At 45.1% G+C, this 63,075-nt stretch overlaps 1 protein-coding gene across 2 annotated transcripts; it reads left to right on the top strand.

The window, feature by feature from the left end:
* Positions 1 to 4,121: 4,121 nt before the first annotated feature.
* On the top strand, positions 4,122 to 43,816 carry thnsl2 (threonine synthase-like 2). Of its 2 annotated transcripts, XM_059650349.1 has the most exons (9): positions 4,123 to 4,809; positions 8,994 to 9,226; positions 13,164 to 13,358; positions 19,658 to 19,810; positions 27,315 to 27,545; positions 31,381 to 31,529; positions 33,165 to 33,290; positions 38,901 to 39,052; positions 40,496 to 43,815. In XM_059650349.1, exons 2-9 carry the CDS (start codon positions 9,004 to 9,006, stop codon positions 40,698 to 40,700), a joined length of 1,434 nt encoding a protein of 477 aa, XP_059506332.1. In that variant the 5' UTR covers positions 4,123 to 4,809; positions 8,994 to 9,003; the 3' UTR covers positions 40,701 to 43,815. The 2 variants fall into 2 exon arrangements, with proteins under 2 accessions (XP_059506334.1, XP_059506332.1); XM_059650351.1 differs by lacking the exon at positions 33,165 to 33,290 and having other exon boundaries at positions 4,122 to 4,809; positions 40,496 to 43,816.
* The last annotated feature ends 19,259 nt before the right edge of the window (positions 43,817 to 63,075 follow it).

Below are 63,075 nucleotides of genomic sequence, written 5' to 3'. Positions count from 1 at the left end.
CATTGTGACACTGCAGGAGGCCCATGATGGACATGTCATCTGAGGAATGGGAGGGGGAGTCGAAATGGTTCGCGCCTGGGAGGTGCAGTTGTTTATTGCGAACCGAGCAGAGGTGTTCTGCAAAGCGGTCCCCAAGCTTCCGCTTGACTTCCCCAATGTAGAGGTAGCCACAACGGGTACAGCGGATGCATTATACCACATTGGCAGATGTGCAGGTGAACATCTGCTTGATGTGGAAAGTCATCTTGGGGCCTGGGATGTGGGTGAGGGAGGAGGTGTGGGGGCAGGTGTAGCACTTCCTGCGGTTGCAGGGTTAAGTGCTGGGCGTGGTGGGGCTGGAGGTGTGTGTGGAGCGGATATAGGCGTCACGGAGAGAGTGGTGCCTCCGGAAAGCAGATAAGGATGGGGTGGGAAAAATGTCTTTGGTGGTGGGGTCGGATTTTAGGAAGTAGTCATGGGTTTGGTAGATTTTGTCTGAGGACTCTCTGCAGTGCCTCTTGTAGGTAGTGCCCACTGCTGCTACTGAGCGTCAGTGGTGGGGGGAGTGAATGTTTGTGGATGTATCACCAATCAAGACTGTTACCTTGTCCTGGATGGGGAATATTCCATCACACTCCTGACTTGTGCTTTGTAGATGGTGGACAGGCTTTCAGGAGTCAGGAGGTGAGTCAATCGTTGCAGTATTCCTGGCCTCTGACCTGCTCTTGTAGCCACTGTGTTTATGTGGTGAGTCCAGTTGAGTTTCTGGTGAATGGTAACTCTCTGGATGTTACTACTGGGGAAATTAGTGATGGTAATAGCTCTGAATGTCAAATGTTCAATTTTCCATTACTGGAGATGGTCATAGCATGGCGTTCATATGGTGCAAATATTACTTGCTACTTGCCAGCCGAAGCCTGGATATTGTCCAGATCTTGTTGCTTTTGAATATGGACTGCTTCAGTATCTGAGGAGTCACGAATGGTGCCGAATATTGTGCAATCTCAGCGAACATGCCCACTTCCGACCTTATGATGAAAGAAGGGTCATGGATAAAGCAGTTGAAGATAGTTAATCCGAGGATACCATCCTGAGGAAGTCTTGCAGTGATGTCCTGGTATGAGATGACTGACCTCCAACAACTATGAACATCTTCCAATGTGCCAGGTATGGCTCCAGCCAGTGGAGAGTTTGCTGCCTAAAAGTCATTGATTCCAGTTTTGCTAGGATTACATAATGCCACACTCAGACCGATGCTGTCTTGATGTCCAGGGCTGCCATTCTCACCTCACCTCTGGAATTCAGCTCTTTTGTCCGTGTTTGAACCAAGGCTGTAATGAGGTCAGGAGCTGAGTGGCCCTGGCAGAACCCAAACTGGGCGTCACTGAGCAGGTTATTACTGAGAAGGTGCTGCTTGGTAGCACTGTTAGTGACATCTTCCATCATGTTACTCTTGATCGAGAATGGACTGATGAGGTGGTAATTGGTCAGGTTGCTCCTACTTTTTGTGTACATGACTTATCTGGGCAATTTTCCACATTGTCAGGTGAATGACAGTTTTGTGAGCGCACTGGAAGAGCTTAGCTATGGGAGCAGTAAATTCAGGAGCACAAGTCTTCAGTAGTATTGCTGAAATGTTGTCAGTGCCCACAGCCTGTTCAGTATTTAATGCTTCAAACCATTTATTGATATCATGTGGAGTGAATGGAATTGGCTGAAGACTGGTCTCTATAATGCTGGAGATGGCTGGAGGAGGCCAATATCTTCGGGATTATACAAAGTCAGCATTGTTTCATGTAAAGGAAATTGTGTTTGAAAAACGTCCTGGCATTTTTTGAGGATATAGCTAGTAGAATAGATGAAGGAGAAACAACATTTGCAGTGCATTTGGATTTTCAGAAATCTTTTGCATCGTCCCACATAGGATGTTGGTGCAAAATAGTAAGAGTTTAACAGACTGGAATGGATTGAGATTGGTTAGCAGACAAATAGAGTAGGAATAAATGGGTTGTTTTTGACAGTGTTTAATCATGTACCACAGGGTTGAGCCCCAACTATTCACAATCTATATCAATGAGGGAATCAACCATAATATTTCCAAGTTTGATGGTTCAAATACAGAGGAATTGAGTGGTCAGGAGTGTACAAAGGTAAATGGAGGAAGGATGTTCCTGATAATCAGGGAGTCTAGGACCAAGGGATATGAAGTAGACATGTGGCCTGAAATCTGGAGGAATTTCTTCACCTGGAGAATGGTGAGCCTGTGGAATTCACTGACATCGACAGTAGTTAAGATCAAATATTGAATGCTTTGAAGAAGTTAGATATGGTACTTAAGACCAAAAGGATCAAAGGGAACATGGAGAAAGCAAGGACCGTGTTGGATTATCAGTCATGATTACATTGAGAGGCACAGTATGTTGTGGATGGACTGAATGGCCTACTCCTGCTCCTACTTCCTATGTTTCTAAGCAGGCTTCAAGGTGGCTCAGACATGTTGAGTGAATATGCAAATGTAAGACAGATGCAGTTTAAAGTGGATAAGTGTGAATTTGCTCACGTCAAAGCAATGGCCTAGTAGCACTATTGCTGGACTAATAATCCTTAGACCTAGGCAATATTCTGTGAACCTGGGTTTGAATTCAACCATGGCAGATGGTGGAATTTGAATTCAATTAAAACCTGGAAGTAAGAGTCTAATGATGACTATAAAACCATTGTTGATTGTCAGAAAGACCCATCTGGTTCACTAATGTCCTTTAGTCAAGGAAACTGCCATCATTACCTGGTTTGGTCTACACTGAGTCCAGCAAAGTGGTAATAGCTGCCCTGTGGACAATTAGGGATGATGACCGAGCCAGCAAAGCTCATGAATGAATCAATAAACAAATAATTTTGTGGTATAAACAGAATAGAACATAGAACATAGAACAGTACAGCACAGTACAGGCCCTTCAGCCCTCGATGTTGTGCCAATCTATTATCATACCCTAAGATCAAACTAACCTGCATTACCCTCATTTTAGTATCCTCCATGTGCCTGTCCAAGCATCGCTTAAATGTCCCTAATGTATCTGACTCCATGCACCCACCACTCTCTGTGTAAAGAACCTACATCTGACATCTCTCCTATACCTTCCTCCAATCACCTGTAAATTATGCCTCCTCATAATAGTCATTTCCATCTTGGGAATATGTCTGTAGCTATATCATCATCTAGTACACCTCCAAGTCACCTCTTATGCTTCTTCATTCCAATGAAAAAAGCCCTAGCTCCCTCAACATTTCCTCATTAGACCTGCCCTCCAGTCCAGGCAGCATTCTGGTAAATCTTCTCTGCACCCTCTCTAAAGCTTCCACATCCTTCCTACAATGAGGTGACCAAAACTGAACACAATATTCCAAGTGTGGTCCAACCAGGGTTTTATAGAACTGCAGCATAACCTCGCAGCTCTTAAACTCAATTCCCCTGCCAATGAAAGCCAACACACCTGCCTTCTTAACAACCCTCTCAACTCGGGTTGTAACTTTGAGGGGTCTATGAATGCGGACCCCAAGATCCTTCTGTTCCTCCACATTGCCAAGAATCCTGCCTTTAACCATGTATTCTGCATTCAAATTCAACCCTCCAAAATGAATCACTTCACACTTTTTAGTGTGAATAGCAGGGTATTAATAAAATGTTGACAGATTGCAAAATGTTGATGTATGAAAGGGCCTGGGTGTACATATACACTGGTCAACTGAAACCAAGCATGAAGGTGCAACAAGCAGTGAGAAAGGTCAATGATGTGTTGGCCTTCACTCTAAGAGGGTTTGAGTACAGGATCTGCTTTACACTACAAAAACAGCCTATTTACTTTTACACTCACACCTGTTCTGAGGAAGGGTCACCAGACCCAAAACGTTAACTCTGTTTTCTCCTCCATATATGCTGCCAGACCTGCTGAGCTTTTCCAGCAACTTTGTTTTTGTTCCTGATTTATAGCATCCGCAGTTCTTTTGGTTTCCATTTATTTTTACTGTTTCATGTCTACTAACCAATTCTGAATCCATGCCAGTATATTACTATCATTACTATAACCTATCTTCTTGCGTAAGAAAACATGTACTTGCCATAGAGGAAGTTCAGTGAAAGTTCACCAGACTGCTTCTCGGGATGCGAATCGTCGGCTTTCCTGCAACTCTGATGCTGCCTGGCCTGCTGGGTTCCTCGAGATCTACACCTTGTTATCCCAGATTCTTCAGCATCTGCAGTTCCCGTTATCTCTATCCCACCAGCATCGGCAGTTCTTACTATCTCCTAGGGATAGGACGGGATGCTCATCAGAGGGTCAGTGTGAACTGAATGGGTTGAATGGCCTGCTCCAGTACTGTAGGGGTTCTCAGATGGTATCGAATGATGGACCAGGTCAATGGACTGAATGGCCTACTTTTGTTCCTATTTGCTTTGGTTCATTGCTTTAAGTCCCACATGCCTAAGTACCCTCCGCCCGTTAACGATGCTGGTAAAACGAGAACTGTAGCTGAAACGAAGCAGAGCCAGGATCTGGGAGGGCTGCGTTGCTATTTCAGGAGAGTGATCTCAAAGCTTGTTTGAGGCGTTCCTCTGTAGAGAGAGCTCTGCGGGGGAAGTCTGGGTGAAGGGAGAAAGAGCGAGAGAGCTTACTGTTCTGACTTGCTGCTGTCGCTGAAAAGTTGCGTTGCCGACTAAACTCTGCACAGCGTCCCCTGCGTGCAAGTGCTGTATGAAAAGGAAAATTCAAATCACGGATTTGAACCGGGGCTGGTGAAGCAGGGAGGCAATCGTGAGTTCAAGCCAGGAATATTGTAAGTGGCTTGGACACATTTGTTACATGTTGCGAACTCTGGTATGTTACGTACTGTCATATTGATACAGGGCTCTCACTGTATTTGCTGCAGTCTGCCGCTGTCTCCTTTTTTTCCGCGTTGGATTGAGGTCTGCGCTTTGCTGATTGTGACTGTCCCTGGAGGTCAGTCACTTTCATGGCCGACCTGGTGTAATCACACCGAAACTCAAGCGGCAGACCACAAACTCGGTTACGCTGGAAACCCGAGGAGCCAGCAACGCTTGTTAAAATTATGCAGGGCTTCATTGATAGAGGAGATAGCGGACGGGAGTCTAAAACTGGGAGGAGGGGGGAGGGGCACGAGTATATGAGAGTCTGGTAAGGAATTCAGGACAAATTCTTCACTGAAAATAAGGTTTACATTGTGTAACTCATTCCCACATGACAGCTACAGTTGAAGTGCACCAAAGGGAGCAGATTTAAAGGAAAACAGATGAAACAGAAGGACGTGCTGACGGTTATGTGAGCAGGCGCTTAGGAAACAGTATTACCACTGTCGACCTGTTTATTTGGGGGGGGGAAAGCTGGTGGAGTTATTGCTGTAATCTTACTGGGGCTGGAGATCAAGGGCCTCAGACGATGGGTGGCAGAATATTAGTTTGAATCCTGGCATGGGAAAAGTCAGAGGCTATTGGGATGCAGTGGTAATGTCACTACCTTTGAGCTGGTAGATCTGAGTTCAAGGCCCACGAGTTTCAGAACCACCTGGAGAACACGTTTGATTCAAACCATCCACAACCTCATCCCCTCAGGTGACCTCCCACCAACAGCCTCCAACTTCATCATTCCCCAACCCCACACTGTCCGCTTCTACCTCCTTCCCAAAATCCACAAACCCGCCTGCCCTGGCCAACCCATTGTCTCCATCTTCGGTCCGCCTCCCCCTCTCTCCCTATTTATTCCAGTTCCCTCCCCCCATCCCCCTCTCTGATGAAGGGTCTAGGCCCGAAACGTCAGCTTTTGTGCTCCTGAGATGCTGCTTGGCCTGCTGTGTTCATCCAGCCTCACATTTTATTATCTTGGAATTCTCCAGCATCTGCAGTTCCCATTATCTCTCAACCCATTGTCTCCGCCTGCTCCTGCCCCACTGAACTCATCTCCACCTATCAGGATTCCATTTTCTCCCCCTTGGTCCAGGAACTCCCTACCTACGTCCGTGGCACCACGCACGGTCTCCACCTCCTCCAGAACTTCCAATTCCCTGGTCCCCAACACCTCATTTTCACCACGGACGTCCAGTCCCTATACACCTGCATTCATCATGCAGATGGCCTTAAGGCCCTCCGCTTCTTCCTGTCCTGCAGGCCCGACCAGTCCCCCTCCACTGACACGCTCATCTGCCTAGCCGAACTCGTCCTCACCCTCAACAACTTCTCTTTCGATTCCTTCCACTTCCTACAGACAAAGGGGGAGGCCATGGATACCCACATGGGCCCAGGCTGTGCCTGCCTCTTTGTAGGTTACATGGAACAATCCCTCTTCTGCAACTACACAGGCCCCAAACCCCACCTGTTCCTCTGTGACATTGATGACTGTATCGGCGCCGCCTTGTGTTCCCACGAGGAGCTTGAACAGTTCATCCACTTCACCAACACCTTCCACCCAACCTTACGTTCATCTGGACTATCTCTGATACCTCTCTCTGTTTCCATCTCTGGCAGCCATCTGGAAACCAATATCCATATCACTCCTACTGACTCTCACAGCAACCGAGACTACACCCCTTCCCACCCACCTTCCTGCAAAAATGCCATCCCTTATTCTCAATTCCTTCACCATCTCTGCATCTGCTCCTGGGATAAGGCATTCTGCTCCTGAACATCCCAGATGTCCTCGTTTTTCAAATACTGCAACATCCCCCCGGCAGTGGCCGAGAACACCCTCGACTGTGTCTCCCGCATTTCATACAACTCATCTCTCACATCCCCTCTCTGCAATAACAACCAAAATAGAGTCTCCCTCGTCCTCACGTACCACTCCACCAACCTCCGGATCCGATGCATCATCCGACACTTCCGCCATCTGCAATCCGACCCCACCACCAAAGACATTTTCCCCCACCCCACCCATGTCTGCCTTCCGGAGAGGCCACTCTCTCCGCGACTCCCTTGTCCGCTCCACACTCCCCTCCAACCCCACCACACCCGGCACCTTCCCCTGCAACCGCAGGAAGTGCTACACGTGTCCCCACACCTCCTCCCTCGCCCCCATCCCAGGCCCCAAGAAGACCTTCCACATCAAACAGATGTTCACCTGCACATCTGTGAATGTGGTATACTGCGTGCACTGTTCCAGATGTGGTCTCCTCGACATCGGAGAAACCAAGCGGAGGCTTGAGGACCGCTTGGCAGAACACCTACGCTTGGTTCGCGATAAACAGCTGCACTTCCCAGTCGTGAACCATTTACACACCCCCTCCCACTCTTTGGACATGTCCATCTTGGTCTTCCTCCAGTGCTACAATGATGCTACCCGGAGGTTGCAGGAACAGCACCTCATATTTTGCTTGGGACCCCTGCAGCCCAATGGTAGCAATGTGGACTTCACAAGCTTCAAAATCTCCCTTCCCCGATCACATCCCAAAACCAGCCCACCTTGTGCCCGCCTCCCTAAACTGTCCTTCCTCCCACCCATCCCCTCTTCCCACCTCAAGCCCCACCCTCATCTCCTATCTGCTAACCTCATCCTGCCTCCTTGACCTGTCCGTCCTCCCTGGACTGACCTATCCCCTCCCTAACTTGCCACCTAGACTCACCTTTACAGGCTCCATCCCCACCTCTTTGATCTGTCTGTCTCCTCTCCTCCAATCTTCTCCTTTATTCATCTTCTCCCCCTCTCTCCCTATTTATTTCAGAATCTCCTTTCCCTCCCCCATTTCTGAAGAAGGGTCTAGGCCCGAAACGTCCTAAGATGCTGCTTGGCCTGCTTTGTTCGCCCAGCTCCACACCTTGTTATCTCAGATCCTCCAGTATCTGCAGTTCCTATTATCCCTGAAACATGTTTGATTCATGTGCTTTGTTTATTTTTAAACATTGAAGAGAATGTTGGAACCACACGGCAGGCTGATTGTTGAATCTGCATGGGTACCTGGCAACTACTGGGGCTCTTCCTGGGTCACCCGACAACCCCCCCCAACCCCAACCTGAACGGGTAACAGAAGCCAGCCAGTCCTCCAAAGTCAAGTTTGCAGAACCCAACTGGGGGAATTAAGTTCAGGGTCTTAGTGACTCCTCACACACCGCTTGATGTACTATCAACTTACTGTGTGTGGAATGTCAGGGCATACTCTGCATTGCTGGGGTATTGTTTAGCCCAGCTGGTTAGGTGGATAGAGATGAAAGCTAACGGCATCTAATCACTCTCTCTGCAATGTGTGTGTGTGTGTGTGTGTGTGTGTGTGTGTGTGTGTGTGTGTGTGTCTTTCTCTCTGCCTCCTGTGGAGAAAGACATCTGTGGTCCTTTGTGGGAGTGAGTGCACAAGCAGGTGGCAACGTGTTTCGGTGGTGCCTCACAGCATCAGGGGCCCAGGTTCAATCCCACTGTCAGGCGACAGTTCTGTGTGCAGGTTGCACATTCTTGCTGCGTGGGTTTCTCCCAGGTGCTCTGGTTTCCTTCCGCAGTCCAAAGATGTTCAGGTTAGGTGGATTGGCTGTGCTAAAGTCCTCATAGTGTCCACGGATGTGCAGGTTAGATGAATTAGCTGTGGGAAATTCAGGGTCAGAGGCTGGAACTGGTGGGATGCCTTTTGGAGGGTTGGTGCAGACTTAATGGGCCAAACAGCTTCTTTCTGAACTGTAGGGGTTGAATGATCCTCTGAAAACAATAGAAATGTACCAATGTCCCAGAGCCTGCCATTATCTCCTTGGGCAGTGGTTAGGGTTATTGTAGCTCCAGTGTACCAACCTTAACAGGGTTTTGAAATCTTACACTTGTGCCATTCTCCATTTCCCACCTCCTTTCTGTTCGCATCTATCCTCAATCCAATATATCTCCTGCAACACAAACGTTCAGCCCACTCCTTTTTCTAAAGACAGTTGCAGGCTTTCCAAGTGACACCTAGTGGGAGGAGGAAACGACTCTCAGCCTGCACTCTCTCATTTCCCATGTTGTTCTCAATTCTGACCTTTTAACCTTGTCACGCAGGTAGAACAAAATGAAATACACAAGTACGCGAGGTGGATTGACTGGCGTGAACTTTGAGCAGGTTCTTTTCTCTGGCTATGCCCCAGACGGAGGCCTTTATATGCCCGAAGAAATCCCAAGCCTCGACACGGCCATACTGCAGACATGGAGCACTTACAGTTATCCCCAGCTGGTTGAGGAGATTTGTTCATTGTTCATTTCCAGAGATGATTTGCCAAGGGAAGATTTAAAGGGTAAGCTTTTCTTCTCTTGCCTTCTCCTCCTTGCGTCACCAGCTCATGATGGATACAGAATTATCACCGGACCCGAAACGTTAACTCTTTTCTGTTCTGCTCCACAGATGCTGCCAGACCTGCTGAGCTTTTCCTGCAACTTCTGTTTTTGTTCCTGATTTACAGCATCTGCAGTTCTTTCGGATTTTATACAGAATTATCACTGCTCTGCAGTCTAAAACCTGTGTGCCCATTCTTCCAATGTCAGTGATTGAGTGGCTGATAGAACTGTGGAACAGGACAATATGACAGGATATCATTCTGCTCATCCAAGAGACCAGTTACGAATGGTGTACTACAAGGGTCGGTGTTGGGTCCACTGCTGTTTGTCAATTTTATAAATGACCTGGATGAGGGCGTAGAAGGATGGGTTAGTAAATTTGCAGACGACACTAAGGTCGGTGGAGTTGTGGACAGTGACGAAGGATGTTATAGGTTACAGAGAGACGTAGATAAGCTGCAGAGCTGGACCGAGAGGTGGAAAATGGAGTTTAATGCGGACAAGTGTGAGGTGATGCACTTTGGTAGGAGTAACCGGAAGGCAAAGTACAGGGCTAATGGTAAGATTCTTGGCAGTGTAGATGAGCAGAGATATCTCAGTGCCCATGTACACAGATCATTGAAAGTTGCCACCCAGGTTGACAGGGCTGTTAAGAAGGCATACAGTGTTTTAGCTTTTATTAATAGAGGGATCGAGTTCCGGAACCAAGAGGTTATGGTGAAGCTGTACAAAACTCTGGTGCGGCCGCACTTGGAGTATTGTGTACAGTTCTGGTCACCGCATTATAAGAAGGATGTGGAAGCTTTGGAAAGGGTGCAGAGGAGATTTACTAGGATGTTGCCTGGTATGGAGGGAAGGTCTTATGCGGAAAGGCTGAGGGACTTGAGGCTGTTTTCGTTAGAGAGAAGAAGGTTGAGAGGTGACTTAATTGAGACATACAAAATAATCAAAGGATTAGATAGGGTGGATAGGGAGAGCCTTTTTCCTCGATGGTGACGGCGAGCACGAGGGGGCATAGCTTTAAATTGAGGGGTGAAAGATATAGTACAGATGTCAGAGGTAGTTTCTTTACTCAGAGTAGTAAGGGTATGGAATGCTTTGCCTGCAACGGTAGTAGATTCACCAACTTTAAGTACATTTAAGCCGTCATTGGGCAAGCATATGGACGTACATGGAATAGTGTAGGTTAGATGGGCTTGAGATCGGTATGACAGGCCAGCACAACATCGAGGGCTGAATGGCCTGTACTGTGCTGTAATGTTCTATGTTTTATTGTGCCTTTACTGGCTCTTGTAAAGAGCCCTCCAAATTGTTCCTGATATTATTGCAATTTTCGCTCCTTTTAATCAATCAAATCAAATTCAATTCTCCTCTGAAGATGACTGTGAAATCTGCATCAGCAACCCTTTCAATGACTGCTTTCTCAACTTTAACTGTGTTTTGAATGAGAAATGTATCTTCCTCAAATCTCGTCTGGTTGTTTATTCAAACAGCGGTAAATCTGTGATAATTGATTATTGACTTCTACACGCTTGGAAACTTCTTCTCATAGAACATGGAACAGTATAGCACAGTACGGCCCTTCAGCCCACAATGTTGTGCCGAATGAGATATTGCTGGCAAACATGGTTAAGGAAAATCCCAAAGCCTTTTATTCATATATAAAGAGCAAAAGGGTAACTAGAAAAAGGATTGGCCCACAAAGGACAAATAAGGAAAATTATGCGCTGAGTCAGAGAAAATGGGTGACATTCTTAACGAGAATCAGTATTCACCAAGGAGAGGGACATGGCAGATGTTGAGGTTAGGCATAGATGTTTGCTTACTCTAGGTCAAGTTGACATAAGGCAGGAGGAAGTGTGAGGTATCCTAAAAGATGTTGAGGTGGACAAGTCCCCAGGTCTGGATGGGATCTATCCCAGGTTACTGAGGGAAGCGAGAGAGGAAATAGCCAGGGCCTTAACAGATATCTTTGCAGCATCCTTAAACATGGGTGAGGTGCCGGAGGATTGGAGACTTGCTAATGTTGTCCCCTTGTTAAAGAAGGGCAGCAAGAATAATCCAGGTAATTATCAACCAGTGAGCCTGACGTCAGTGGTAGAAAGACGGAGATTGAGGGGGGACCTGATTGAGGTCTACAAAATCATGAGGGGTATAGACAGGGTGTATAGCAAAAAGCTTTTTCCCAGAGTGGGGGACTCAATTACTAGGGGTTGTGAGATTTATCAAAACACCCGTGCTCACAATCACAGAACCACTGGAGACAAAGCCGTGGAAACAAGTTCTTTTATTGCGAGTCTGCAGAGTCGGGTGCCCCCGGAGAACTGGAGAGACCCTGATACAGAGTTTGCGGTCTTCTTTTATACGTCCCATTCATTATGTATTCAGGCGCCAATGTTTGTATTCCCTCGGGCTTCCCTAAGTGGTCGTCCCCATCTGTAGTTCAGCTCTGGCTTTTACTATTCTCTACTACGCATGTGCCATAGCTGCCTGTGGCCACATACTCCTCACCTTTCACCTAGTTAGCCCCAAGTGTTTCCCGGATCCAGTTTTAGCTGGTTCTTAATCGCTTCTTATTGTTATCTTATGCTCACTCAAGCTGATCCCCCATACTGTGCACTGCCGCCCCACCACTTCTCCTGATTGCTATCACATCTGTGACTAAATTCCTGTCCAAGTGTTAACTGTTGTGCCTAAGTTCATGTACTAGTGTTAACTGTAGTTTAACCACTGTCCTGTAGCACTCCATTTCTCTCAGGGTCATGAGTTCAAAGTGAGAGGAGGAAAGTTTAAGGGAGATATGTGTGGAAAGTACTTTACACAGAGGGTGGTAGCCCCTGGAACGCGTTGCCAGCGGAGGTGGTACTCGCAGACACGTTAGCATCTTTTAAGATGTATCTGGATAGGTACATGGATGGGCAGGGAGCAATTGGACACAGACCGTTAGAAAATAGATGACAGGTGAGACAGAGGATCTTGATCGGCGCAGGCTTGGAGGGCCGAAGGGCCTGTTCCTGTGCTGTAATTTTCTTTGTTCTTTGTTTTCTTTTCTTTGAACCTTTACGTTAAACCTATCTAACTTCTGCCCCTACCTTATACTGTCATCCATATGCCAATCTAATTGCCGCTTAAATGCCCCTAATGAGGCCATCCGGCAATGCACTCCACGCCCCTACTACTCTCTGTGTTTTTTATCCATCTAGCTAGCACTCCCTGGACCCGATGTGACTTCACTTTCTCCATCAGCCTGCCATGGGGAACCTTATCAAATGCCTTACTGAAGTCCATGTATATGACATCTACAGCCTTTCCCTCATCAATCAACTTTGTCACGTCCTCAAAGAATTCTATTAAGTTGGTAAGACATGACCTTCCCTGTGCATAACCATGTTGCCTATCACTGATAAGCCCATTTTCTTCCAAATGGGAATAGATCCTATCCCTCAGTATCTTCTCCAGCAGCTTCCCTACCTCTGACGTCAGCCTCACCAGTCGATAATTACCTGGATTATTCTTGCTGCCCTTTTTAAACAAGGGTGTGGAACAAACTTCCTGAGGAAGTGGTGGATGTAGGCTCAGTTACAACATTTAAAAGACATTTAGATAAACACATGAATAGGAAATGTTTGAGTGGATATAGGCCAGGACCAGGCAGGTGGGACCAGTTTAGTTTGGCATAATGCTTGGCATGGACTGGTTGGACCAAGGGGTCTGCTTCCATGCTGTACGACTGTATACCTCTGTAGAGGTAAAATCACCTCAACCTGAAATGATCACTCTTGTTTCTTTCTCTCTCTTCTTGCATGCTGCTGATCTGTTGAGTATTTCCAGCAATTGCTTTCCCTTTTTTTAAAATTTTAATCCCTGTTTTAACATGGCTCATGTTGCAATTTTCAGATCTGATTAGCCAGGCCTTCCAGAGGTTCCAACACAAGGACATTGTGAAATTAGCCAAACTGAAAAATGAGCTGAATGTGTTGGAGCTGTGGCATGGTGTGACCTATGCTTTTAAGGACCTTGCAATGTCGTGTGTGGGACAACTGCTGCAGTACTTCCTGCGAAAGAGACAGAAGCATGTCACTATTCTAGTCGGTAAGCAGAATACGAAGACGGAGATTCTTTTGCCTGAATACCTATTGCACTTCTTGAATTGCTAGATGAATCACTGTTGGGCCTCAGTTAAAGTATTATGTCCAATGCTGATGAAGTAGGAAGAATATGAGAGTCCTGTTCAGACTGCAAAAGAGATTTATTAGACAGGTATTAGCGATGCATGACATTAGTTAAAGATTTCGGGCAGAGTAAGTTAAGCATTGGATGGGTGAATAGAAATATTGAAAACTTCAAGATGTTTTCATAAGTATTGATAGGAAAGTAGTGTCTCCAGTGGGAGGTATGTTGCTTTCCAGAGACTTAGATCTTTATGTAGTTAACGTGATGGACTACTGTGTATGTCAGCAATTTGACACCTCTTCCATTATACCTTTGGATGCATCTGATCCAGTCCTTCTAACATTCATAGCCTATCCAATGCCTGCCCTTCTTTCAACATGACCGCTGCAATATTAACTTGTTTGGTGAACAAAGTCAGTAGTCACATGACACCAGGTTACAGTCATCGTGTCATGGAGTAATACAGATTGGAAACAGGCCCTTTGGCCCAAACTGGTCCATGCTGACCATGGTGCCCCCTCAGCTAATTCCAATTGCCTGTGTTTGGTCTAGATCCCTCTAAACCCTTCCCATCCACGTACCCATCCAAATGTTGCTATTTGTACCGCCTCAACCACTCTCTCTGGCAGCCCATTCCATGTACACGCCCCTCTCTGCAAGAAGAAGTTGCTCCTCAGCTCCTTAAATCTTTTCCCATTCACCTTAAACCTCTGCCCTCTAGTTTTCAATTTCCCCATCCCTGGAAAAAAGACTATATGCATTCATCCCATCCATGTCCTTCATGCTTTTATGCACCTCAATACAGTCACCCCTCATTCTCCCACATTCCAAGGAATAAAGTACTATCCTGACCAACCACTCCCTACAACATAGGCCTGCTAGCCTTGGCAACATCCTGGTAAATCTTCTCTGCACACTTTCCACTTCAACTATGTTTTTCCTATAATAGAGTGACCAAACTGTAAACAGTACTCCAAGTGCAGCCTCACCAATTACTTATACAACTGTTACATAACGTCCCAACTCCTATACACAATGCCTTGACTGATTTGGGGCCAGCATACTAAATGCCTTCTTCACTGCTATGTCCACCTGTGATTCTGCTCGCAATGAATTCCAAGGTCCCTCTGCTCCACAACACTCCTCAGGTCTTACCGTTTACTATGTAAGTCCTACCTTGGTTTGACTTTCCAAAGTGCAACATGTCACGCTTACCTGTATTGAATTACATCTGCTAATCCTCAGTCCACTTCCCCATCTGATCAAGATCCCGCTATAATTTTTGATAACCATCCTCGATATGAACGATATCTCCTAATGTTTATCATCTGCAAATTTACTAATCATGTCTTGTACATTCACATCCAGATCATTTATGTAAACAATAAATAGCAAAGGTCCCAGCACCAACCCCTCCAGAACATCGCGAGTCACAGGCCTCCAGTCCAGGAAACAGCCTTCAGCCATCTGCTTCCTACAATCGAGTCAATTTTGAATCCAATTAACTAGCCCTCCCTGGACCCCATGCGACCTAACCTCATGTGATCGCCCACATCCTGCAAGAGGAGCATGCCAGCACCCCAACTGCCCTCCCTACTGCCTTCAGTCAAGACAGGAAGAAATTAGAGTTACAGAGCCTTTACCTGTGCCCCTGCTCAGGCTCTAAGTCCAAACGTCTCGAGCAAAGGCGTAAGCACTGCCACTGTAATGCTGGCCCACTCTCTTAATGGCAGCTCCCTTGTACACGTTTACCTTCCCAGTCACCCTCCAACAGAGCCCATTTTCTTTTTTTTATTTGAAAAGCTATACTTTATTCATAAAATATACAAAAAATAAAACATATTTATACACCTACCCCGTCATATTAGCTGCTCCGGGTTACCCTGGGGAACGCACACGAACTAAAGAAAAAGCAAAAAAAAACATAAAGAAAAAAACCCTGGCGGTCGTCTCCCCGCACAGTCCGCGATGGCCCCCTGACCAGTTGGGGAAGGCGCCAGCTGGGCCCAGTTACCAGATAGGGCCCTTTTTTTGCTATTCTGGACGAGGGGTTTCATACGGTGGTCTTTCCCCACCGCGCCTTGGCAATGGCTGCCCCAAGCTTCAGTGCGTCCCTCAGCACGTAGTCCTGGACCTTGGAGTGCGCCAGTCTGCAACACTTGGTCGGGGTCAGGTCTCTCAGCTGGAAGACCAGCAAGTTGCGGGCAGACCAAAGAGCGTCTTTCACCGCATTGATGGTCCTCCAGGCGCAGTTGATGTTGGTCTCTGTGCGTCCCAGGAAACAGCCCGTAGAACAAGCCCATTTTCTTTTTGTCATAGGAGGAGGGAGGTTGGGAAACACCAATATAGTGTTTTGGGTTTTACCACATCTTAACACCAGGTTCTCTCTGACCTGCTGTGGTGATGTCTCCCAGAATTCTACTGCGATGACTCTCGGCTGCCCTCTGATTCACTGGTTTATTTGAAATCACAAACTTTCCATTTCTGAAGAAGGGTCTAGGCCCGAAATGTCAGCTTTCCTGCGCCATTGATGCTGCTTGGCCTGCTGTGTTCATCCGGCTCTATACCTTGTTATCTGTGGCATAGGCACAGACTAACATTCATGCAATCATTTGCATCAGTATTTTGAACCAGATGCCAGATGATGAACAAATGTCTTTAAACACAAATAAACCAATTCCATATTACAGTCATAATGGGGGTGGCAAGGTGGTTCACTGGTTAGCATGTTGACTCAGTGACAGGGACCCCAAGTTCAATTCTAGCCTTTGTGCAAACTTCACACAGTTGCCCTTCTGCAGGTGCTGTGGCTATCTCCAGGTGCTCCAGTTTTCTCCTACAGTCCACAGATGTGTAGGCTATGTGGATTGGCCACAGGAAATACAAGCTTCCAGGGATAGGGTAGGACGGTGAGCCTGGGTGGGATGCTCTGTGGAGAGTTGGTCTTGACATTTTGGCCCAACTGGCCTGTTTCCACATTGTAGGTGAGTCTACGTGAATTAGGAGTAAGGCCAAAAGATTCCATGAGCCTGTCCAATCCTCAGTGATCAAGTCTGAGATGGTTATGGCAACAAAGTCACTTTCCCACTGATCCCCAATAATCTTTGATCTGGTTTTACCACAAGCAAATACTGATGATTGCAGCTACATTTTTATTAATTAATTATTGATTGGACCCGAGATAGTAGGAGCTGCAGATGCTGGACAATCTGAGATAACAAGGTGTAGAGCTGGATGAACACAGCAGGCCAAGCAGCATCAGAGGCGCAGGGTCTAGATGGGTCTAGGCCCTAAACATCAGCTTTCCTGCTCCTCTGATGCTGCTTGGCCTGCTGTGTTCATCCAGCCTTGTTATAGAACATAGAACATAGAACATTACAGCACAGTACAGGCCCTTCGGCCCTTGATGTTGTGCCGACCTGTCATACCGATCTCAAGCCCATATAACCTACACTATTCCATGTACGTCCATATGCTTGTCCAATGACGACTTAAATGTACCTAAAGTTGGCAAATCTACTACCGTTGCAGGCAAAGCGTTCCATTCCCTTACTACTCTCTGAGTAAAGAAACTACCTCTGACATCTGTCCTATATCTTTCACCCCTCAATTTAAAACGGTGCCCCCTCGTGCTCGCTGTCACCATCCTAGGAAAAAGGCTCTCCCTATCCACCCTATCTAACCCTCTGATTATTTTATATGTTTCAATGAAGTCATCTCTCAACCTTCTCTCTAATGAAAACAGCCTCAAGTCCCTCAGCCTTTCCTCATAAGTCCTTCCCTCCATACCAGGCAACATCCTAGTAAATCTCCTCTGCACCCTTTCCAAAGCTTCCACATCCTTCTTATAATGCGGTGACCAGAACTGTACACAATACTCCAAGTGCGGCTGCACCAGAGTTTTGTACAGCTGCAGCATAACCTCTTGGTTCCGGAACTCGATCCCTCTATTAATAAAAGCTAAAACACTGTATCCCTTCTTAACAGCCCTGTCAACCTGGGTGGCAACTTTCAAGGATCTGTGTACATGGACACCGAGATATCTCTGCTCATCTACACTGCTAAGAATCTTACCATTAACCTTGTACTTTGCCTTCTGGTTACTCCTACCAAAGTTCATCACCTCACACTTGTCTGCATTAAACTCCATTTGTCACCTCTCAGCCCAGCTCTGCAACTTATCTATGTCTCTCTGCAACCTACAGCATCCTTCGTCACTATCCACAACTCCACCGACCTTAGTGTCGTCTGCAAATTTACTAACCCATCCTTCTACGCCCTCATCCAGGTCATTTATAAAAATGACAAACAGCAGTGGACCCAACACCGACCCATGCAGTACACCACTAGTAACTGGTCTCCAGGATGAATATTTCCCATCAACTACCACCCTTTGTCTTCTTTCAGCAAGCCAATTTCCGATCCAAACTGCTATATCTCCCACAATCCCATTCCTCCACATTTTGTACAATATCCTATTGTGGGGAACCTTATCGAACGCCTTGCTGAAATCCATATACCGCACGTCAACCGGTTTACTCTCATATCTCTATCATGGATTGGACCCACCTGTTTTATTGTACCTGACACCACTACAAACAGTTGGTAGGTGGTTTGTGTGAGGGATGACATGTTCCTGTTGTAAGATCATAAAATAGAAACAGGCCGTTTTAACCCTCAAACCTGCGCTGCCTTGCAGTATTGAGGAGGTAATGGCCTACTGTTATTATTGCTCAACTTTTAACCCAAAGACCCAGGAAACGTTCTGGGGACCCAGGTGCAAAATCCTGCTGTGGCACCGTGGTGAAATTTGAATTCAGTAAAAACCTGGAATTAATTATCTAATGGTAACTATGAATTGATAATCAGAAAAATTCATCTTGTTCGCTATCCCCCTCTGGTTAAGGAAACCTGCCATCCTTACCTGGTCTAGTGTACATTTGACTCCAGACCCACAGCAACATGATTGACTCTTAACTGCTCTCTGGGCTACTAGGGATTGGCAATAAATGTGGCCTCGCCAGTCACTCCTTCATTCAAAGAAGTTTCAAAAAATGCAGGATCATGGCTAATCCAACATGGCTGACCCTCACCTTCACTTTCCTGCATTTTCCCCATTACAGTTGATTTGCCTGGCTGATCAAGAAACTTTAAGTGTTTTTTTTTACTCATTTTGTGGGTTATGGGCCTCACTGGCTGATCCAGCATTTTTTACCCATCCCTAGTTGCCCTTGAGAAGCTGGTGGTGAGCTGCCTTCTTGAGCTGCTGTTCACCTGCTGTGGATTGACCCACAATGGTATTAGGGAAGAATGCTGGGATTTTGACCCATCGCAGTGAAAGAATGGTAATATATTTCCATGTTCTGCAAATCTTGCATTTTTTTTTGCCTTGTTCTATGCCTTCTTTCTAATTCTTCCAAAGCATCTAATACCTTGAATGCAAATTCTATCTACAGTCTCTTCTTCATTCTGCAGGCAAACTGGATCAAAGTTAAGATCGAGCTCCTAGTTTCCTACACTCACTCTTTGGAACTCTATATTATGTATCACTCACCAATGATAACATTCATATCGCCCCTTCAAGACGAAAACATGTCCAAAAACATCTCCCAGGAGTGTACTTGGATGAAAAATAATTGTAAATAAGCCAAAACTGGAAATGCAACCCCAAAGACTTAGATGTAGACTGACGACGGTATGGCCACCACTAGGAGGGCAAAGGAAAGGAACACTGTGCAAGGCACCAGAATTAGAGGGACACAGAAGTCTTGGAGGGAAGCCAGAGAGGGATTGGTGGAGGATTTTAGATTCGATTTGTTGGTAGATCTGCAGCCAATACAGATTGTTGAGAACAGTGTTACTGAGTGAACAGGACTTTCTAAAATTTACTCTTTCACGGGATGTGGAAGTCCATGTCAAGTATTTGTCGCCAATTGCTAATGACACCTAAGCTAAGTGGCTAGCTAGAGTATTTCAGAGGGCAGTTGACAATCAAGCACTTTGCTATCGATCTGGAGTCACATGTAGGCCAGAACACACAAGGATAGCAGATTTCTTTCCCTAAAGAACATTTGACCATGATGAGCAGAGCACAGTGCCCCAGATTCAGATACATGATTGTGATCCTTGGTCTATTCTGATTATATTGGCTGGTTTTATGTGGCTTGAGACATTATCATCAGCAAAGAAAAGAGTAAGTGACTTCATCTCATCCACAGGGACAGCAGGAGACACTGGCAGCTCTGCCATTGAGAGCGTCCGAGGAATGGCGAACATGAATATCATTGTGTTGCTTCCACATGGCCGCTGCAGCCCGATTCAGGAGCTACAGATGACAACGGTTATTGAGGATAACGTCCATGTTTTTGCAGGTTTGTGAACGATTTCCCTCCCTCGCTGTAAGGTTAGCCTTTGTGATAATGGGAACTGCGGATGTTGGAGAATCCAAGATAATAAAGTGTGAAGCTGGATGAACACAGCAGGCCAAGCAGCATCTCAGGAGCACAAAAGCTGACGTTTCGGGCCTAGACCCTTCATCAGAGAGGGGGATGGGGTGAGGGTTCTGGAATAAATAGGGAGAGAGGGGGAGGCAGACCGAAGATGGAGAGAAAAGAAGATAGGTGGAGAGGAGAGTATAGGTGGGGAGGTAGGGAGGGGATAGGTCAATCCAGGGAAGACGGACAGGTCAAGGAGGTGGGATGATGTTAGTAGGTAGGAGATGGAGGTGCGGCTTGGGGTGGGAGGAAGGGATGGGTGAGAGGAAGAACAGGTTAGGGAGGCAGAGACAGGTTGGACTGATTTTGGGATGCAGTGGGTGGAGGGGAAGAGCTGGGCTGGTTGTGTGGTGCAGTGGGGGGAGGGGACGAACTGGGCTGGTTTTGGGATGCGGTGGGGGAAGGGGAGATTTTGAAGCTGGTGAAGTCCACATTGATACCATTGGGCTGCAGGGTTCCCAAGCGGAATATGAGTTGCAGTTCCCGCAACCTTCGGGTGGCATCATTGTGGCACTGCAGGAGGCCCATGATGGACATGTCATCTAAAGAATGGGAGGGGGAGTGGAAATGGTTTGCGACTGGGAGGTGCAGTTGTTGATTGCGAACCGAGCGGAGGTGTTCTGCAAAGTGGTCCCCAAGCCTCCGCTTGGTTTCCCCAATGTAGAGGAAGCCACACTGGGTACAGTGGATGCAGTATACCACATTGGCAGATGTGCAGGTGAACCTCTGCTTAATGTGGAAAGTCATCTTGGGGCCTGGGATAGGGGTGAGGGGGGAGGTGTGGGGGCAAGTGTAGCATTTCCTGCGGTTGCAGGGGAAGGTGCCGGGTGTGGTGGGGTTGGAGGGCAGTGTGGAGCGAACAAGGGAGTCACGGAGAGAGTGGTCTCTCCGGAAAGCAGACAAGGGTGGGGATGGAAAAATGTCTTGGGTGGTGGGGTCGGATTGTAGATGGTGGAAGTGTCGGCGGATGATGCGTTATATTCGGAGGTTGGTGGGGTGGTGTGTGAGAACGAGGGGCGTCCTCTTTGGGCGGTTGTGACGGGAGCGGCGTGTGAGCGATGTGTTGCGGGAAATGCGGGAGAAGCGGTCAAGGGCGTTCTCGACCACTGTGGGGGCGAAAGTTGCGGTCCTTGAAGAACTTGGACATCTGGGATGTGCGGGAGTGAAATGCCTCATCGTGGGAGCAGATGCGGTGGAGGCGGAAGAATTGGGAATAGGGGATGGAATTTTTGCAGGAGGGTGGGTGGGAGGAGGTGTATTCTAGTGCAGGAGGGTGGGTGGGAGGGGGTGTATTCTAGTGCAGGAGGGTGGGTGGGAGGGGGTGTATTTTAGTGCAGGAGGGTGGGTGGGAGGAGTTATATTTTAGTGCAGGAGGGTGAGTGGGAGGATGTTAGCCTTTGAGGCCTTTTCACTTCAGCAGGACCTCAGATGGAGTACCATTTACTGAACAATGGGGAGCAGCCCATCAAAAATCGTGCAAATGGAAAGCTACAGGCGAGCGTTCCTGATTTTACTAGGGTATATTGGCTAATGGTGAGGTCCTGCCAAAGGCATGAAGCCATGCAACACCCACATTCCTTATATGTAAAGCAGAAAGAGCTAAAATCTTTCACAAACTCAGATAACCCCAAGCACTTTGCAGCGAATTTAGGTTTTGGAATATTTTAAGTGCTTAGGAGAAAGAAGGAGAGTGGGGCAAATTGCTGGCACATTAGTTGACAGAAAGTTGGAAGCTTTGGGAAAGTTGCTGGAAGGTACTATTTTATTGAAGGCCAATCAGAGAAGATTCACTAGGACGACACCTGGCATAAAAGCACTGTCTTATGAGCAAAGGCCAAACAGGTTGAGACTCTACTCGACTAGAGAATAGAAGAATGAGATGTGATCTCATTGAAACATATAGGTTTTTTGATGGGATTGGCAGGGCAAATGCTGAGAAGATATCATTGGAGCGTCTAGGACCAGAGGGGCATAGTTTCAGAATAAACCGGTGCCAATTCAAGACTGAGACGAGGAGGAATATCTTCCCTCAGTGGGTTGAGACTCTTTGGAACTCCACAGAGAGCTATGGGTAGGAGTCTTTGCATATGTTTAAGGCCAAGAAAGATGGATTCTGACCAGTTGGGCAATCAAGGGTTACAGGGGAAGGGCAGGAAAGTAGGTGTGAGGAATGTCAGATCAGCCACGATCCTATTGAATAGTAGAGTAGGCTTGAGGCATCGAATGGTCTACTTCTGTTCCTGTAAGGCTACGTGGCTGTCTTCTACACTGTTTAAATGTGTGAGTGTAACATTGACCTGTGCCTGCCATACTAGATGTGCTTCTAGTAGTTGACAGTTTGTCACGTACCCTACTGAGTACATTTTCCATTGACTTGGAAAACCTTGCTAATATTTCTAATTTCAAACCAAGTTAAAACAGCAGTGATAATGGGAACTGCAGATGCTGGAGAATCCAAGATAATAAAGTGTGAAGCTGGATGAACACAGCAGGCCAAGCAGCATCTCCGGAGCACAAAAGCTGACGTTTTGGGCCTAGACCCTTCATCGGAGAGGGGGATGGGGTGAGGGTTCTGGAATAGAGAGGGAGAGAGGGGGAAGGCAGACCGAAGAAGGAGAGAAAAGAAGATAGGTGGAAAGGAGAGTATAGGTGGGGAGGTAGGGAGGGGATAGGCCAGTCCAGGGAAGACGGACAGGTCAAGGAGGTGGGATGAGGTTAGTAGGTAGGAGATGGAGGTGTGGCTTGGAGTGGGAGGAAGGGATGGGTGAGAGGAAGAACAAGTTAGGGAGGCAGAGACAGGCTGGGCTGTCCACCCCACCAACCTCCGGATACAACGCATCATCCTCCGACACTTCCACCATCTACAATCTGACCCCACCACCCAAGATATTTTTCCATCCCCACCCTTGCCTGCATTCCAGAGAGACCACACTCTCCGTGACTCCCTTTCTCGCTCCACACTGCCCTCCAACCCCACCACACCCGGCACCTTCTCCTGCAATTGGAGGAAATGCTACACTTGCCCCCCCACATCCTTCCTCACCCCCATCCCAGGCCCCAAGATGACTTTCCGTATTAAGCAGAGGTTCACCTGCACATCTGCCAATGTGGTATACTGTATCCATTGTACCTGGTATGGCTGCCTCTACATTGGGGAAGTCAAGCGGAGGCTTGGGGACCACTTTGCAGAAAACCTCCGCTCGGTTCACAATAAACAACTGCACCTCCCAGTCGCGAACCATTTCCACTCCCCCTCCCATTCTTTAGATGACATGTCCATCATGGGCCTCCTGCAGTGCCACAATGATGCCACCCGAAAGTTGCAGGAACAGCAACTCATATTCCGCTTGGGAACCCTGCAGCCCAATGGTATCAATGTGGACTTCACCAGCTTCAAAATATCCCCTTCCCCCACTGCATCCCTAAACCAGCCCAGTTCGTCCCCTTCCCCCACTGCACCACACAACCAGCCCAGCTCTTCCCCCCCACCCACTGCATCCCAAAACCAGTCCAACCTGTCTCTGCCTCCCTAACCTGTTCTTCCTCTCACCCATCCCTTCCTCCCACCTCAAGCCGCACCTCCATCTCCTACCTACTAACCTCATCCCACCTCCTTGACCTGTCCGTCTTCCCTGGACTGACTTATCCCCTCCCTACCTCCCCACCTATACTCTCCTCTCCACCTATCTTCTTTTCTCTCCATCTTCGGTCTGCCTCCCCCTCTCTCCCTATTTATTCCAGAACCCTCACCCCATCCCCCTCTCTGATGAAGGGTCTAGGCCCGAAACGTCAGCTTTTGTGCTCCTGAGATGCTGCTTGGCCTGCTGTGTTCATCCAGCTTCACACTTTATTAAAACAGCAGTGAGATGAGGCAACCAGTGTCCATGAAGAGTTTGGATTATGGTGTGGTGAACTTCAGTTGAAACAAAATCCAGTGCAGTGGGAAATGAACACACTTGCTATTACAAACCTGAATCTACCCACTTCTCCCCCACACTTTACGTTTTGCTGATTCAGTCTCTGTTGCGACGCAGTAACAGCGCAGACCTGCTCCTGCATTTACCTGCGATGGTCTAACATGTGAGTCATTAAAAGCAGGAGTTGATTCATTTTCCTTTTGTTGGAAACACTGACTAATTACACCACACAATTGGTCTGTTTGTGAGGTTTTGCAATTTTCTCTGGGTGACCATGTGTGGAAGGAAGAGATGGGCGTGTGACAGAGGATGGATGGGAGAAGGCTCATGGGCAGAACAGAACAGTTGGGCTGATTTGACTTGTTTTTGAACAGAAAGTAGTATTTGATGAAATGCTCTGCGATGGGTGGAAAGTAAAGCTGTAAGCTGCGTTGAAACTTTATTTTTAATTCCTTTGTTTAACAGTTAGTAGCGATTTTACTCAGCTGCAAATACCCTTGGGTAAAATACAATGGAGGCAGCTGACTTTCTTAACTCTGGGTTTCCATGCCGCAACAAATTCAGTATCATACCTAAGCACGACGATGCTAAATATTAATTTGTTGTTCAATGGGCAGTTAAAAATGATAGTGTAGACTGCAACAATGATGTAAATAGTTTTACAGTGGGATAGGGGGAAATGTAGCAGATTGGATGACATTAGAAGATAAAGGGTAGTAGTCGATGGAAAATATTCAGCATGGTGTTGTTATGAGTGGTGTACTACAAGCATCTGTTCTGGGTCCTTTTCTGTTTGTGATTTTTATAAATGATTTGGATGAAGGAGTGGAAGGGTGGATTAGTGAGTTCTGGGGGATATGAAGGCAGGTCGCGTTGTGGACAGTGCAGAAGGCCGTTCTCTGTTACAAAGGGACATTGATAGGATGCAAAACTAGGCTAAGAAGTGGCAGATGGAGTTTAACCCTGAAATGTCAGAGGTGATTATTTTTGGAAGGACAAATTTGAAAGCAGAATACAGGGTTAACTGAAAGATTCTTGGCAGTGTGGAGGAGCAGAGGGATCTTGGGGTTCATGTTCACAGTTCCCTGAACGCTGCCACTCAGGTGGTTAAAGTAGTCAAGCAGGCATATGGTGTCAGAGATAATGGGAACTGCAGATGCTGGAGATTCCAAGATAATAAAATGTGAGGCTGGATGAACACAGCAGGCCAAGCAGCATCTCAGGAGCACAAAAGCTGACGTTTCGGGCCTAGACCCTTCATCAGAGAGGGGGATGGGGGGAGGGAACTGGAATAAATAGGGAGAGAGGGGGAGGCGGACCGAAGATGGAGAGTAAAGAAGATAGGTGGAGAGAGTGTAGGTGGGGAGGTAGGGAGGGGATAGGTCAGTCCATGGAAGATGGACAGGTCAAGGAGGTGGGATGAGGTTAGTAGGTAGCGGGGGGTGCGGCTTGGGGTGGGAGGAAGGGATGGGTGAGAGGAAGAACCGGTTAGGGAGGCAGAGACAGGTTGGACTGGTTTTGGGATGCAGTGGGTGGGGGGGAAGAGCTGGGCTGGTTGTGTGGTGCAGTGGGGGGAGGGGATGAACTGGGCTGGTTGAGGGATGCAGTAGGGGAAGGGGAGATTTTGAAACTGGTGAAGTCCACATTGATACCATATGGCTGCAGGGTTCCCAGGCGGAATATGAGTTGCTGTTCCTGCAACCTTCGGGTGGCATCATTGTGGCAGTGCAGGAGGCCCATGATGGACATGTCATCAAGAGAATGGGAGGGGGAGTGGAAATGGTTTGCGACTGGGAGGTGCAGTTGTTTTTTGCGAACTGAGCGGAGGTGTTCTGCAAAGCGGTCCCCAAGCCTCCGCTTGGTTTCCCCAATGTAGAGGAAGCCGCACCGGGTACAGTGGATGCAGTATACCACATTGGCAGATGTGCAGGTGAACCTCTGCTTGATGTGGAATGTCATCTTGGGGCCTGGGATGGGGGTGAGGGAGGAGGTGTGGGGACAAGTGTAGCATTTCCTGCGGTTGCAGGGGAAGGTGCCGGGTGTGGTGGGGTTGGAGGGCAGTGTGGAGCGAACAAGGGAGTCACGGAGAGAGTGGTCTCTCCGGAAAGCAGACAGGGGAGGGGATGGAAAAATGTCTTGGGTGGTGGGGTCGGATTGTAAATGGCGGAAGTGTCGGAGGATAATGCGTTGTATCCGGAGGTTGGTAGGGTGGTGTGTGAGAACGAGGGGGATCCTCTTGGGGCGGTTGTGGCGGGGGCGGGGTGTGAGGGATGTGTCGCGGGAAATGCGGGAGACGCGGTCAAGGGCGTTCTCGATCACCGTGGGGGGAAAGTTGCGGTGTGTTAGCTTCCATTAATAGAGAGATTGAGTTCAAGAGCCGTGAAGCTATGCTCCAGCTATGCAAAAGCTTGGTTCGGCCACATCTGGAGTATTGTGTCCAGTTCTGGTCGCCTCGTTACAGGAAAGATGTGGATGCATTAGAAAAGGTGCAGAGGAGATTTACCAGGATGTTGCCTGGAATGGAGGGAAGGTCTTATGAGGAAAGGTTGAGAGAGCTAGGGCTTTTCTCTTTAGAACGACGAAGGATGAGAGATGACTTGATAGAGGTGCACAAAATGATCAGAGGTATAGATAGTGGACAGCCAGAAACTTTTTCCTAGGGTGGAGGTAGCTATTACGAGGGGGCATAGTTTTAAAGCAAGTGGGTTTAGATATAGGGGAGACGTCAGAGGTAGGTTCTTTACTCAGAGAGTGGTCGGGGCATGGAATACATTGGGCGGAGAGGGTAGTGGAGTCAGCCTCATTAGGGGCATTTAAGCAGCTATTAGATAGGCATTTGGATGATAGGGGTAGAGGTTAGGTAGGCCTTAGGTTCAGGGTAAAAGTTCAGCACTACATCGTGAGCTGAAGGGCCTATACTGCGCTGTGCTGTTCTATGTTCTATATGTCAGTCATTCTGTTCAGCACTGGTAAATGGCTGAGGCAGGAAGTATGTCACCATTACAGATGAGATTCGATAAGGTGGATGAAAGTATCTTCGACTGGATGGGTATTATTTTACGTCTCTCTGCTGGTACTGCATGTCATGTTTCCACGTTGTAACTTATGTGCACAGCTGAAAAAAAGGATAGATTTTTTGTCAAAACCTTTCATCTTGAGTTCATCAGGACAATTAACAAGAATACCAATTTAAGGGGAAAGCATGATTATATTGCATGAAAGAAGAGTGCTGATTGGGAGTCCACTTGCCAAACAATCAGCACCTTCCTCTCATACAATATAAATGTTGGTTTTTTTTTTCCCCTGAAAATTGGTATTCTTGCAAATTGTCCTGATGAGTGCAAAATGAAACACTTCGACAAAATGTGTCTCTTAGCAATACGCAAGTTCTTTATTACAAAGCACTTGGTTGTAACTTCTGTACATTTCTGTTTTCTTTGATCTGCCCTGTGCTTTTTATTTAGTTGATGGCACAAGTGATGAGTTGGATGAGCCAATCCGGAATGTTTTTGCTGACACTGAGTTTGTGAAGAAATACAACATAATGAGCTTGAACTCCATCAACTGGGCCCGTGTCATGGTGCAGATTGCGCACTATTTCTACGCTTACTTCCAGTGTAGCCCTTCAATGCAGAACATTCCCCTTCCTTTGGTGGAGGTAATTGTACCAACAGGAGCAGCAGGCAACATCACCGGTAAGTACAGGACAGAATATCCTGCCTTACACGGCACCTCTGGTTCACTCTCTATAGTGACAGCCTTTAACATGATACTATTCCTCTCCCACCAACCCACCTGTGAAAGCAGACAGTGCCTCAGTTTAAATTCCCCCGCTGAATGGGGCAGCCTCTGACAGTGCGGCTCTCCTACAGTACAATTCTGGCAAGATCGGCATGGAATAAATGCTCAGGTTTCTGACGATAACACCAAAGCAAATAGAAACAGCAGTAGACCATTTTGCCCCTTGAGCCTGCTCTGCCAGTCCATAGGATCATGGTTGATCTGACATTCCTCATGTCCAATTTTTTGCCCTCGCCCTGCAACACTTGATTCCCTGACTGATCAAGAACCTATTTGTCTCAGCCTTCAATATACACAAGGATCTGCCCCAACGAATTCCAAAAACTCTCAACCCTCTGATGGGAGATATTCCTCCTCATCTCAGTCTTAAGTTGACGTCCCTTAATTGTGACACTATGCTCCTCTAGTCCTGCATTCTCTCATAAGGGGGAACATCTTCTCAGCATTTACCCTGTCAAACCCCTTAAGAATCCTGTATGTTTCACTGAGATCACTTCTCATTTTTCTAAACTCCAGTAGAGTCCCAACCTGTTTAGCTTTTGCTCATAAGACAATGCCTCCATGCCAGGGTTCATCCCAGTGAATCTGATTTGCCTGTAATGAAATGATATTTTTCCTTAAATAAGGGGACTAAAACTGCTAATAGCCCTCCAGATGTGGTCTCACCAGCACCTTGTACTGCTGTAGTAAGACTTTTCACATTCATTCATGGGATGAGGGCATCACTGGCTAGGTAGCATTTATTGCCCATCCTTAATTGCCCAGAATCATAGAATATAGAACATAGAACGTTACAGCACAGTACAGGCCCTTCGGCCCTCGCTGTTGTGCCGACCTGTCATACCGATCTGAAGCCCATCTAACCTACACTATTCCGTGTACGTCATATGCTTATCCAATGACGACTTAAATGTACCTAAAGTTGGCGAATATACCACCGTTGCAGGCAAAGCGTTCCATTCCCTTACTACTCTTTGAGTAAAGAAATGACATCTGTCCTATATCTTTCACCCCTCAATTTAAAGCTATGCCCCTTCGTGCTCGCCGTCACCATCCTACGAAAAAGAGTCTCCCTATCCACCCCTCTGATTATTTTATATATCTCAATTAAGTCACCTCTCAACCTTCTTCTCTCTAATGAAAACAGCCTCAGGTCCCTCAGCCTTTCCTCGTAAGAACTTCCCTCCATACCAGGCAACATCCTAGTAAATCTCCTCTGCACCCTTTCCAAAGCTTCCACATCCTTCTTATAATGTGGTGACCAGAACTGTACACAATACTCCAAGTGCGGCCGCACCAGAGTTTTGTACAGCTTCACCATAACCTCTTGGTTCCGGAGCTCGATCCCTCTATTAATAAAAGCTGAAACACTGCATGCCTTCTTAACAGCCCTGCCAACCTGGGTGGCAACTTTGAAGGATCTGTGTACATGGACACCGAGATGTCTCTGCTCATGTATGCTACTAAGAATCTTACCATTAGCCCTGTACTTTGCCTTCCGGTTACTCCTACCAAAGTGCATCACCTCACACTTGTCTGCATTAAACTCCATTTGCCACCTCTCAGCCCAGCTCTGCAGCTTATCTATGTCTCTCTGCAACCTACAGCATCCTTCGTCACTATCCACAACTCCATCGACCTTAGTGTCGTCTGCAAATTTACTAACAAATCCTTCTACGCCCTCATCCAGGTCATTTATAAAAATGACAAACAGCAGTGGACCCAACACCGACCCTTGCAGTACACCATTCGTAACTGGTCTCCAGGATGAACATTTCCCATCAACTACCACCCTCTGTCTTCTTTCAGCAAGCCAATTTCCAATCCAAACTGCTATATCTCCCACAATCCCATTCCTCTGCATTTTGTACAATAGCCTATTGTGGGGAACCTTATCGAACGCCTTGCTGAAATCCATATACACCACATCAACCGGTTTACTCTCCTCTACCTGTTTGGTCACCTTCTCAAAGATCTCAGTAAGGTTTGTGAGGCATGACCTTCCCTTCACAAAATGTGCTGACTATCCCTAAGCAATTTATTCTTTTCTAGATGATTATAAATCCTATCCCTTATAACCTTTTCCAATACTTTACCACCAACTGAGGTAAGGCTCACTGGTCTATAATTACCAGGGTTGTCTCTACTCCCCTTCTTGAACAGGGGAACCACATTTGCTATCCTCCAGTCGTCTGGCACTATTCCTGTAGACAATGACGAGTTAAAGATCCGTGCCAAAGGCTCGGCAATCTCCTCCCTGGCTTCCCAGAGGATCCTAGGATAAATCCCATCCAGCCCAGGGGACTTATCTATCTTCACCCACTGTAGGATTTGTAATACCTCTTCCTCGTGAACCTCAATCCCACCTAGTCTGGTAGCCTGTATCTCAGTATTCTCCTCGACAACATTGTCGTTTTCTAGAGTGAATCAACTACATTGCTGTGAGTCTGGAGTCACATATAGGCCAGACCAGGTAAGGATGGCAGTTTCCTTCCCTGAAGGACATTAATGAATCAGATTGGTTTTTTTCTTTCTCCCAACAATTGACAGTGGATTCATGGTCATCATTAGACACTTAATTCCAGACATTTTATTGAATTTAAATTCCACCGTCTGCTATAATGGGATTTGAACCTGCAGCCCCAGAATGTTATCTGGGTCTCTGGATTAACACTCCAGTGATAGTACCTCTCGGCCATCACCTCCTCCCTTCTTGTATACTTTCACTTCTTATACTTCCCTACTGTTTTAGCCCAACCCCCTTGAAATAAGGGCTAACATTTCATTAGCCTCAAAGTGTGGAGCTGAGGAATACAGCAGGTCAGGCAGCATCAGAGGAGCAATAGAGGAGACCCTCCATCAGGACTGCCCTCCTGAATACCTGCTGTACCTGTGTGCCAGCTTTCTGAGTTTCATGCACAAATGCCCTCCAGCCCTTTACAACTTTTCTCCATCTAAATAATATTATGTTCTTTGGCTTTCCTTTCCAAGATGAACAATATGTACTTTCATACATTACACTCCATTTGCCAATGTTTTGCCCACTTACTTAACCTAACAATATTACTCTAAACTGTTTGTATCCCTCTCACAATCTGCTTTTCCACCAGCTTTGTGTTGCCTGAAAATTTTGGCGACAGTAAATTCACTTCCTTCCTCCAAGCCATTAAGATATATTGTAGACAGCTGCAAGTCCCAGCATTGATCCTAAAGAAGCTCTTATATTCAGTTTTGACATTTCTCATGAGTTTGCTCTTGTAATTTATTTTCTCTGACTTTATTATCTTTTGAATATTCCTTTGCTTGATTCTGAGTTGATCCCAGTCTTCAGGGACTTGACTTGTGCCTCAATTGTTCAGGAGTGGGACTTGAACTCACCACCAGCTGACTCAGAGGCATTTTTGCAGGCATTGTAGGATAAGATTGGGATTGCTCCAGCAAAAAGCTAGCACAGGATGAGCCATTTGAACTCTTCCTGTACTCGTGCATGGCCATCCCGCAATTATCAAGCTCCTAATCTTTGTTCATCTGTCTAAATATGACATGCCATTCAGATTGTTGCATGCCGAGCTTGTATGGATTACAGGAAACCAGGTTTTCACGGGAAACCAGGTTTTCACAGGTATGATGATTTTCTGAGGTTGCCATGCATTTTCTATGTTCCCCTAAATTTCTGTGATTTAATTGTATGCAGTTTATCTCATTCAATTCCATCGCTGTCTTTCTCAGCTGGAAGTATCGCTCAGATGATGGGTCTCCCAATTCGATTAGTTGCAGTGGTCAATGAAAATGACATCATACACAGAACCATTCAGAACGGTGACTTCTCCTTGGCTGAATCAATTAAAGCTTCCTTGGCACCATCCATTGACATCCAGGTATGCAGCTGTTTGTTAACGATCATTGGAAAGTTGGTGGCCTCTGGTATTACCGCTAGACTGATAATCCAGAGACCTAGGTAAACTTCTGGGGTCCTCAGTTTGAATCCCACCATGGAGGATGGTAGAATTTGAACCCAACAAAGAAAAACTTGGAATTAAGAGTCTAATGATGAACATGAATCCATTGTTGATTGTTGGAAAAATCCATTTGGTTCACTAATGTCCTTTAGGGAAGGAAACTGCCATCCCCACCCGCTCTGGCCTACATGTGACTCCAGACTCACAGCAATGTAGTTGACTCTTAACTGCCCTCTGGGCAATTGGAGATGGGCAATAAATGCTGCCTAACCAGCAGCATCCTCAACCTATTAATGAATAAATGAAAAAAATCTGTCCGAAAGGTGCACAATTACTTTGGTATCCTACAGACACATGTGAACCCATCTTTCAACCTTGGGGTCATAGCCAGCTCAGTAGAGGCAGTGGGTGACTGGATGACAGAAAGCTTCCAAGTAGCTGAAATCCCAACCTCACAAGCTTCACCTCTTTAGAGTCAGAGTTGTACAGCACAGAATCATACCTATTGGTCCAACTTGTCCCATTTGCCTGCATTTGTCCCAGATCCCTCTAAACCCTTACTATTCATGCACAGATCCAGATGCCTTTTAAATATTGTAATTGTACCAGCCTCCACCACTTCCTCTGGCAGCTCTGTCCACACACGTTTCACCCTCTGTGTGGAAATGTTCTCACTTTAGGACACTTTTATATGTTTCCGCTATCACCTTAAACCTATGCCCTTTATTTTTAATGTTCCCCACACTGGGGAAATGATCATGACTATTTTGTAAACCTCTATAAAGTCACCTCTCGGTCTCTGACGCTCCAGAGAAAATAACGCCAGCCTATTCAGACTCTTTTTTTTCTCTATAGCTCAAACCCTCCAACCTTGCAAATATTTTCTAAATCCTTTCAAGTTTCACAACATCCTTCCTGTAGCAGGGAGATCAGAACTGAATGCAGTATTCCAAAAACGGCCTAAACGATGTCCAGTACAGCCACAACATATCCTCCTAGCTCCTATATTCAATGCACTGATCAGTAAAGGCTATGAGAACTGAGGGGCTCCTGCTCAGTCAGGCAAGAGGTAGTGAAAAGGAATGAAAGATTATATTTACACAGGGTCTTCCACAATGTCCCAAAGCATTTCACAACTAATCCAGCATCTTTGAATTCTTTACCGTTGTATTGAGCTAATTTACTAATTAGCTTCCAGTTAATTTGCATACAAGCTAGCTCCCACAAAGAGCAAAATGCTACAAGATAATCTACTTTTGGGATTTTGATTTGAGATTACATTTTTGATCAGGATACTAGGAATATCTATCTTGATCTTCTTAAAACTAATCCTGTTGAATCTTCGCCAACATCAGAGGAGCAGGGATCATCTCCGTTTAATGTCTGATTCAAAAGATGCCAATGTTAACAGTGCAACACCTATTTGGCAGTGACACATCAGCCTTAATGTTTATACTCGAGTCCTGGATTGGGACTTGTGTCCACCAGCCTCTGATTCCAAGGTAATGGGACTCCCAGCTCACGACATGAGTGAACTTTTTCTTATTTCTGTAGGAACCCTATAACATGGAGAGAATATTTTGGTTGTTGTCGGACAAGGATAGTACCTTGATCAAAACGCTGATGGAGGAATTCCAGAAAGTGGGCAAAGCTAACATGCCAGAAGTCTTGTCCACAAAGGTCAGCACTTCTGTTGTTTGATAATTGATTAGTATTGGTGCAGATTTGCTCTCAGTAACCAAGGACTGGTGCTGGTCACTCACCTCACTGCTAACTGCCCTCTGACTGTACATGGCCTTGTCGGAGGAGATTTCCAATCATCTCCATATAGTGCCTTGTAATAGATGTGATGCACATATGGATGGGGCAGACAACAGTGAGACATGTCACACCTAATCATTCAAGTACTGAGATGCAGAAAGACCAAACGAGGAAATGTACAGCAGGAATGTAAATTTGTTTTTAATGATGCATAGAAGGTAAAATGATGACTGTGAAATAGAGGGGGAAGAAAAAAATAGTCAAATGGAAAATGCAAACAGATTTTTCTTTCAAGCTGATGCTACACCATTCACCTGCATCTGTAGGAGTGAGAATCCACACCTGTAAAATTAACTTGTCAGGTCCAAACAGTTTGTTCCGCAGTAATAGTCATTTATTATTCTATTTAAGTGCTCCTAAATGGGCTATTTTTAAACAATACAACCATTCAACAGTTAGCAAGTTGGAGGCATAGTAGGACGCTCCAGTTGGAACTCCTCTGCTCACCATTCCCTCTTCTGTTTTGTTTTCTCCTGTGTGTGGCTTTTCTTTCCTTTCTCCCTGCCACCCACCCCTCCCTGACCCTTCCTGGAGAGTGGAGTTGAGGAGTGGAGCAAGCGGACCATGTCCCATGGGAGAACAAGCCAGTGCCGAGTCGGAGCATAGGGGCCTCGAGTCCCAGGGCGGGGCAAGGGGGCCTGGCGGTGCGGGGTGGGGCAAGGGGGGGTCCGAGTCCCGGGGTGGGGCGGAGTGGAGCGAAGGGGCCGAGTGCCAGTGCCGAGTCTAAAGCTGAGATGTTGTTCCTTCAGCTGGCACTGAAGGAAGACAGACAAATGCATATGTGTGGAGGATGCTGTGTTAAAATGACCGGCTACGGGAGAGTTAGGGTCATGTGGAGAGGCAATGGTATTATGGCTGGACTGTTAATCCAGAGACCCAGATAAAGTTTTGGGGACCCAGGTTCCAATCCAGCCATGGCAAATGGCGGAATTTGAATTCAATAAAATATCTGGAATTAAGAATCTAATGATGATCATGAATTCATTGTTGATTGTTGGAAAAACCCATCAGGTTCACTAATGTCCTTTAGGGAAGGAAGCTGCCATCCTTGCCTGGCCTGGCCTACATGTGACTCCAGACCCACAGCAATGTGATTGACGCTTAACTACCCTCCGGGCAATTAGGGATGGGCAATAAACTCTGCCTGGCCAGTGACGCCCTCATCCTGAGAATGAATAAAGGAAAACAAATTGTGGACCGACCGGAGGTGTTCCACAAAGCGGTCACTCAGTCCATGTATGTTTCCTCCGATGTACAGTAAACCACATTGGGCGCAGCAAAAACAATACACAGGATTGGAGTAGTTTTAGTGATCAAGGAATGGACTAGGTTGTTCCGGAGGGAACAATCCCTGTGAGATGCAGAGGGAGTGAGGGGAAGATGTCTTTGGTGGTGGCATTCTGCTGGAGTTGTCTCAATGGTGGAGAATGCGGAGGCTGATGGGCTGAAAAGTGAGAACTGTTGTGAGGGATGGGAAGGGGGCAAGGGTGGAGACATGGGTGATAGGTTGGATGCAGTTGAGGGCCCTGTCAAGTACAGTGTTTGGGAAACCAGGGTTATCGACGAAGGAAGCCACGTCAGCAGCCCTGTTTTGGAAGTGGCATTGTCCAAACAGATGCAATGTAGGTGAAGGAACTAGGAGAATGGATGGAGTCCCTGCTGGACATGGGGAGTGAATAGCTGTAGTGAAGGTAGCTATGGGAGCCAGCGGCTTTGTAGTGGATGGCAGTGGACACTCACTTCCCCGAAATGGAGACAGAGAGGTCAAGGAAAGAAAGAAATTTTGGAAATGGACGAAGTGAAGGTTGTCGATTGGTGGAAATTGGAGGCGAAATGAACAAATCTTACAAAGTCCTGATGGGAGCATGAAGTGGCGCCGAAACAGTTGTCGATGTACTGAGAAAAGAAAAACCAAAAGAACCGTGGATGCTGTAAATCAGGAACGAAAACAAAGTTGCTGGAAAATGCTGATGAGGCATGAAGGCTCAGTTAGGGCACTTGAGAGTTACAAGTTAGCCAGAAAGGACCTAAAGAGAGAACTAAGCAGAAACAGGAGGGGACATGAGAAGTATTTGGCAGGTAGGATCAAGGAAAACCCTAAAGCTTTCTATAGGTATAAAAGAACAACTAGAGTAAGATTAGGGCCAGTCAAGGACAGTAGTGGGAAGTTGTGCATGGAGTCCAAAGAGATATGAAAGGTGCTAAATGAATTTTTTTTTGTCAGTATTCACACAGGAAAAATACAATGTTGTGGAGGAAAATACTGAGATACAGGCTAGTAGACTAGACGGGATTGAGGCTCATAAGGAGGGGGTGTTAGCAATTCTGGAAAGTGTGAAAATAGATAAGTCCCCTGGGCCAGAGGGGATTTATCGTAGGATTTTCTGGGACGCTAGGGAGGAGATTGCGGAAGCTTTGGCTTTGATCTTTATGTCATCATTGTCTCAAGGAATAGTGCCAGAAGACTGGAGGATAGCAGATGTTGTCCCCTTGTTCAAGAAGGGGAGGAGGGACAACGCTGTAATTATAGACCAGTGAGCCTTACTTCGGTTATGGACAAAGTGTTGGAGAGGATTATAAGAGACAGGAGTTATAATCATCCAGAAAGGAATAATTTGATTAGGGATAGTCAACGCGGTTTTGTGAAGGGTAGTTCATGCCTCTCAAACCTTATTGAGTTCTTTGAGAAGGGACCTAACAGGTAGATGCATGTAAAGCAGTTGATGTGGTGTATATGAATTTCAGTAAAGCTTTTGATAAGGTTCCCCACTGTAGGCTATTGCATAAAATACGGAGTCATTGGATTGAGGGTGGTTTAGCATTTTGGATCAGAAATTGGCTAGCTGTAAGATGACAGAGTGGTGGTTGATGGGAAATGTTCACCCTGGAGTTCAGTTACCAGTGATGTACCTCAAGGATCTGTTTTGGGGCCACTGCTGTTGGTCATTTTTATAAATGACCTGGATGAGGGTGTAGAAGGATGGGTTAGTAAATTTGTGGATGACACTAAAGTCGGTGGAGTTATGGATAGTGCGGAAGGATGATGAAGGTTACAGAGGGACATAGATAAGCTGCAGAGCTGGGCTGAGAGTTGGCAAATGGAGTTTAATGCAGAAAAGTGTGAGGTGATTCACTTTGGAAAGAGTGACAGGAATACAGTGTATTGGGCTAATGGTTAGATTCTTGGCAGTTGGATGAGCAGAGAGATCTCGGTGTCCACGTGCATAGATGAAAGTTGCCACCAGGTTGATAGGGTTGTTAAGAAGGTGTACAGTGTGTTAGGTTTTATTGATAGAGGGATTAAATTTCGGAGCCGTGAAGTCATGTTGCAGCTGTCCAAAACTCTGGTGTGGCCACACTTGAAGCATTGCGTACAGTTCTGGCCGCTGCATTATAGGAAGGATGTGTAAGCATTGGAAAGAGTGCAGAGGAGATTTACCAGATGTTGCCTGGTCTGGAGGGAAGGTCTTATGAGGAAAGGTTGAGGGACTTGAGGCTGTTGTTGTTAGAGAGAAGAAGGTTAATAGGTGACTTAATAGAGACATACAAGATGATCAGAGGATTAGATAGGGTGGACAGTGAGAGCCTTTTTCCTCAGATGATGATGGCCAGCACGAAGAGACATAGCTTTAAATTGAGGGGTAACAAATATAGGACAGATATCAGAGGTAGGTTCTTTATTCAGAGAGTAGTAAGGGCGTGGAATTCCCTGCCTGCAACAGTAGTAGACTCGCCAAGTTTAAGGGCAATTAAATGGTTATTGGATAAACATATGGATGATAATGGAATAGTGTCGGTTAGATGGGCTTCAGTGTGGTTTCACAAGTTGGTGCAACATCGAGGGCCGAAGGGCCTGTGCTGCACTGTAATGTTCTATGTCCTATGTTCTAAGCTGAGCAGGTCTGGCAGCATCCGTGAAGGAGAAAACAGAGTTAATGTTTCGGGTCTGGTGACCCTTCCTCAGAACTGATCGTGGCTGGGAAAACATCATAGCAACTTGGCAGCAATGAGATGAATTGAAGGAAATATTGTTCAGTGAGAGAACAAGTTCAGCCAAGTGGCGGAGATGAGAGTGGTGGTATATGAGGATTGTTCATGCCTCTCAGACCATCCTGGTGGGAAATGGAGGTATAGAGGGATTGGACATCCATGGTGAAGAGGGAGAAGTTAGGCTCAGGGAGCTGGAAATTGTCAGTATAGTGGTAGGCATCAGAAGAATCACAGATGTAAGTGGACAGGGCCTGGACAAGTGGAGAGAGGATAGAGTCAAGGTAGGAGGAAATGTGTGAGGGCAGAAGTGCGACAAGTGGGGCAGGAACAGGCTGATCCTGTCTACAGAGGCAGCCTGGTTTGTGGATTTTTGGGAAGCGAGCTATCCGTGGTTGGGAGTCTATAAGGTTGGAGGCTGTTGGTGGGGCTGTGGCGGGGAAGATCTCTGGAGATAGCAAAGTAATGTCGACCACATAATTTGTTACTAAGATAATGAGTGATTCATGGCTCTTTCATTAATGTACTTGTAATAATTGAGGTAGAATTTATGCACTAGTTTCAACGTAAATTTCAGTTCAGATTCAGAGCTAGCATCTTTCACAGTTTTGGGTCCATTATGCAATGTAAGTGTAATACAGCAAGGGTCACTGGTCTTTCAACTCTTTATTTTATGTTTTTACCTTCAGAAGCACCTGTGTTAATGTTGGACTGAGATTTATCCAGTACATTAGTTACCAGGATCAGCTGTGAGGATTTTGACTTCCGATTTTGTTTGGTGAAACAGCGTGTTTTGCTGGAATTCCAGCTTGCGTTGACAAATCTGGTTTGCTCCTCACTGCTTGTGAAATGTTGAGACCCAGCAGGAAGTTTTCACTCAGTATCGGCATGTTAACATTGAACACTGAAATCTTCTTGGTATGATTCTTCATGGAGATGTAGCAGAGAGTCAGGGAGCCATGAGGATCTACCCCATCGGATATTTCAGGATGTATAAGATATGCAAGTTAGGTGGATTGGCCATGATAAATTGCACACAGTGGCCAGTGATGTGTGGGTTTAGTGGATTAGCCATGGTGAATACAGATTACAGGGATAACGTCTGGGTCTGGGTGGAATGCTCTCTGGAGGGATGCTGCAGACTCGATGGGTCGAATGGCCCCATTCCACTCTCTAGAGATTCTATGCAGCCAGCAACAATGTAGCAGTATCCGCACAAAGTTAGAAGCTTCTGCACCCAAGGGGTCTTGTCATCAAGGTCAACGTGCTCTCGATCCTTAATGAGTGATGGACCTGCCAGGCCCCTGGGCAAACCCCATTTTACACCAATACCTCGCCCACTCCAAGAAAAGGCTCGGTGACTTGGCACTGTACCAGATGAGACATTTGCTGCGTTGGAATGAGGGAGGTTCGATGTTGCTATGATGATTGTTGGGTCGCTGAGATGACCTTTAACCTGGTGCCACTCTTGTTCCCTTGCAGCTGGCGCAAACATTTGCTTCATGCACCGTGAATGATGACAGCGTGATTGCAACAATGCTGCGTTGTTGGAAGGAAAATGAGTATTTGCTTTGCCCTCACTCTGCTGTTGCTGTCGCATACCATTATCAAGAATTGGGCCTGGACACCAGGAGGTAATGAGATTAACCTGTTGGTCAAACTTTCCCTCATTCAACAATCTAACTTGCATGGTAGCACCAAATGTGTGGAAGCTGTTAAGAGCACAGAACAGGGTGTATTCCACCAACAAAGCTGAACATTTACATCCCAAAGGTGGATCCAAGGATTGTGTTTGTAATAACTATTTATTGAAAGAAAAATAACTTAATTTCACATCACAGCTTATTACAACTAGAAGAAATCTCTAAGTGCTTAGCATAACTTAACAGGAAAATGATGGCCTAGTGGGTATCATTGCTGATTATCAATCCAGAGACCCTGGTAATGTTCTGGGGACCTGAGTTCAAAGCCCACTACGGCAGATGGTGGAATTTGAATTCAATAAAAATCTGGAATTAGGAGTCTAATGAACAGCATTGCCGATCGTCAGGAAAAAGACTCATCTGGTTCACCAGTGTCCTTTAGGGAAGGAAAGTGGCATACACATGATCCAGACCCACAGCAACGTGGTTGACACTAAACTGCCCCTTGAGCAATAAATGCTGGCCTGACCAGTGATGCCCCCATCCCATGAATGAATAAAAAATTTTCACACAGAAAACTTCCGGAGATAACAATGGAATCTAGGTGAGATGATGGAAGGATTCAATCGGGAAAGTATGAGAGAAACATTTTCATCATGTGTGGGGAGAGTCAGTATGAAAGCCGTGTTAATGCAAGGACCACGCCATTTGGGCTCAATATTAGGAAGCAGTTCTTCAGACACAGGAAATCTAATACTCTCTCCCTTAAGAAACTGTCATGATTACAGCAGATTGAGGCCCAATACTTTGTCAGTTGAAAATTTCAGAACCGAAATTAGGAGATTTTTGGTAGGTAAAAGTTACAGAACCAAGGACGGTAAAGGGAAGTGAGCTTTAGGTAAAGTTTGATACAATTAGGAGTTAGGATTGGTTTCAGAGGCTGAATGTCTTGTACCTGACCCATTGTCAGTCTAGTTGGTCACTTTTGCAGATGTGAGTTCAGGGAGCACTGTTGGCAAGCAGTGAAGATTTTCTATTGTTCTTGTAATATAAGAGCATAGGAAATGGGAGCAGGCGTAGGCCATTCAGCCCTTCAAACCAGTTCCATCATTCAACACTAGTATTTGGCCGAAGAAGCAGACCTGCATCTTTTCTTGATGTCTCATCCAACTAGGACGGAAGGAGCCGTGTGCATAATGAGGGTGGTGAGTGTTTATGGGTGCCATGCGTGGGGTGGGTTTGGGGACATGGCAAAAAGCAAACATCAAAAGCTGCTATATTTTGGGGTGTGAGGACTAAGCGGTAATTTGACATTGGCCTTTGGGAGTGTCATTCTGCAATGTCTTTATCTTTCTTTTCCTTTTGTTGGCACTGTCCAGAAATAAATCAGTAGAACAACCTAAACCCTAATGCTTTCCGTCTCTCTGTACCTAGCATTCCGAGATGTTGCCTAGCAACTGCCGCTGCTGCTAAGTTTCCAGAGGCTGTGCTGAAAGCTGGACTAACTCCGGAGATTCCACCTGAAATCCGTGCTTTGGAGACCATGGATACAAGGTGTACGGCAATGAAGATAGGGGACGACTGGGAAAAGATTCTCTACCAAACGATTGAGGAAATTAATGCATTTAGAAAAACATGAATACCTTCCCAGATCAAGTCAGTCCTTGGTTTCACCAAATTTACGTTTGATACCTCGATAGTGGAAGGACACATCCCCTAGTTCTGCATGGGTGTGTTTAGAGTGTCCTGTCCAAATCCCCACATTGTTCCAAAATCTCACTTGACCTGCTGTTGGCACGAGATTGGGTTCGGATGAACTAACTTAATGTATTTGTCAGCTCAGCTTCTTCCCTGCTTGTTTGTTCCTGATGGTACTCCGTCTTATTTCCCTTGTCCTCGGGGAGTTCGTTATTGATGCTGACTGACACGTTGAGTTTGTCAATCACAGAAAACTTCCAGGCAATATATGACAGAGCTACAGGATGCTGACAGTCTGGGCCAATCCCTTCCTAGTTGTTATTTTCTCAATAGGCCATCCGACCTGACTGTCCACAGAGTCTGGTTCAGTTCTGGAAGGGTTTCCTTGAGCTACTAGCTGCATTGTGTTTCCTTTTCTGTAGTTTGCCATTTTTCCCCTTCAGCACTCTTCAATCTTCCTACTTTTCTGTGAACCTGATTTTTCTCCTGGACAAGTCGTTATCTTCTCTCTCTGTCTCTCTCAGCACCTTGGAAAAGACTCATTGAGCCTCCGTAAACACAATCCATCCCACTTACAACACCTCTTCCATTGTAGGCTACATCTCAACAGTTTTCTTCAATGCCCAACTCACTGCATGTTTCAGTACTAGCCCTGTAGACTTACTCAGCGGTTTAGCTGTCTCCATCTCCCTCTAGATGCCTCTTCACTCTTGAATGATGTCTTTTCTCTCCACAAACTTATTATGGATGATTGCTTTGACACCTTGGCATCGCCTGGCTGACAGCTGATGACTCCTTCTCTCTAACTGCAGCTTTCTCACCTGAATAGAGCAATCTGCCACTTGTTCTGCACAATCATTGCTGTGGCAGTGCAGATCTTAGCACCAAATCACATCCCCCCCCCAAACTCTCTTTGTGCCAGTGCCATTTTCTTCTCTTTGAGCACTCCATCTTCTTCCACCTTTCATTCAAAATTCCCATTCAGTATTGCCCATCCAAGTGCAAGGGCATGTTAAAACCTGAGATACCTTCACTGTTGATGTCCTCAGCTTCCGCGCCTACTGATTTCTCATACTTGGTGCTTTCAACCTTCATTTCTGCAGTGCATCTTGTAAATAGTGCACACTGCTGCTGTTGAGTAGTGGAGCAGTCAATCAGTGGCAGTGGGAATAAAATTGTATCAGAGATAATAGGAACTGCAGATACTGGAGAATCTGACGCAACAAGGTGTAGAGCTGGATGAAGACAGCAGGCCAAGCAGCATCTTCATGAAAGGTCTAGGCCCGAAACATCAGCTTTCCTGCTCCTATGATGCTGCTTGGCCTGCTGTCTTCATCCAGCTCTACACCTTGTTATGGCAGAGGGAATAGATGCTTGTGGAGGTGATGTCAGTCAAGTGGGCTGCTTTGTCCTGGACTGTGTCAAGCTTCTTGAGTGTTTTTTGAGTTGCACCCATCCATGCAAGTTAGGAATGTTCCATCACGCTCCTGATTGATTGCCATTCCCCAGACAATTCAGGTCTTTTTGTATTTAGGTGGAAGTGTAAATTGGATATCTTTGAAAGTCCAAATCTCTTTCACCTTGGAATTAAGTGGACAGTTTAATATATAACTCCTTACAGCCTCATACCTTGAACACCTTTCTTGGCCTTTGGGAGACTGAGATGACTATAATGAACTCAGAGTCTTTTTTATTCATCATACTTTGCTTTGGTGTCATGACGTTGGCTATGAGCTCTTTCCCTAGGCGCCTTTGCCTCATTGTCTCTGTCTGGCCGAGTGTTTGGTTATCTGTTTTGTTGCACTTTGTGTGACTTGGCTTCAGCTGTTGTTGCTTGTTATCCCTGAAGTATCCTGGAGTGATTCATAACATTAAAGGCGCTATATGTTGTCACGATGTTTCACATGATGTCCCAATTTCTGGCAAGGGATAGGCCAACATCTTCACGTTGCAATCAAAGTGCATCTGTTGAGCTGGTTTCTGATAGTACTTTAATTTCCCAGCCTATTATAGTTCATTAAATCCCTCCCCTAAGGCTCTTTACTCATATTTCCCTTCTGCTTTAATCGACAACATGCTCTGAACTGACATTTCAGTGTCCTCAGTTCCCAGTGATTTTGTGCATGTCAGTATCTGGAGCAGTAGATAATTGTCCAAATGCAAATTCAGAAGGTGAGAGAGAGAAGCACTGTGTGCCCTTCCTACATTATCATGTCTGCTGAGGATAGCTTGCAAGGAATCAATTGATTGTGAACCTATAGTTCCAAAGTTCTACACTGCTGAAATTTTCTCATTTCATGCTTGCTTTGGGTGTCAATCAATCACATGCATTATTTCAGCAAATCCTTTATCATTGTGTAATGGAACTGAAAGGATGTTGGACACATCATTGTCTTTTCTTTAGACTAGGAGTTCCTTTTTTTTCAATAAATTCCTGCACTTGGAAAATTTGAGTTCAAATAACACAGAACCCGACCTAAGTGATTTTGCACTCAGCATTCAATATCTCAAAATCTCACTGTGTGAACTATAGTGTATGAACATTTAATATATTTGTATTAAAGTTCTTTGTTACCAGTTCACCCTGAAGGCTTCTGAACCATTTATTTTTGACTCAGAAATGCATGGTCTGGTGTACAGCTGAATTATCTCAAATCTTTTGTCCAATTTCAGGAAATAAATTATACACCATTAAGAAATAAAAGAATGCATCAGTATCCGAATGTATCAATGAGTATCCAACCCTCTGTTTTAGCACAATGCTGTCATTTCCATTAGTCCTACAATGCCTTGAGATCTCTCAATGTTAGCACAGAAGAAATGGGAGCAGGCCATTCAGCCCATTGAACCTGTTCCACCATTCAATAAGACCTTTGGCTGATCAGATTGTAGTATTAACATCACTTTATTTCCAGCCTCCCTAACCCTTGAATTTCTTATAAATTAGAAATGATTCTAATTTAGCTGTGTACAGAGTCAATATTCCAGTCAGAAATTTGACACATCCATAAGGACTCTCACCAACATTTACAGATGTGCCATAGAAAGCATCTTATCTGGGTGCATTACCGCCTGGTACAGCATCTGCTGTGACCAGGACCATAAGAAATGACAGAGTTGTGAACACAGCCCAGTCCATCATCATTGCTAACTTCACATTCATTGATTCCATGTATACTTCTTGCTGCTTCAGAAAGGCAACCAACATCATCAAAGGTACCTCCCATCCTAGTTATAATCTCTTCCAACCTCTTCAGTCAGGCAAAAGATACAAATCTGAAACACACGTACCAACAGATTCAAGAACAACTTCTTCCCAGCTGTTATTAGATTTCTGAATGGACCTCAAATTTCAAATCTAATATTGATCTTGCTTTTTGTGCATTTTCTTTGCAGCTGTAACTTTATATTCCCCTCTCTGTTCTGTCATCCTATGATGTTTGTGTGGTATGACGGAAAACAAAACTTTTCACTGTACCTAGGTATATGTGACGATAATAATAAATCAACTCTAGTATCTGGAGAAGAGAATTCCAAAGACTAATGAACCTTTTCATCTTGTCTTAAGTAGGCGACTCCGTATCTGTATCCCCTTGTTCTAGACTCTCCCCATGAAGGGAATGCAGCCTCACAGCAGCCCAGTCACCCCCCCAACCCTACTTCAACTCACGTATATTTCAGAAAGATCATCTCTCATACATTTTTATTTCAGTGAGTATAGACCTAAACTGTTCAATCTTTCCTCATGTGGTAACTGCATTATTTCAGGAATCAGTGATGGGTTTAGAGTTAGTGAACACTCTTTGAGCTACTTTCCATCTAAATATATCATTCCTTATGTAAGGAAATCAAAAATGTACATAATATTCCAGGTGCAACTCACAAATACCCTGTACGGTTGCAGTAAGACTTGGCTACCTTTATACTTCATCCTCCATTTTAATGAAATATATTGCACAGGTACAGAGAAAGTGGATGTTTGAGGAGTTGGCAAAGTGTTAACTGGTAGATGTTCTATTTTGGGTGATGTTGAGCTTCTTGAGTGTTGTTGGGGTTGCAATCATCCAGGCAGGTGGGGAGTATTCCATTCTCACTCCTGACTTGTGCCTTGTGCACTTAGTGGAGATTCTTTGGGGAAGCCACTTGACAAAGAACACACAGCTTGTGTTCAACTCTTATAGAGACATTATGGATGTGGCCAGGCCAATGATAGCTTCCAAGTGGTGGAACTTTGATGATGGTCATCTCATTCAATGTCAGAGGGAAAAGTGGCTTCCTTGTGGAAGATGGCCATTGACTGCAGATAGTAGTGTGGTTTGAATATTGCAGTCAATTGGCCCAAGGCTGGATGTAGTCCAGGCTCGTTACACGTGATTACAGACTACATCATTATTAATAGAATTGCAAATGAACTGCACACTGCAATCATCACTAAAGCTTCTGACCTCATGATGGAGGGAAGGGCACTGACCAATCAGCTGTCAATTTTGAGCTTAGGACACTACTTTGAGCAACCCTTGGTATAATGTCCTGCGATGGAAATGATTTTATTCGATCTGTACAATGATCTTTCTTTGTGCTCAGTATGACTACAACTGGTGGAAGGTTTTCTCCTAGATTTCTATACAGGTCAATTCACTGGACTCCTTTGGTACCGCACTCAGTCAAGTGCTACCTTGATATGAAAAGCAGTAATTCATCCCATTGCTGCGATATTGTATTATATTAGAGGTTATATAAATGCTGGTTATTTGAATTTGACTCCCTCTTTCTCGTGCTCTCTCTCTCTCTCTCTATAATATATATAAACCATCTGAGTTTCTCAATGGCACTACTTCACTGAAGATAAAGTATACAATTGCACACACACATGAGCCAGAAGACTGGACACGATGTCAAAAGCAGCAAAGACCAAATGATAATGAGGTGGTAAAAATAAAATTACCAGAGAAAACTAGATAAAACATAAAAACGGACAGGAAAGAGTTTTCATAGGTGTTTGAAAAAAGCAAAGTTAACAAAGCGAGCATATTATTCTACAGAAAGCAATTGGGGGAATTAATAGATTAGGAGATGGCAAATGAATTAAACATGTATTTTGCAAGGTGGTTGCTGCAGAGGATACAAGTAACATTCTAAATATGGCTGTAAATCAGGAAAATATGCAAGTGGTGGGGGGGAAATTTAAAGAAAATCACAATCACTAGAGAAGTGGTACGGAACAAATTGGTTGGAGCTATCGGCTGACAAGTCTGATATGGCCAGTGAGGATAGTTGATACATTTATTTTGATTTTTAAAACCTCCATAATTTCAGCAAGGTCCAGTTGGATTGAAAGATTGTAAATGTAACCTTTTTATTCAAAAAAGGGAGGAAACCAGTTTTGAAACTTGCCCCAGCTGATGGTAAAGTTTGAATTCAATAAATGCTTGAAATTAGGAGTCTAACAGTATCCATGAAACCATTGTCAATTGGCAGAGATGCCCATCTGGTTCACTAATTTTCTTTAGGGAAGGAAATGACTGCTGTCATTGGGAAAATGTAAGAACAATTATTAAATATGCTTTGGTAGGGTATTTAGAATAAAGAAGATATTCTTGCAGAATCAATGCAGCATTGTAAAAAGAAAATTGTGCTTATTAAATTTGTTGGAACGCTTTGAAGAAGTAACATGTTATAGATAAAGGGGAACTTGAGGATGCAATGTACTTAGATTCCAAAAGAGATTTGATAAGGTGCCATGTCAAAATCTGCTGAATAAAATAAATGTTCATGGTATAGAGGGGTGGCATATTGACAGAAATAAAAGATTAGCTGGCTAGCAGATAACCGTGCCGCGTGCTAGTGAGGCGAGGAATAGGGAGAGAGAGGAGTTGAACACATGGCGACAGGGATGGTGCAGGAGGGAGCGTTTTGGATTCTTGGATAATTGGGGCTCTTTTTGGGGTAGGTGGGACCTCTACAAGCAAGATGGTCTTCACCTGAACCAGAGGGGTACTGATATCCTGGTGGGGAAATTCGCTATGGCTATTCGGGTGGGTTTAAATTAATTCGGTAGGGGGAATGGGAAACAAAATTGTAGTTCGAGTATAGAAAAGGTTGAGAGTAGGGTGGTCTGAAATAAAGTTTCAGGGACGCAAGATGACACCGGCAAGCAAGAAGTTGGTTTGAAGTGTGTCTACTTCAATGCCAGGAGCGTCCGGAATAAGGTGGGTGAACTTGCATCATGGGTTAGTACCTGGGATTTCGATGTTGTGGCCATTTCGGAGACATGGATAGAGCAGGGACAGGAATGGTTGTTGCAGGTTCCGGGATTTAGATGTTTCAGTAAGAACAGAGAACATGGCAAAAGAGGGGGAGGTGTGGCATTGTTGGTCCAGGACAGTATTACAGTTGCAGAAAGGATGTTTGGGGACTCGTCAACTGAGGTAGTATGGACTGAGGTTAGAAACAGGAAAGGAGAGGTCACCTTGTTGGGAGCTTTCTATAGGCCTCCGAATAGTTCCAGAGATGTAGAGGAAAGGATGGCAAAGATGATTCTTGATAGGAGTGAGAGAGACAGGATAGTTGTGATGGAGGACTTCAACTTTCCAAATATTGACTGGGAGCACTATAGTTCGAGTACTATAGATGGGTCTGTTTTTGTCCAGTGTGTGCAGGAGGGCTTCCTGACACAGTATGTAGACAGGCTGACAAGGGGCGAAGCCACATTAGATTTGGTACTGGGTAATGAGCCTGGCCAGGTGTTAGATTTGGAAGTAGGTGAGCACTTTGTGATAGCGATCACAGTTCTGTTATGTTTACTTTAGTGATAGAAAGAGATAGGTGTATACCACTGGGCAAGAGTTATAGCTGGGGGAAAGGCAATTATGATGAGATTAGGCAAGATTTAGGGAGCATAGGATGGGGAAGGAAACTGCAGGGGATGGGCACATTAGAAATGTGGATCTTATTCAAGGAAAAGCTCCTGTGTGTCCTAGATAAGTATGTACCTATCAGGCAGGGAGGAAGCTGTAGAGCGCGGGAGCCGTGGTTTACGAAGGAGGTGGAATCTCTGGTCAAGAGGAAGAAGAAGGATGAGATGTGAAGGCTCAGGGTACTTGAGGGCTACGAGGTAGCCAGGAAAGACCTAAAGAGAGAGCTCAGAAGAGCCAGGAGGAGACATGAGAAGTTGTTGGCAGATAGGATCAGGGTAAACCCTGAGGCTTTCTATAGGTATTTAAGGAATAAAAGAATGACGAAAGTAAGATTAGGGCCAATCAAGGACAATAGTAGGAAGTTGTGTGTGGAGTCAGAGGAGATAGGGGAAGCACTAAATGAATATTTTTCAACAGTATTCACTCTAGAAAACGACAATGTTGTCAAGGAGAATACTGAGATACAGGCTGCTAGACAGGGTGGGATTGAGGTTCACAAGGAAGAGGTATTAGAAATCCTACAGAGGGTGAAGATAGATAAGTCCCCTTGGCTGGATGGGATTTATCCTAGGATCCTCTGGGAAGCCAGGGAGGAGATTGCCAAGCCTTTGGCATTGATCTTTGACTCGTCATTGTCTACAGGAATATTGCCAGATGACTGGAGGATAGCAAATGTAGTTCCCCTATTCAAGAAGGGGAGTAGAGACAACCCTGGTAATTATAGACCACTGAGCCTTACCTCAGTTGTTGGTAAAGTGTTGGAAAAGGTTATAAGGGATAGGATTTATAATCATCTAGAAAAGAATAAATTGATTAGGGATAGTCAGCACAGTTTTGTGAAGGGAAGGTCGTGCCTCGCAAACCTTATTGAGTTCTTTGAGAAGGTGACCAAACAGGTAGATGAGAGTAAACTGGTTGATGTGGTGTATATGGATTTCAGCAAGGCGTTCGATAAGGTTCCCCACAATAGGCTATTGTACAAAATGTGGAGGAATGGAATTGTGGGTGATATAGCAGTTTGGATCGGAAATTGACTTGCTGAAAGAAGACAGAGGGTGGTAGTTGATGGGAAATGTTCATCCTGGAGACCAGTTACTAGTGGTGTACCGCAAGGGTCGGTATTGGGTCCACTGCTGTTTGTCATTTTTATAAATGACCTGGATGAGGGCGTAGAAGGATGGGTTGGGAAATTTGCAGATGACACTAAGGTCGGTGGAGTTGTGGGTAGTGACGAAGGATGCAGTAGGTTGCAGAGAGACATAGATAAGCTGCAGAGCTGGGCTGAGAGGTGGCAAATGGAGTTTAATGCAGACAAGTGTAAGGTGATGCACTTTGGTAAGAGTAACCAGAAGGCAAAGTACTGGGCTAATGGTAAGATTCTTAGTAGTGTAGATGAGCAGAGAGATCTCGGTGTCCATGTACACAGATCCTTGAAAGTTGCCACCCTGGTTGACAGGGCTGTTAAGAAGGCATACAGTATTTTAGCTTTTATTAATAGAGGGATCGAGTTCCGGAACCAAGAGGTTATGCTGCAGCTGTACAAAACTCTGGTGCGGCCACACTTGGAGTATTGCGTACAGTTCTGGTCACCACATTATAAGAAGGATGTGGAAGCTTCGGAAAGGGTGCAGAGGAGATTTACCAGGATGTTGCCTGGTATGGAGGGAAGGTCGTACGAGGAAAGGCTGAGGGACTTGAGGCTGTTTTCGTTCGAGAGAAGGCTGAGAGGTGACTTAATTGAAACACATAAAATAATCAGAGGGTTAGATAGGGTGGATAGGGTGACCCTTTTTCGTAGGATGGTGACGGCAAGCACGAGGGGGCATAGCTTTAAATTGAGGGTTGAAATATATAGGACAGATGTCAGAGGTAGTTTCTTTACTCAGAGAGTAGTAAGGGAATGGAACACTTTGCCTGCAGCGGTAGTATATTCGCCAACTTTAGGTACATTTAAGTCGTTATTGGATAAGCATATGGACGTACGTGGAATAGTGTAGGTTATATGGGCTTGAGATCGGTATGACAGGTCGGCACAACATCGAGGGCCGAAGGGCCTGTACTGTGCTGTAATGTTCTATGTATTAGGCATAAGTAGATTCTTGTTTGGTATCAAGATTTTACAAGTTGTTTGCCACAGTGATCAGTGCTCTATCTCAAGGGATAGAGATAAATTAAGTGGAAAAGTAGTGTTTGGGGCCCCAACTATTTATGATCTATCTGACTGACTTTGATGTGGTGATGGGAACCACTGGAGCCAAATTTGCAGATGGCACTAAAATAGGCAGGAAATAAAGTTCCTTTATTCATTCACAGAATGAGGGCATCACCAGCCAGGCAGCATATGTTGTCCATCCCTAATTATCCAGAGGGCAGTTATGAGGCAACCACATTGCTGTGGGTCTAGAATCATATGTAGGCCAGACCAGGTAAGGATGGCAGATTTCCTTCCCAAAAGGACATTAGTCAACCAGATGGGTTTTTCCTGACAATCAATTCATGATCATTGTTAGACTCTTAGGTCCAGATATTTATGGAATTAAAATTCTATCATCTGCCATGGCAGGACTTGAACTTGGGTCCCCGAACATTGCCTAGATTTCTGGCTTAACAGTCCAACAATAATACCACGAGGCCAATGCCTGCAGCAAAGAAATAAGAAATTTACAAATTAATATGGATAGTTAGGTGAATGGGCCAAAATTTGGCAGGTACATGTGAATTTATCCATTTTACTTGAAGGAATGGAAAGGGAACTTATAATCCAAATGGAGATCTTTGGTGCAAAGGGAACTGGGTGTCTTTGCACATGCAGGTACAGGAAGTAGTAAGGATGGCAAATGGAATTTTGACATCGATTGCTAAAAGAATAGAGTACAAAAGCAGGGAAGTGTTGCTGCAACGATACAAGTTGCATTGGAGGTAGTTCTAGATTGATTACAAAGGTGAGTCATTTGTCTTATGAAGAGAGATTGTGCAGCTTAGGCCCGTACTTTCTGGAGTTTACAAGAATGAGAGGAGACCTAATTGATATACTTAAGATGCTGAAGCAGATTGACAAAACAGATGTAGAAAAGATGGGCCAATCTAGAACAAGAAGTCATAATTTTAAAATAAAGGGTGACAAATTTAATCTGAGATGAGGAGAAATTACCCTGGAACTACTCAGAAAACTCAAATATGACAGTAAAATTAGGTCCTTCTTAACCTATGCATGATACAATAAAAACTTTACATTACGCTGTACATTTTCGATCCAAAGCTGCCACATATTAACAATATATTATCAATTATTACTGTTTAGAAATAATTACCAATTTAGAAAGTCTGTATAGGTTTCTGTAGGGATCTAGAACAAGGGTCACTGTTAATGATAAGGTGTCATTGATTTTAGACAGAGATGAGGAAAATGTCTTGGAGGATCACAAGTCTTTAAAAACCAAATAAAGCAGAGTCTTTGAATATTTTTAAGGATTTCTTGGTAAGCAGGGGGTGAAAGGTTATTTGGGATCCTATTGAGTTGCAGAGGAGATTCGAGAGGCCAAATGGCATAGTCCTGTCCCTAACTCATATGTTTGAAAATATATTCATAATTAACTCTGAGCCAGCACTATATTCTGTGAAAACATAATTAAGACCATTACTTAGAGTAATAGAGTCAGAGAGATGAAACAAACTCTTCCGTCCAACTCATCCTTGCTGACCAGATAACCTAAATTAACGTCATCTCATTTGCCAGCATTTGATCCATATCCCTCTAAACCCTTTCTATTCCTATACCTGCCCAGATCCCTCTTAAATGTTGTAATTGTACCACCTCCACCACCTCCTCTATATATACACCACCCTCTGTATGAAAAAGGTGTCCCTTAAGTCCCTTTTATATTTTTCTGCTCTCATTTTAGACCTTTGCTCTCTAGTTTTGGACTCCTCTACAAGGGGAAAGACCTTGTCTATTCACCCTATCCATGCCACTCATGATTTTATAAACCTCTCTAAGGTCACCCCTCAGCTTCCGATGCTCTAGGGAAAATAGCCCCAGCCTATTCAACCTCTCCCTATAGTTTAAACCTTCCAACCTCAGCATTAACGCTGTAAATCTTTTCTGAGCCGTTTCAAGTTTTACAACACCATCCCTATAGCAGGGAGACCAGAACCGAATGCTGTACTCCAAAAATGGCCGATACAGTCCTATACAGCCACACCATGACCTCCCACTCCTATACTCAAATGCACTGACCAATAAAGGCAAACATACCAAATGCCATTTCACTATCCCATATACCTGCAACTCTACTTTCAAAGAACTATGAACCCGCACTCCAAAGTCTCTTTGTTCGACAACATTCCCTAGCACCTTACCATTAAGTGTATAAAGTGTATTCTCAGTTCTGAGTAAGGGTCACTGGACCGAAACGTTAACTCTGTTTTCTCCTTCATAGATGCTGCCAGACCTGCTGAGCTTTTCCAGCAACTTTGTTTTTGTTTTGTATTAAGTGTATAAATCCTGCCCTGATTGGATTCAGTTCTCAGCATTATCATATCTGTCACATCTTCCACAGCCTGGAAATTATTTTCGATAATGTTGACAGAGGATACTTGTGCAATTGATATTTCAATGGATGAAAAATCTATAGATACTGCTTTATGACACAAACAAGCTGCTTTGCTATAATAGCAGACAGATGAATTTCATTTAAATGGATGCAGCATTTGTTCACTGAAATTAATTGTGCCTAGACTAACCTGCTCACTGCACCATTATCATTTGAAGGCATTGATTTTTCTATTTGATGGGGAAATGTATAGGTGCTGGCCTTCTAATTCTTTTACTAAGCGTTAATATACTTCAAATACTTCTTAACAAATGCTGTCTGGGCTTGAAGATGATTCCTAGGAGAGAATGGGTTTGATTTTTGGGATTTGTACCTGTAAGGCATGAGGACAGAGTTGAGAGTAGATCTATTTTCATTGAATGATCATTGATGATGGAATGGGGCATCACAAGATTGGAAACATTCCATCTCATCCTATCAACCTGAGCACCTTATCAGAGTTTAAAAGTAAGAAGTATCAATGTCACTGGGAGAGTTCAAGCCCTAGAGTTGTTGAACTCGATATTAAGTGTATTGTTAAAAAATAGGAAGGCTAACATGCAGGTGTATGGGCTGCTGATGAGGCCACAACTATACGCAGTTTTGGTCTCCGTACTTGAGAAAAGATGCACTGGCACTGCAGAGGGTTCAGAGGAGGTCACTAGGTTAGTTCTGGAGTTAAGAGAGTTGGCTTATGAGGAGAGAATGAGTAGACAGGGACTATAGTTTTGGAATTTAGAAGAATGAGGGGGATCTTACAGAAACATAAAATTATGAAGGAATAGATAAGATAGAAGCAGGGAGGTTGTTTCCACTAGCAGGTAAAACTAGAACTAGGGTTGGAGACTTAAAATAAGGAGGAACAAAGTCAGTACTGAATTGAGGAAGAATGCCTTCACAGAAAGGGTTGTGAATCTGTGAAATTGCCTGCTCAGTGAAGCAGTTGAGGCTACCTCATTGAATATTTTTAAAGCAAAGAAAGATTTTGGACAGTAAAGGAGTTAAGGGTTATGGTGGGTGGGCATGTAACTGGAGCTAAGTCAAAGAAAAGATCAGCCATGATCTTATTGAATGGCGGAGTTGGATCGAGGGGCCAGATGGCCTACTGGTGCCTCTATTTCTTATGTTCTTATGTTACCACATGGGAAGACCCTTGTACTAATTCTAATTTTTTAACCATTGATATCTGTCCCAATCTTGGGACAGCAGCTCATGGTTCCTTAAATGGTCTTAAATGATCCTAGTTAAGACAGCTGCTAAGTCGGCAACATTGGAGCACAGGGGTGGTCAGATATATTGTGAAAGACAGTTTACTCAGTGAACACCTATTCTATCAAAGCTGGACAGATGTGTTAACAATTGTCACATACTCTGGAAAATCCAGCTGGGCCAAATATTCAAAACATGTACTGCAGGAGGCAGTTCTCCATCAGAGGATTATCTATTTGAGAGTTGAGTCCACAATAATACATTGTAAATGATCTGTAAGACATCTGAGAGTTGTCATTGATCAGAAACTGAACTAGTCAGGTGAGAGGCTAGGAATTGTGCAGCGAGTAATTCCAGAAAGTCTGTCCACCATCTACAAGGCACAAGTCAGGAGTGTGATGGAATATTCCCCATTTGCCTGGATGGGTGCAGCCCCAGTGACGGTCAAGAAGTTTGACACCATCCAGGACAAAGCCTAGCCACCATCCTCATGAAGCATAAAACATAACTCTAATAGCCCTACTATTGGCCAGTGCTTTGCTGTGGCTCCTTGTCAAAACTCACCAAGAACATCCACTTGGGCTAATGGCAAATGATATAAATCATTGCCTTCAGCTGAATGTCGATGCAAAATAAATCAAAGCAGTACTGCTGTCTGCATAACTCCGATAAGTGCAGGAAAATGCACAGGTTCCCTAAATCCGAACTAATCTAATCATCTTTCTTCTGTGTGTAATGATATAATAAGAGTAATTTTTTTATGACAACCAGGCACATTCCACATGAGCTGCACCTGACAGCTGTTTTGTTTGACAGAGTTGGAATCTTTCCATTTTTCTGTATAAAAAAAAGAATGGAAAAGGTTTTGTGGCAAGACCACCCAAAAGTTTCATGCGTTAGCGTATGGCACCTGTACATCTCACCGCTCCTTCAGGCTCTGCTCCTAGCCCTTAACTGGAAACCTCGACACCTTTCTGGATAAAAATTTGCTCTGAGGTTTGACTTTTAAGCTTTTCACCACTTAAATTCAATGTTAGCATCGACTAGCTGTTGGCCAGCATTGTTGTGTTCAATTCTAGGCACCTTGCTTCGGACGACCTTTACAGAGGGTGCAGAGGGAATTTTGTAGAATCACAACATCCCTACAGTGTGTGATGAGGCCATTCGGCCCATGACGCTTGCATTGACCCTCTGAAGAGCGTCCCACTCAGACCCAGACTCATGATCATCATGGATGGTGGAGTGGACTCGAAGGGCTGAATGGCCTACTGCTACTCCTAATTTCTATGTTTCTGACGACATGACCACAAAACCATTATTTCTGCAGAAGAATTGAATTTGAAACATTAACTCTGTTTCTCTCACTACAGACACTGCCAGACCTGCTGAGGTTGTCAAAAACTTGCAGTTTTTATTTTTGATTTCCAGCATCTAGAGTTATTTGCTTTTAAATATTGGTTGTCATAAAAGCTGACATGGTTCACTAATGCCCCTCTGCCAGACTTACCCTGTCTGGCCTACATATCTCTCCAGAACTCATAGTAATGCACTTGATTCGTAGCCCCATTTTGAAATGGCCAAGCAAACCAAACAATCTAGAGGCATCAAATTTGTGATGGGTAACCATGGCTCTGACAAGGATGTCCACGTCCCATGAAAGAATAATGAAGGAGGCTATCCAGACCTGTGTTGGCTATTCTATTAGTGCCATTCCCATGCTGTTTTGCCACTGACCTGCAAACTTGTGCTTTTCCATCCAACATCCTTTGGGTGTGTTACTATTGAGTTTGCTTTTGCCACACTTTCCATCAGTGCATCATGCCATGTAACCTTCATTAACATTTCAGCACAGCAGTGGGGAGGGTACTAGTATCAGAACCACTGTCTTTCGCATGAGTTGTTAAATTAAGGCATCACCATTCCACTAGGGTGGATGTAAAATTCCCATGTCTATTTTTAAATCAGGGGAATTCTCTCACTGTCCAAGCAACTTATAATCCCCAAAACAGATGCCTCATTACAATTGCTGTGTGGAGATTAGTTGCCACTTGGCTCCCATGGGGATGCAATGGCCGAGAAGTATTATTGCTGGACCCAAATAACATTCTGGGGACCCAGTTCGAATCCTGCTACAGCAGATGGTGAAATTTGAACTCAATAAAAAGAAAAGATATGGAATTAAGAGCCTACTGATGACCATGACTCCATCGTCAATTGTTGGGAAAAGTCACTTTGTTCATTAATGTCCTTTAGGGAAGGAAACTGTCACCCTCACCCAGACGGACCTACATGTGACTCCAGTCCCGCAACAATGTAGTTGAGTCTTAAACTTTCCTCAGGGCAATTAGGGATGGGCAATAAATGCTGGCCTAGCCAGCCAAGCCCTCATCCCATGAATGAAACTTTTCAAAAAAAATCTTTTCTCTCCATCAAAACAGTGACTGAAAATCAAAAACACTTCATTGGCTTCAGAATATGACTAATTTGTGACAGGCTTTACATAAATGCAATTTTGTCCTCTTCAAATGACCCAGTGACCTTCGGTTGGAGTGAGCGACAAGGCTGGAGGGGACAGCCGCAAGTCCCGCTTTGAATGACTGTTAGAAAACAATATTCTAGGCCCAAAACGTTAGCTTTTGTACTCCTAAGATGCTGCTTGGCCTGCTGTGTTCATCCGCTCCACACTTTGTTATCTCGGATTCTCCAGCATTTGCAGTTCCCATTATCTCTGATACAATATTAGGCCCTTTGTCTTCACTCTACTTTAAAAGGAGGCGGCATTTCTGATATTCATTACATTAACACTGCACGGGATTCCCAGGCAAACAATCTCACTCTCAGTGGAGATGAAGTAAAAAGCTGGAAATCCAAAGCAAATATTGGAACACCAGCAATGGGTGACAGACTGATAAATAACAAGTTTTACTGAAGTTTAAACATTACTCACTAGGGGGCAGCATTATATTTTGTTTCCAGTCCAAATGCATGTGGAGGTAGTGTGTAAACAGTTACTCAGGGGCAATTACTCCCATGATGTTCTATAGTGGTCAGAGAGTAGAGCCAGCTAAAGTGAACTGGCAAATTAGGCTAAGAGATAGATCAGTACACAATATTTCAAAATACAGAAAATTAATACAATCCAGCAAGAAAGAGATATTCCTAATTATGCACCCACTACCCCAGCAAACTCTGTTCCTGTTTCTGATTTATAGCATCCACAGCTCTTTCGGGTTTTATTGAATTATAAATAGTATCAAGCTTCAAGAGGAGAGCACTTAGCTGAACAAAGAGAGGCAAGAAAATTGGACAGAATGTAAAGAACAGTGAATTGTGCCTAAAACATCAAAGGAAGTGGGAAGTGTTGTCCCTCAAGTGAATAAAAATAGAGTACAAGATTACGATAACAAAGTGTGGGGCTGGATGAACACAGCAGGCCAAGCAGCATCTTAGGAGCACAAAAGCTGACGTTTCGGGACTAGACCTTGGTGAAGCTGGGCCCGAAACGTCAGCTTTTGTGCTCCTGAGATGCTGCTGGGCCTGCTGTGTTCATCCAGCTCCACACTTTGTTATCTTGGATTCTCCAACATTGCAGTTCCCAATATCTCAGAGTACAAAGTTATGCAAGCTTTTGAAAGTGATTCTGTAAAGATGTTAGAAAGAAAATGCAGGCGATGCCTGATTACTTTTTAGTCTACTTCAGGGACGTGGGTGTCACTGGCTGGGCCAGCATTTCTTGCCCATCCCTAGCTGCCCTTGAGAAGGTGGTGCTGACAGTCCATCTGCTGTGGGTTGACCCACAATGCCATGAAGGAAGGATTTCCAGGATTTTGACCCAACAACAGTGAAGGAACGGCAATATACTTCCAAGTCAGGATAGTGAGTGTCTTGGAGGGGAACTTGAAGGTGGTGATGTTCCCATATATCAGCTGCCCTTGTCCAAGGTGGAAGTACTCCTGGGTTTGGAAGGTGCTGTCTGAGGATCTTTGGTGAATACTGAGCATTAGTGGTGGAGGGAGTGAATGCTTGTGGATATAAGACCAATCAAGTGGACTGCTTTGCCCTGGACGATGTCAAGCTTCTTGAGTGTTGGTGGAGCTGCACCCATACAGGCAAGAGGGGACTATTCCATCACACTCCTGACTTGTGCCTTGCAGATGGTGGACAGACTTTTGGGAATTACATGCTGCAGGATTCCCAGCTTCTCACCCGACTAGTTCAGTTTAGTTTCTGATCAATGACAACTGTCAGATCGTTTACAATGTATTATTTTGGACAGGCTTTGAGGAGTCAGGAGGTGAGTTACTCACTGCAGTATTCCTGGCCTCTGACCTACTCTTGTAGCCACTGTGTTTATGTGGTGAGTCCAGTTGAGTTTCCGATCAACAATAACCCCCAGGATGTTGACAGTGGGACATTCGGTGATGGTGCCACCATTGAGTGTCCAGCAGTGGTGGTTAGATAATCTGTCACTGGTCTTGGTCATACTGTGGTGTGAATGTTACTTTCCACTTGTCAGCCCAAGCCTGGATATTGTCACGATATTGCTGCATTTGGACATGGATTTATGAATATCTGACTTGCAAACACATATACATCCAAACAAGATTAAACAGGGGCACAATCATATTAATCTTAAAGACCCAATATGCAGATGGCCATTCCCTTCAACAATAAGTATACCATTTTGGATACTGTTGGTGGCGGGGGGGAGGCGACTTACCAGGGGAAAGCAGTGGAGCACAGGCCTCTGGCATAGAGTCTGTCCCTGCTGCTCAGAAGGGAAAGGGGAAGAGGAGCAGAGCAGTAGTCAATGGGGACTCCATAGTTAGGGGGACAGATAGGAGGTTCTGTGGGGATGAGAGAGACTCACAGTTGGTGTGTTGCCTCCCAGGTGCCAGGGTTCGTGATGTCTCTGATCGTGTTTTTGGGATCCTTAAGGAGGAGGGGGAGCAGCCCCAAGTCATGGCCCACATAGGAACCAATGACATAGGTAGGAAGAGAGATGGGGGTTTAAGGCAGAAATTCAGCGAGCTAGGATGGAAGCTTAGAGCTAGGACAAACAGAGTTGTTGTCCCTGGTTTGTTGCCCGTGCCATGTGCTAGTGAGGCGAGGAATAGGGAGAGAGAGGAGTTGAACACGTGGCTACAGGGATGGTACAGGAGGGAGGGTTTTGGATTCTTGGATAATTGGGGCTCTTTCTGGGGTAGGTGGGACCTCTACAAGCAAGATGGTCTTCACCTGAACCAGAGGGGTACCGATATCCTGGGGGGGAAATTTGCTAAGGCTACTCGGGTGGGTTTAAACTAATTCAGTAGGGTGATGGGAACCAAAATTGTAGATCGAGTATAGAAAAAGGTGTGAGTAGGGAGGTCCGAAATAAAGTCTCAGGGAAGCAAGATGGCACCGGCAAGCAAGACGTTGGTTTGAAGTGTGTCTACTTCAATGCCAGGAGCATCCGAAATAAGGTGGGTGAACTCGCAGCATGAGTTGGTACTTGGGACTTCGATGTTGTGGCCATTTCGGAGACACGGATAGAGCAGGGACAGGAAAGGTTGTTACAGGTTCCGGGATTTAGATGTTTCAGTAAGAACAGAGAAGATGGTAAAAGGGGCGGAGGTGTGGCGTTGTTGGTAAAGGACAGTATTACAGTTGCAGAAAGGATGCTTGTGGACTCGTCAACTGAGGTAGTATGGGCTGAGGTTAGAAACAGGAAAGGAGAGGTCACCCTGTTGGGAGTTTTCTATAGGCCTCTGAATAGTTCCAGATATGTAGAGGAAAGGATAGCAAAGATGATTCTTGATAGGAGTGAGAGAGACAAGGCAGTTGTCATGGGGTCTTCAACTTTCCAAATATTGACTGGGAGCACTATAGTTCGAGTACTATAGATGGGTCAGTTTTTGTCCAGTGTGTGCAGGAGGGCTTCCTGACACAGTATGTAGACAGGCCGACAAGGGGCGAAGCCACATTAGATTTGGTACTGGGTAATGAGCCTGGCCAGGTGTTAGATTTGGAAGTAGGTGAGCACTTTGGTGATAGCAATCACAATTCTGTTATGTTTACTTGAATGATGGAAAGGGATAGGTGTATACCACTGGGCAAGAGTTATAGCTGGGTGAAAGGCAATTACAATGAGATTAGGCAAGATTTAGGGAGCATAGGATGGGGAAGGAAACTGCAGGGGATGGGCACATTAGAAATGTGGAGCTTATTCAAGGAAAAGCTCCTGTGCGTCCTAGATAAGTATGTACCTGTCAGGCAGGGTGGAAGCTGTAGAATGCGGGAGCCATGGTTTACGAAGGAAGTGGAATCTCTGGTCAAGAGGAAGAAGAAGGCTTATGTTAGGATGAGATGTGAAAGCTCAGTTAGGTCGCTTGAGAGTTACAAGGTAGCCAGGAAAGACCTAAAGAGAGCCAGGAGGAGACACGAGAAGTTGTTGTCGGACAGGATCAGGGTAAACCCTGAGGCTTTCTATAGGTATTTAAGGAATAAAAGAATGACGAGAGTAAGATTAGGGCCAATCAAGGATAGTAGTGGTAAGTTGTGTGTGGAGTCAGAGGAGATAGGGGAAGCACTAAATGAATATTTTTCGACAGTATTCACCCTAGAAAACGACAATGTTGTCGAGGAGAATACTGAGATAGAGGCTACTAGACTAGGTGGGATTTGGTTCACAAGGAAGAGGTATTAGAAATCCTACAGAATGTGAAAATAGATAAGTCCCCTGGGCCGGATCGGATTTATCCTAGGATCCTCTGGGAAGCCAGGGAGGAGATTGTTGAGCCTTTGGCATTGATCTTTAACTCGTCATTGTCTACAGGAATATTGCCAGATGGCTGGAGGATAGCAAATGTGGTTCGCCTGTTCAAGAAGGGGAGTAGAGACAACCCTGGTAATTATAGACCAGTGAGCCTTACTTCAGTTATTGGTAAAGTGTTGGAAAAGGTTATAAGAGATAGGATTTATAATCATCTAGAAAAGAATTTGTTCAGGGATAGTCAGCATGGTTTTGTGAAGGGTAGGTCGTGCTTTGAGAAGGTGACCAAACAGATAGATGAGAGTAAACCGGTTGATGTGGTGTATATGGATTTCAGCAAGGCTTTCGATAAGGTTCCCCACAGTAGGCTATTGTACAAAATGCGGAGGAATGGGATTGTGGGAGATACAGCAGTTTGGATCGAAATTGGCTTGCTGAAAGAAGACAGAGGGTGGTGGTTGATGGGAAATGTTCATCCTGGAGACCAGTTACTAGTAGTGTACCACAAGAGTCAGTGTTGGGACCACTGCTGTTTGTCATTTTTATAAATGACCTGGATGAGTGCGTAGAAGGATGGGTTAGTAAATTTGCAGGTGACACTAAGGTCGGTGGAGTTGTGGATAGTGACGAAGGATGCTGTAGGTTGCAGAGAGACATAGATAAGCTGCAGAGCTGGGCTGAGAGGTGGCAAATGGAGTTTAATGCGGACAAGTGTGAGGTGATGCACTTTGGTAGGAGTAACCGGAAGGCAAAGTACTGGGCTAATGGTAAGAATCTTAGTAGTGTAGATGAGCAGAGAGATCTTGGTGTCCATGTACACAGATCCTTGAAAGTTGCCACCCACGTTGACAGGGCTGTTAAGAAGGCATACAGTGTTTTAGCTTTTACTAATAGAGGGATCGAGTTCCGGAACCAAGAGGTTATGCTGCAGCTGTACAAAACTCTGGTGCGGCAGCACTTGGAGTATTACGTACGGTTCTGGTCATGCTTTGCCTGCAACGGTAGTAGATTCGCCAACTTTAAGTACATTTAATTCGTCATTGGACAAGCATATGTACGTACATGGAATAGTGTAGGTTAGATGGGCTTCAGATTCGTATGGCAGGTCGGCACAACATCGAGGGCTGAACAGCCTGTACTGTGCTCTAATATTCTATGTTCTATGTTCTAAAATGTTTGCTTGCACGAATGAATGGCTATTTTATGCTGTCCTGTGTTTTGTATCTGACTTGCACACAAATCAACTTATAAATGTACACAAGGGACTCCCTGTGTTTAACAAGTAAGCATTGATCCCATAGGAAGTGAGTATGTGGAACTGATTGTGGAAAATAAGGATATGGCAGACAATTAAATAGGTGTTTTCCATCAGATTTCACTGTAGAGGATTCAAGCAAAACCAATGTTCTCTTTAATTGCTTTCTTATTTGCATGCATTTCTTGAGATATGTGTCAATTAGAAGCTAATGTACCAACATTAGAAGCAGTGTGTGTGCGGATCCTCTCAGCAACTGCAAGGCCACACAGTTTGGAAGGTACATGGCAAGTGACATCCCAGAAATAGTGGTAAACCACTGATGAACCTCGTCCTAGGGTCCTAAAACTGGTGTGGCACTAGCGTGGGAGCCAGAGCAATAGGTCAACTAGTGAAATGAACAACGAGGAGGTAGAAACTAAGGCCAGTAACACTAAGAAGAAGAGCAGGCAGAGAGAGGTTATCGTAAATAGTGGGACTGGTAGTCTGAGGTGTATGTGTTTTAATGCAAGGAGTATGACAGGTAAGGGAGATGAACTTAGAGCTTAGATAACTATAACGTTGTAGCTCTAACAGAGACTTGGATGAGAGAGAGGGACAAGACTGGCAGCTTAACGCTCTGGGACTTAGATTTTTCAGGCAAGATAGAGCAGAGTGTGAAAGAGGTGTGTGAGTTGCATTACTGAGTAAGGAGATTATCACAGTTGTACGAAGGGAGGACACTTTGCAAGGCTCATCCAATGAGGCCATATGGGGAGAGCTCAGGAATAGAAAGGGTGCAATCACTTTGATGGGATTGTATCACTGGCCTCCCAACAGCCAGTGGGAGACAGAGGAACAGTTTAAGAGCCGCGAGGTTATGCTGCAGCTCTACAAAACCCTGGTGAGACCACACTTGGAATATTGTGTCCAGTTCTGTTCGCCCTATTATAGGAAAGATGTGGAGGCTTTGGAGAGGGTGCAAAGGAGGTTTACCAGGATGCTGCCTGGACTGGAGGGCTTGTCTTACGAGGAGAGGTTGATTGAGCTCGGACTTTTCTCTCTGGAGAAAAGGAGGAAGAGGTGACCTGATCGAGGTGTACAAGGTAATGAGAGGCATGCATTGAGTCAATAGCCAGATACTTTCCCCCAGGGCAGGATTGACTGCCACGAGGGGTCATAGTTTTAAGGTGTTAGGAGGAAGGTATAGAGGAGAGGTCAGAGGGAGGTACTTCACCCAGAGAGTTGTGAGCGCATGGAATAGTTTGCCAGTGGTAGTCGTGGAAGCCGAGTCGTTAGTGACATTTAAGCGACTGCTGGACATGCACATGGACAGCAGTGAATTGAGGGGAATGTAGGTTAGGTTATTTTATTTATGGTTTAGGATTATTCCACGGCACAACATCGTGGGCAGAAGGGCCTGTACTGTGCTGTACTTTTCTAGGTTCTATGTTCGATATGTGGACAGATTATGGAAAGATGTGAAAACAACAGGGTTGATGTGATCAGAGATAATGGGAACTGCAGATGCTGGAGATTCCAAGATAATAAAATGTGAGGCTGGATGAACACAGCAGGCCAAGCAGCATCTCAGGAGCACAAAAGCTGAC

This window comes from Stegostoma tigrinum, chromosome 1 (assembly GCF_030684315.1).
Source record: "Stegostoma tigrinum isolate sSteTig4 chromosome 1, sSteTig4.hap1, whole genome shotgun sequence".
Lineage (NCBI taxonomy): Eukaryota > Metazoa > Chordata > Chondrichthyes > Orectolobiformes > Stegostomatidae > Stegostoma > Stegostoma tigrinum.
Note: the sequence above shows the minus strand (reverse complement) of the source record. Positions and strands in the feature narration are given on the sequence as shown.

What these genes read in the sequence shown, in the direction of transcription:
- thnsl2 (XM_059650349.1), top strand. Translation starts at nt 9,004, where the DNA reads ATGAAATACACAAGTACGCGAGGTGGATTGACTGGCGTGAACTTTGAG. An exon ending in CACCATCCATTGACATCCAG is followed by an intron (nt 31,530 to 33,164) that starts GTATGCAGCTGT and finishes TTATTTCTGTAG; the next exon opens with GAACCCTATAACATGGAGAG. An exon ending in TTGGGCCTGGACACCAGGAG is followed by an intron (nt 39,053 to 40,495) that starts GTAATGAGATTA and finishes CTCTGTACCTAG; the next exon opens with CATTCCGAGATGTTGCCTAG.